The sequence below is a fragment of the Dermacentor albipictus genome, chromosome 8, assembly GCF_038994185.2.
Source record: "Dermacentor albipictus isolate Rhodes 1998 colony chromosome 8, USDA_Dalb.pri_finalv2, whole genome shotgun sequence".
NCBI lineage: Eukaryota > Metazoa > Arthropoda > Arachnida > Ixodida > Ixodidae > Dermacentor > Dermacentor albipictus.
In genome coordinates, this window is record NC_091828.1 from 59,682,218 (window position 1) to 59,754,306 (window position 72,089).

Sequence of the window (72,089 nt, forward strand, 5' to 3'; positions counted from 1 at the left end):
GGCCGGGAGCAAGGCGCTTACCTTATAAGAAACAGTGCGCTCAATTAGGTGGCGTGCACCGCTGCGGAACGTCACGTTGGCGGTGGCAGCGGACGTAAAAGTACAAAAAGCCCTCGTTGCCTGGGCCGAAAGGGTCGCTCCTCGTGAGGGGCCATCCTAGGACTCGGGCCTGCCAGAACATCACTGAGCAGAATCTCAATAAAGTTGTTACCACCACCACCCGCACGCACCGCGCTCAGGTCGGCCGAGGTGTTCGGCCGCTGTCGATAAAGCGGCGTACGCGTCATTGCTGTCTTCGTCGGTAGTTCACTGCCCACCGCTTTGCAACCGCAATCGTAGCCGCGGCCCCATGTGTGTACATGGGTACTGTGTCGTCGGAACTTGTCGACACCGGTTCTGAGTTTGCGATGCCAACTGCCTCGAAGTGTTGCTGCCAGTATGAGAACTTTCACAAATTTTCTCCTTACTCAAGGCCTTGTGGTCGCCATCGGGTAATGGGCTTAGCTTCGTTGTCGTCGTGACATTGCTGCCTGTCCCTCTGGCTGTTTCTTCCGTGACGGCCTCACCCGTGATGTGTCCTGCCACATCGTTATGCTTGGAAGGCACGGTTACGGCGGCGTAAGTCGCAAATGAATTAGTGCAATGCACCTCATCATGGCCGAATCGTTGACACCGGTTGCAACGTGGAATTTCGCAGCATTTGCGAATGTGGCCTGTACACTTGCACCGTAGACACAGCGGTACCCTGCCAGGCACAATAACCAAAGCCAGCTCGCCAGCAATCTTTAACTGATGCCGGGTATCATCTGTTTTGACGCCGTACTTCAGTTTTATCGCCACTGTCCGAGTTGTTGACGCTTTCCCTGTGACGCCGTATGCACGCCATTTCTCCCGCGTGACTTCAGCCACCCTGCCATAGGGCAAAATACCACGCGCACATCTTCTTTGGTTAGGCCATGCAGCAGCCAGTGTATCTTGATGCGCAGGTCCTGGTTGTCTGCGTCGATGAGGAGACGTGGCTGGTCTTTCACTTTCACATCCTCAGTAGCAGCGAGGCGGTCGCGCGTTGCATCGGCATCATTCAGCGTGAAGGTCCCCACGTGGCTCATGTAGTACCCTCCCAAAACAACCACTTCGAGGAGCGCACCAACTTTAGTCAACGTGTCCCTGTAGTTTTCGATGCGGAAAGGCCTGGCCCTCGGGTCCCTGTGCATAAACACCGTCTTGGCTATACGATGCGTCCTGTCGGAAAAGAAGGCCAAATCACCTGGGGATCTTGATCCTCAGGCAAAAAAAAAAATCAGTGTCCTTACTCTGTGAAGAAGGATGACCAGCGAAGCTGTGTATGTGGGCCTCTTAATGGCGGACTGCACCTCCGCGGCGAGTCGGCCCGGCATTGCTGTCTTCGGGATCGGCCCACGTACGGGTAGTGCTTAACGCCTGCTTCACCTCCACCGCGGCTCGGCCCGGCATTGCACTATCTTCGGGATCGGCCCACGTATGGGAAGTGCTTAACTCCTGCTTCACCTCTGCAGCGGGTCGGCCCGGCATTGCACTATATCGGGATCAGCCCACTTATGGGGAGTGCTTAATGCCTGCTTTACCTCCACCGCGGGCCGGCCCAGAATTGCACTATCTCTGGGATCGGCCCACGTATGGGGACTTTTTCGCTTACCACGCAAACGACACGGAAATTTCCTTGCACGGTAGAGCTATACAGCTTCGCTGTAAAAAGAACCGACGGAGAAAGCCAGGCCGTATCCGATACGGTCGAGAGCCGGAAGTAGAATTACGCCACGGACGCATTCAACGACAAGCGGCATAGATAGCACATATGAATTTCTTGTGGGCAACCTACAGAAGGCATTCGACATTGTCACACACGAAGCCGTACTCTGGCGCTGAGAGAAGCACGCCCCGGAATACGAATTGTTAACTTTGTAATCAAATCCTTCCTGGAGCATTGAACATTCGAGATCTCTGGTGGCAACACATATCGAAGGACATTCACGAAGAATGCAGGTACTCGGGGCGCGGTTTTATCGCCTACACTATTTAATATAGTCACGCGAGGGCTGGCTCTGCTTCTCCGACGGCTTCACGGTGTCCGATTCACCATATATGCAGACGACGTGACATTGTGAACGGAACAAAGTGACAGTCTCAGGACAACAGAAATAAGCAATAAGACAATTCATAAAGCGCTCGACATATTGACGGATTACTTGAAAGAAAGAGGCATGAGGCTGTCTTCGGAGAAAACAAAGTACACAAGTACACAAAACAAAGTACCGGGAAGGGTGTACTTTGTTACACCCTTCCCGGTTGCACGGTGCAAGAGAAGGGAAAAGTCGAGCTGTACCTAACTGGCGAAAAAGTTGAAAAAGCGCCGCAACGCCACGTGAAGATACTCGGCATTACAATTCACGAGGATGGAAGAGCGGCTACTTAGCTCAAAGAAATGGAGCCTACATGGAAGAAACTCCTGCACCTCGTAAACGCATATTGCAGAAGCGTGGGGGAGGTAGCGCCAAGACATCTCGCATTCTGACGTCAGCAGTACTTACGTCGAGGGCTTGTTACGGTGCGGTATGCTTTGAACTCACCAAAACATAATACAACAAGCTTGAAAGGATGCACCGAGAGTGTCTTCAATTGATCAGGGGTCTTTCCCAGCACGCGCGAGTGCAAGAGCTGCATTGGTACGCTGGATTCGTCCACTCAGGGACATTATCTTAGAACGCAAGGAGGGACACGATCACCGTCGCCGTTACAGACGCTTTGGACAGCGGAGTTAGGCGGAGAATGTTCGTCGAACAAGGTGGAAGTACTTCCTGCTGTCGCACCTTGGGACGACGTGCAGGTTCGACTCACGAAACCTGTCACTCGCCGGCAAACGAAGCAGTACCACGGTGAGTATAGAGCCAAACTCGCAGAACGGGCTGACTTGAAGGAAAATACCTTTTTCACAGATGCGGCCTGGGATCCTTCTACCGTCTTAGCGGGACTGGCAGTCGTTGAAGGTGAGAAGCAAGATCTCCAGATCTACAAACACCAGCAAGAACCGACCATTAAGTCACTTGAACTGGAGGCCATCCTATTTGCCATAGAGAGGCTGATGAGAAAGGCGGAAATAAGTGCGGAAGACCACAGAAGCAATGAATTCACAAGATTCACCGACTCCTTGGACGCCCTAAAGGCGCTCACGGGGACGCCTAGAGTCGGCACGTACGCGCATGATATTAATGTCGCTTGCGCATCCCTTCAACGGGATTGCGGCATGGACGTGCAAGTGGACTGGGCTCTGGAGCACTCGTGCAGCATAGGGAACCGCGCGGCCCACAGTGCAGCGAGCGAGCTGTCATCTCGCCTGGGCGCAGTCCCTCTCATTCCTCTGCGCGCACGTGCACCCGGAGGAGGAGCGCGAGCGACTCAAATTGCAAGCAAAACAGGAGCTGAAGGCGAAGGTACCACGCAACGCCGTTTGCCCAAAGGGCTTCCTTGGGACGCGCGAGTCCTGGTCACAAAGCCAGGACGGGCGCAGCACTCACCGAAGATGTCGCGGCTAAGTGGCACGCGCACATCGCTTGAAGGAAGACGCCAGGTCATCAGAGACAACGGCTGGACAACGAGGAGGACGAAGAAACGGAGCCGAGCATGACGTCGCCACCGCTGACGTGCAGTACGTGTGATATCGGTGCTCGTCCGACAGTCAGGCACCTATCGTGATACTGTCCCGGACTCGCGATAGTAAGAGAAAAACACAAAGGATGCGGCATTACCTCACTGGAGGCATGGACCACGCCACCCCCTCAGTTCGACGCCCGGCGAACTATCAACTCTTTATGACAGTTGGTGCGCGAGGCCAGCTTGGCCGCCCAGTTATGAACGTGAAGTGTTTTGTTTGGTTTTTGTTGTTTTCTCTTTTGCTTTTGTAATTCTTTGCTTGTTCAATGATCCCCACCACTGACCCGCACCCGTGCATGGGCCACTGAGCCATCCTTTTCATTAAAGGTACTTCTCTTTTCTCGCGGTCAAGCCAACGTCTTGAGACGCTTGGCGCGTTTCAATTTGGACACCTCAACAGGCTGAGCCGCTATTAGTAGCGAGTGTGCGTGTTCGCAGAGTATTCTACAGACGCAGAAGAGACAACCTCGAAAATAAGTAAAGTTTTACACTTACTGGTGTGTTTTGTCTTTTTTACAGCTACGCTGGTAGCCCACATTCACAGAGTGAAATGGCTGCAATATTTTTTTGAACTAGCACACAATAAACGCGAAACGCTGCCACGAGAAAGTGTCGGCGGCACATCAGAATCAAAATTAGATTGCGGTGGCCGTGCTAAGACAAGACAAAAAAATTTGGGCAGAAACTCCACTCTGGGGAATCGCCATATATTGCGTAGCATTCTCTATAATCCTTACTATTTGAATTGAATTGAATTCTGGTGATTCACGTGTCGATAAGCACTATTTCATTATGAGGCACGCGGTATAGTAGGGGACTCCGTATTAATTTTGACCGCCTGGAGATCCTCAAGGTGTCCCCAATGCACTGTAGTCATTTCTCATGAAGCATTAGAGTTGTCACCGGGTGGTTGCGGGCAAACCATACCGTGGGGCATACACTGGCTGGGCCGAACGGCTGTCAACGCTTCGCCTTCGAGTGGAACTATTTCGGGGCAGGGGGAAGGGGAGCGGAGCCCGCGTGGCTCCCCGAAGACTGCCGTATTTTGAGAGAAAAAACTACAAACAATACCGTGCTTACTATGACAACCTCCACAGCAAACTCGTTTTTACCACCAATCTTGCGTTTGGTAAGGGACAGAAACGGGACAAGGGGACAAAAACGTTAAAGAACATCGAGGTGTTCAAATTATTCCGGAGTCCGCCACTACAGAATGCCTCATAATCCGAGTGCGGTTTTGGCACGTACAGCCCCATAATCTAATTCAAATGTAATTATTCTGCCACAATGCGATGCGCCATGTGAGGCAATGACGAGGCTAAGTTATAAAATATGGCGCACAACAACGCCTCATGCAAACAGCTCTCCCTGTGTGTTCTGTATAATACACAGATAAACAGCAGTGGTACACGCAAGGTAACGTTTAACATCAACTGACCACTTAACATCACGGCTAATTATCATCAATCAAAGCATCCAGCACGGAAAGCTTCGCTTACATAGATTGCCACAGTGCGTGGGATCTGAATAATTTTTATTATTATCTTATATTTTTTTTCTTCCATTTGAAGATAAGATGTGATATTTCTTCGCTATGCAACAATTACTTTATGGTAGACTGAATTTGCTTTTACTTCGCAGAGATATTCTTTAAACCAAATTATGTGTCACAGCCTAGTGGAATACTCCCATACGGCTCTCAGGTGATTTAATCGTCACTGCGCTAAGGACGTGACAAGTGTAATCATTCATCAAGTACTCCTCCCCGAAAGGCTGTCTGACCTCTACCGAAATTTGAAATTGCCTGAAGTATTGTCCAAGCTGCACTTTTCCAGAATATTTGCGGATCGCATTATTGTCTCAGTGCAATTCATTAGAAGTGGTGAAAAGCACACTGCTTTTGACATATCAAGATTCATTATATTTATCTTCGTTGTGTGTGTGGCATAGGCACACACTCCTACAGCAAACAACATGGGTTCGACGCACTGGTCTGCAAAGACCGTGTCTGTTCCTGACGTCACACAGGTGCTCAAAGGAGCACGCTTTCTATTTATGCATTGCACGCTGCAGGTAGCAAGCATCCTAGCCGTGCTGGACAACGGTGCTGAATAACTGTGCTGAACAAAGGAGGCTAGTGTAGTGTATTTCGCGGACGCCTCATAGCATTGCACGGCAAGGCCTGGCCGTACTTTCAACAAATCCTATATTCCGTAAGCATACGGCCATGATTCAGTGGTGGGTCGTGTTAGCAGTTGTCTTACCTTTAGCAGGGTGTGGCAGTGACGAGGAACGGCTGAAATGGTGCGGCAAACGGCTCGGTAAGTATGCGGGCTGCTTTTGGCAAGAATTACGCTAGCTCTATTATGATCTAGGTATTGTTGTTTAAGGTCATAGAAAAATTGTGTGTTTTCATTGTTATATAGTAAAGGTCATCGCAGCCTCGAGAAAACCTTAACGCAGCATTTAGGCGAGTCAACTTCACCGAATGCTGATCTTCTTATATGCGTATAGTATTCGCTGTGATATAGAGATCTACAAGACTCGCCGTGGTGGTTGAGCAGTTATGACGTCATGTCTCTTGGTACGGGATGGCGGGTTCGAACTCCAGCCGCAACGGCCTCATTTTAACTTAGTTGGAATGCAAAACAAGACGAAACTCTTGTGTTACGTAAGCTTAAGGAGCAGCATAAGGAATTACAGATGGTCAAAATTAATCGGCAAGTCGAGTTTAGAGCAACGGAGCATTAAGCTCCATAATTTAGTTCTTCATAGTTACATACAGCAATAAAACAGCAGCGTTTCTGGTGTACAACGGAAATGCCTTCCCGATAACTTTATATGAAAGCTGTTTTTAGAGCGCAGTTCTTAGGCGCCAGTTTCCCCGTTGAGCATCGGCATGCCTCATCCTCCCTCGGCGTAAGTGAGCGAACGAGCACAGCGAACGATGACAGAGCGAACGCGGAGCGCAGCCTCGCATGAAAGACGGCGAGAGTGAAGAGAGCGCGAGAAGGAAAGCAGAGGAAGCCACCTTGAAGCGACACCAGATGGCGTTCCCGTCCGCGCATCCGCGGCAACGTTGGCACCGGCCATGCGGGGTAATGAAAAATAAAGAACTGGAAAGCTCGCCTTCAACCGTAGCGTTCGCCGCAAGCGTTTCCCGGTAAGGATTACGGTTGCATAGGTTGCCGTTACCGGGAAGCGGCAACTTTGTGGCTGGTCTATATATAGCGCCGCACGTCGGGGCTCTGCCTCTCTATGCGGCGATCGGTGCGGTGCCCCAATATATCGCTCAAATTAAAGCACGTCCAGAGCAGTGCTCAAATTTCGCATTAGGGAGTATCGGAATCGTAGGTGAATTTTTTGTTATGTCTCTTCAACTTAGAACGAACTGTGTAGTAGCAACGCGGAAATTTCTGCGCTCAATTGACTTTTTCAGATCCGAGGGACTTCGCTCGTGCTATGCGGGCGGCAACGGACATAATGCTGTCGTGCAAGGACTACATCATGAAGCTAGACCTAAGCCCACTAATTCTCAAGGTGAGCACACCACTCATCTTTGGGAACTTCACCAAGTTTGCGATATGCCCATGTGTCCGTTCGTATGTAACCTGTTTCACTCCAGCTTGGGTCACTGGGTGGTCCACGGTCTAAATGGTAGAGGGTCGAGCTGCTGTTCTGAGGGAACCGGGTTCGAAAACGAGCACCTGACCAAGTTGGATCGCTGGGTGTGAGACACGGGTTGTGGGCCTCCCATGAATGGTCCTACCTCTTGGACACCAACTAGGGTCATTGGCTGACCCAATGGGCCACTTTGTGCAGCTTTTCAATGACAAAGAAGAAAAAATGGCCAGGCTTAGTTTGGTTAAGCCAAGAATGCGTTGCATATTGCGCGAGTTGGGGCCCAGCTTTTCCTCCGGCTGTCGTGACGTCACGTCACGTGGTTGCGCTAAAGGTCAATGGTGGCTGCCCGGCCGCGCCCAAGGGCTGAACTGAGTGATTGCAATATGCAACGCATAAAAATAGAAGCAACTTAATAACAAACATAGCAAACTTAAAAGAGAATAGACCCACATATGAGACGCGCAGCAATGAACAATGGCTCATACCCTCAATGGTGGCTGCCCGGCCGCGCCCAAGGGCTGAACTGAGTGATTGCAATATGCAACGCATAAAAAGCCTTTGAAATTTCTGCCGTGCAAGGCGCACTCCAACGCGCGCCATGTACGTTCCTGGAGGCGCTCGAACTGACATTGCGGAAGGGCTGCTAGATGGCGCAGCATGCCCACAGGAAAGCCTGAGATAAGAACCCAGCTGCAGTATACGCCTCTTAGATGACGCGTTTCAACAGTGTTTTGATAAGGTATGTCGCTACATTACTTCGATGCTAAACGCATTGACGTGGGCAGTCATCTAGCGGTCGTTGCTGCCGGATCATTTACTAACAACCTTGTGCTTCCTGACGTCAGCGCCTACAAGCAGACGACGGCAACCGAGGAGCAGTCGTTTGCCAAGCAGTCGTTACTCGCGAACGCTCAGTGTCGCATGGGCCAACTTTCGACCTTCAGGCATAGTATGAATGCATGCAGACCCTTTATTAAATTGCCCCTGGCATTTCAACGGTTTGGTTGGTCTTGTTAAATTAGTTATATTTAAACATGACGGAAGGTATTGCATTCCAACGATCAAAACTACCGTCAGCACTTGGAGGGTGTAGGCTACGACGTCATCATGCCGAGCTGCTCTCCAACCTAAGCAGTTGATTTTAGATTTCGATACTTTGCTTTTTATATTATTTTACATCAGCAAATTCACATACCACTCACGTCGCAGGAAGATATAAGCAGCTTAGAGAACAATTTACTTCACAATCTTAAAAAGGATTCCGGAGTTGTGCTTTAACGGTGCACGAGTACGGACGTTGTGCTCTGCCAAGATTTGCAGCCACAGGGCCGCTGTGCTAGGCTGCCGCCCGCCCACAAATGTAATGCTAGCAGAGCGGCGTGAAACGGCAGCGTTGATGTGCCTCCATATAACGCTCATCATATAAATTTCGCAAAGCTATATTTTTCTTCTTGCGGTGCTACAGCGTTATGTCCCGTTTACTATCTATGATACACCTATATATGGTATGTCTACGATGTGTATCTGCAGTATACCAAACAGAAACGGGACACTTCTACGTCATTTGCAATAGCTGGTGCACTTTCAATGTGGCAGAGATGACTGCAAATCAGTCATGAGTTGACGACGGTTTTTCGCCTACGAAGGCTCTGTCCTCGCTAACAGCGATGCCTTGGAAATTTGGAGCACCAGTCCAGTACTTCGTCTTGCTTTAGTACGTGAATTCATTTTGAATTCACATCAGCCTAACATAATAACACAATTAATCTTTGCGGAAAACTTCGACAGAGGAGATACACTATAGTATTTCAGCAGGTGTGTGGTACATTCAATGTAAAGGGACTGACAACCGGCCACAGCGTGTTGTGAGTGGTAATGAAAAGACCGTAACTTATACTGATAGAAATGACCATGCTGTTCGCGATTTGAGTAGAAAATAAATTTTATATTGGCACGGAAAGTCGCAAAATACGGTAAGTGGCCTGAACTGGCGGTGAAGCCCTGGTACTTGTGATGTAGTATATCAGATTACTGTACGTAAGTGTGCTGGCATTAAGTATCGCATACTTATTGTTTAAGTTGCAGTTCTTATATTATCAGGCACTTGCTCTTTATTCTATGCGTACTACGAAGTTAAAAAAAATGTCGACGCTAACGAGCAGCGCTGCCTTCGTGGTAACCATGGTAGCGGCAGAGCCGTCTCACTCTTCAGTGCATGACGCCGCACATGAGTGCTGTTGCACACGCGCGTGAGCTTGCGAGTTAGTACCCGGAGTTATGTGGTCCCTGTGAGGTACAAAATTCCAGCGACTAATTGTGCCGTGATTGGGTACACACAATGCAATAATAGCATTGCTGGCACATCATATCACTTAAGTTGGCTTGGTTAAATAAAAAGCACAGCGCATGCAGCCACCAAAAGCCACCAAAAGCCTTCGAGGCTAGTTCCTGTTACTTTGGCGGAGCCGCCGCTGGTCCGTAGATTTGGACACCACCTATTATTGTAAAAATAAGTGGACACTTCAGAAAATCTGAACAGCAGAAACATCGGTTTGATAAACAAAATATTACTTTTCTTAGCCCTAGGGTCGAACGTGTCATCTGCTCCACAGCAATGGCGGCATGTATTGCGCTCACATATTGCTCTTTCCAGTATGTTTCCAGTGCACGACTACATTCTCACAGCAGACCGAAAAATTATCCGATAAGGAACATGGTGCACGATGCTTACCACGTTGCCACTGTGTCATTGAAAACTGGTAAGCTTTCCATTGCACTAAAGAAAACTGCTACCATAAGGTTGTCAACCCCTTTAAGGAATGCACCTGAAGCGAATTGTGAAGAAAAAATGCCTTCTCTTTAGCTCAATGCAGGGAAACACGGTAGCAGTTGACCGAACCACGGTGGTCCGAACCTAGAATTTGGTAAAATCAAGATACGTGTAACGGCGATAATGCGCGTGAGTTTGGGTTGCGCATCATTTGAACCCAAGGCAAGACAGTTATGCTACCACCGTTGGACTGCTAAGCACGATATCACGGGATTGAATCCCGGCCATGACGCCGCATTTCGATGAGTGCGAAATGTGAAAAAAACCCTGTACCTAGATTTCTGCGCCCGTTAGAGAACCCCCGATGGTCCAAATATTATGTAGTCTCATACTACGGGGTCTCAAAACATGGTTTTGGCAAGTAAAACCACATAATTTTTTAGTTATGCTATCACCACTTCGAATGATCTATTCACTCAGCGCTACGTGCTACTACGAAGAATCAAGTATGTGAGGATAAAAGAAGAACAGATCGTTTGTTTAATAGGCTCATCTGTGTCCACAGCCACTATAGAAGATGGATATGCGGAGCACGTCAAGACTGAAATGGTCGAGCCACCCGAAAACTATAGTGAATGAAATCTTCCAAACTAGTTTTCGCGCCTTAAGCACTGGTCGCATCATAACATATATTTCAGGATAGTGATGGTTCACCTGCTGAACCCGGAAACTTATTTTCAGAACCACGGTGACAGCAATTGTGGAGCGTGATTATCTTTACACCTTACGTTTCGTTTTTTTTTAATTTCTTGAATTTGCGAGTCCAGTATACGCAGCTCCCTTGAATTTTGGGTTTTCATTCTTTATGTTTACTCCGAAAATCTTTCACGCAGCCTACAGTAAACTGTGTTGCACAAATACCACCTGCTTAACAGCTCGCTTTTCGGTATTATTTATTTATTTATTTATTTGGGCAAAACAAATACAAGGTTTGCCCGCGAGGTAAGGCCAAACGAGTGCGTAAACCTCCTGACTAAGGCATTTACCTCGCTGGAGCACCAGAAGTGGCAGTTTACTAATAAAACCAAATACAACTAATAAGACAGAAAACATCAAGACTATTTACCGCAAAATTTTATACACATGCCAAAGTATCAACTGTTTGCAAAATACCAGGTAACTCAACAAATACTGCACTGAAAAAAATAAGAACATTCTGTTACTAACAAAAGTTATAGAATCAGAATATAACACTTATAACATCACTATTGACATCAAACAATTTAAAACTCCATTAACATTCGTTAAACATGCTTTGATCGGAAAATAGTAAGTTTTGTATTGCATGTTTAAATTTGTCGATTGTTCTACAATTTATAGCTTCGTCAACAATGTTAGGGTACGTATTACATAAACACAGTTTCATATTCGACAGCTTGCGTGCCATATTTTGTCCTTGGTTTCTTTATAACTATTGAAGAGCGACGTAGGCTGCATCCTGTGTCTCTACTCTGGTAACAATTTGAACATTGTTCAGTGTTTCTCGAGACCTCTTTAAATAGCCGTATGCAGATCATTGTTTTGTAAGAGTCTCTAATATTAGGAATGTTGTAGTGCATCATTAATATAGAAGATCCTATGCATTGTTCTGATAAGTTCAACAACCGAACAGCTCGCTGTTGCAGCACTGTCATTTTTCCTATATCAGTTTTATTACCATTTGCCCATACTAAGAGGCAGTGGCTAAGATTCCAGTGCACAAACGAAAAGTATAGTTGCCTGAGAAGCCTGACAGGCACAACACATCGGATCCGTTGTAGCAAGCCAAGAGATCGTGTAACCTTAGTGCGTACCTTATTTATGTGCTCTGTCCAGCTTAGGTTTTTATGAAATGTAACACCCAGAAACGAATGCCTCGAGTTATGTTCAAGTTGCGACCACAATAAAAAAAGTTTAACGCCGTAATCTATTTGCTTATTCTTGGAAGAAAAAACTGTAAACTTCGTTTGTTTTCGTTTAAGTCAAGTTTATTTAGATGTAGCCACTCACTAAGTTCTTGTAACCAATGTGTTGCGGTAACTTCTAGTTCGTGAAGGTCTACTCCGGAAAAAAAGACATTAGTGTCATCAGCTACAGTATGATTTCATCTGTCAGTGGAACGTTTGCTATGTCATTTATGTAAATAATAAATAATAACGGCCCTAAAATGAAACCTTGTGCTACCCCATATTTAATTATGCTCTTTCTAGAACTGTACCCTTCCAAGGAAGTATACTGAAATCGGGATTGAAGGTAGCTATGCATAAGTTCTAATGCTATGCCTTGAGCGCCATATACATGGAGTTTCTCAAGTAATATATTATGTTTTATGCTATCAAAAGCCTTGCGAAAGTCTAGGAATATTCCAATGGTAAACTTCTTTTTCTTCGATATTATTTATAATCGCATCTCTGACTCTTGATAACGCCATTTTGGTTGATTTATTTTTGTGAAAACCATATTGCTTATCCAAGATAACGCCTTTGTCTGAAAAAAAAGACTATTTAGACGCTTATATATAGTACGTTCAGCCACTTTGAAAAATACCAGCAATACCGAAATTGGTCTATAGTTATTATTAACCATTGGTCTATAATTGTGTGTCCCACTTAAAGATTACAGCGACACGAGCTATCTTCATATTTTAGGGAAAGATTCCACTGGATAATATACTGTTACAAATGTGTCCCATCGGGCCACAGATTATCTAAGCAACTATATTATTAGCCTGGACTTGAATGTCATCCTCGCCAGCAGCTGATTTGTTACTCAAGGAATTAAGAACATAAAGAATCTCACTTTCAGACGCAGGCATAAGAAACATAGTCTCGTTGACGCGATGATTTATATAACTTCGGGTATTACGTCCAGGGCAAAAATCAGATGTAGAAGTTGAAGCACCGGCATTAACAAAATTATTAATAAATAAATTAGCTGCATCGTTACCACAGTACTTATCTCCATTTACAACAATTTCGTGTGGCACACTCGATGAAGATGACCCTATTAGCTCGCGGTATATGTTCCACGTTCTATGACCATCACTCATAGAGGCTTCAAATCAATGTGCGTAATATTGTAATTTTACTTTCTTTAGATCCCTGCTCCTCTTGTTTCTAACTTGTTTAAACACTTTAAGCATTTCAGGTTCGCTAGTTTTCAAGAAGTTATTGAACAATTTGTCTGTGTTGAATGCGCTTGTATAGTTCTTTATTTACCCATTCCTTTCTAGCTTTTTTTATGTTTGACCACAGGGATGCAACGAAATGCTACATTGTATATTTGTTTCACTTTGGACACAAAAGCATCGTATGATGCTGTAGGATTTTCATCAGCGTAAACATCAGACCAATTTGCACTGGAAAGTAAAGTTTGAAATACCCGTATAGTGTGATTATTTATGACCCGCTTGAAGACATGTTTCGTATCTGCGCGCACACGAAATGGCAATTCGGCAAAAACGGCAGATGATGACTTATGCCCGAACTGAGCACTCCAGCACATGTCTCATCTTTTGTGATAGAAGTAAAACATAAATCCATCAATGTTTTTGAGTTCAAAAGTATCCGCGTAGGAAGTTCATAAGGTTTGCAAAGCCATTTGCTAGCATAGCTTGAATAGGTTGGATCCTGTCATTATTTTTTGAATGTAAGTCAATGTTGAAGTCACCAACAATTACCGAGTGTAATTTCTTCGTGCTAGCAAGTTCAAGTACCGAATCCATGTAATGAAAATGAAGCAGTTACCTGAGAGCACCTTGAGGTGGGTGGTAGACAACAACAATCATGATAGTTCGAGAAACTACTGCAGCGCATTAAAAATCATCATTGACACATGTAAATGCAGCCAAGATTTCGCAACAATGACATCCACGAGTATAAAGAGATACGCCACCACCTCGTTATCTTGAACGATAAATTGAGACGTGCTTGTAACCCCAGAAATGTGTGACGTCATACTCGCTCGCATACCAAGTTTCCGAAAAAACTAAGAAACAAAAGTAGCAGTTCAGCTGATGTCGGTATGCCTCAATATCAGCCTGTTTGTTTCTTAAACTTTGTGCATTCATATGAAACAGCTTAAGCCCCTTTTCATGGAAGCAGTTATTTTTCGTTCCTAAGCTGTTGAAGGATGAAACACTATGATAAGTTCCATGTTTGTGGCAGTTTGGTGTCTTTGATCGCTGAATGGTCTTGGTTAGGTCGCTTTCTATGGCGGGCCTTATCGCTCGAGCATTCGGCTGCTTGCGTACAAATATATTTACTCGTGAACCCTAAACGAATTAATAGTTTCATTGTCTTGCGTGTTTTTTGCCAGCCAAAGCAACCGATTATGCGTTGCAGTCAAGTTATCAAAAAAATTGATGTCCTGCGTTTTGTGCCAGAGGTTCTTTTTCTTTTCGAACCATGTAGCCTTCTGTGTTCTGCTGGCAAAACGAACAAGAACGATAGGGTCCTTGTTTTCTTTTGCGCGTAGACAGTGCATTCCGTAAATATCTTTTCAGATAGTGGTGGCAGGTCAAGCTGTGTAACAATCTTATTTATTACAGTTAACAGATTCTCGCCATCTTGTTCAGGCAAGCCATGAATTTCTAAGTCGTGTCTTCGGCTGTAGTGCTCTAGAGGGTTTATTTCTTCCTTTAATTTTCGTCAGTAATTCATGAGTAATTTTGAAAACATCTGCAATATTTTAACAAGGACACTCCCGAAGCGAGTGATACTCAACGTGGGTTCTTAAGGAAATGTAGAAAGTCGTAGAGGTTTGCTTCCATGCTCTTTTTATTGCGCCAAAGTCAAGATCCTCTCCTGCATGCTCATGAGAGTTCAGAGATAGTTCGCAGAGGCTGGTGAAGTCAGTGTTTGGTCGCTTGTGCAATGTAGCTCAACCTTTCTTTGAGTTAAGGTTCCTTAGCAACAGCAAAATAACATTTACCTGCAATGTCAATTATTTTCATTTTAGCTCCAAGGACCAGTAATTCCTCACATATTTTTCAGAAAAATATGTGAGGAAAATGTATATCATTTCGAATTGCGTATACGGACACAACAGTTTACATTCTCACATGCACGCCACGCGAAACCCTGAAAAAAGATCTCTGACGCAAACTGCCAATGCCCATGCTATCAGTGATTTTTCTCAAATATTAGTCTCTGTAGTCCTGCTGTTAGTCCATGGCCAACCACGGGGTCGCAGAGGAAAGCACTTCTTGCTTTAAAGGCTTTTTCAGAATACATTATACATGCGCATTTTAGCTCATTACCACATCAAAGTGACATCACCACAAACACGCAATGTGCGCAATGAAAGTTCAAGTTATTTTAGGTTGTGCATAGTTTATTTATTTATTAGTTGCCACATTTGCAGTCATAATGAGACCAAAGCAGGTGGGTACTGTTTTAGACAGTTTCACACAAAGAAACAAACAGATTATGCTGCATGGTACAGTAAAAAAGAAAAAAAGGTACTTTAGGCACAGCAAAAATCACCGATGACGATGTGACATACAATAGCTGCTGTGGCGTAGTTACTAGCCCGAACAAGACAAACGAAAAAAAGGTTGAGACAGGACTAGCGCTCTGTCCTGTCCCAACTTTCTTCGTTGCCATACAATACTTTTGCTTAGTATAACAACACCACTCATTAAGAAATACATTATTACTAAATCTTATTTAAATATAGCGAATAAATGATCAGTGTGAAATTACAGAAATTGTGCATATAACAGTGTAGATGTGACCACAGTTTGCAGCGTGAAATGCAGAAATTTTATGCGTGGGATGGATGGATGTATGGATGGATGGAAAACTTTATTTGGTCCTGCAAGTAGTCATAATTAGCCACTAAGCGGGCCGCTCCTACGTCGAAACCGGAAGGCCAAGCCTCACGGCCACGTCGCGAGCCTGCTGGACAGCCCAGAATTGTTCATCCAGGTCCGGGCTGCGAAGTGCAGCCTCCCACCTGGACGCATTCTTGATCGCCAAGTCTTCAATTCTTTCGCAAGACCAGAGCATGTGTTCGAGCGTGGCTAAAGCACCACAATCTTGGCAATACGGCTCTGTATACGCCTCCGGATAAAACATGTTCAGTCTCCGTGGGCAAGGATAAGTACGAGTCTGTAGTAAGCCCAATGTAAGTGCCTGAGCCCTGTTTAGTTTAAGATGCGGCAAACCGTAAACCCTGCGAATAAGAAGGTAATACTTCGTGATTTCATTGTATGTGGAAGAGGAGTCTTTGTTCTCGGGGAGTACCGCCACGCCATGGCGCGGGGCAGTGCGGAGGGTAAGATCTCGCGCTGCCTCGTGAGCGGACTCATTGAGATTCGGAGGGGCTCCCTTAATCATTCCAAGGTGAGCAGGGAACCAACATAAGTAGTGTTGAGAGATCTCACATGTCTGCATAATTTTAAAAGCAACCTTAGCCACCGAGTCCTTCTCAAAGGCCCTAACGGCCGACTTTGAATCGCAATATACAAACGGCCTGTGCCTGTCAACCAGGGAGAGCGCAACAGTCGCTTGCTCCGCGACCTCTGGCCTACCAGTCCGAACGATAGCAGCGTTAACGACACTGCCCACATTGTCCACGACAACTATGGTAAACACCTTCCTCTCCTCGTTAAAAGAAGCATCGACGAAGCCAACCTTCTGATTCTCATCACGAATGAGTCTCAGCAGGTAAGCCCCCTTGGCCTTTCTTCTACCCACATTTCGCTCCGGATGCATGTTCCTGGGAACAGGCTTGACGTGATACCGATTACGGACCTTCAAGGGAATACCGACATGAAGCTGCCATATCTTCTCCTGAGGAACACCTCTCTCAGAATCTGCCGACCCGCGCTAGTCGTAGAGAGATGCACCATCTGTGTCCTCTCCTGAGCCTCAGCTATCTCATTCAAGGTATTATGAATTCCCAGCTGGAGAGGTCGGTTGGTACTGGTGCACATTGGCACTCTCAGCACTTTCTTCGTAATCTTCCTAATCTGCGTGTCAAGCTTCTCCTTCTCCGATGGTTTCCACTTGTACATGGTCGCCACATAAGTAAAGTGACGCAATACAAATGCGTGCATAAGTCTAATCAAACTATCCTCCTTGAACCCCGTCTGCCTGTTGGCCACCCTCTTCACTAGGCGTACCGCATTTTCTGTCTTGGCAATGATCTTCTGGATCGTCAGCGTATTGGCGCCGTTCGACTCAATCATCATCCCCAGAACCCTGATCTTATCTACCCTAGGTATGAGGTCGCCATTTCTTGTACGAAGCTGAATGCTCAGCTGGTCCACGGGGATCCATCCCCTTGGCTTGGGTCCCCTTCTAGTGGGACTGTACAGTAACAGCTCCGACTTGGAGGGGGAGCACCTTAACCCCGTCGGGCCCAAATAATTCTCAATTACATCTACTGCCTCCTGCAGAACACTTTCGATATAGCTGTCACTACCACCGGGACACCATATGGTCACGTCATCTGCATACATGGTGTGCTTAATCCCCTCAATCTCCAAGAACTTCTTGGTCAATCCGACCATGGCCAGACTGAACAATGTGGGCGAGATGACGGCCCCCTGAGGAGTGCCCCTGTCTCCAAGATTTAACGTCTTTGACTCCAGCTCCGCAACCCTCAAGGTAGCCTTCCTGCCTGACAGGAAGGACCTGAAATAGTCATGAAAGCGCGCGCCAAGGCCAAGATTCGAAATGGACTTAAGAATATAAGAGTGCCGAACGTTGTCAAAAGCCTTCTCCAGGTCCAGCCCTAGGATGGCCTTAACACCCCTTCCATCTCCATCAATGACCTGATGCTTGATGAGCTTCATTGCGTCTTGAGTTAACAGCCCGGCCCGAAAACCAATCTTAGTGTGGGGGTAGACCTGGTTCTCCTCAAGGTACCTTGTAAGCCGATTAAGCACCGCATGCTCGGCTACTTTGCCCACACACGAAGTGAGCGAAATAGGCCTTAAGTTATCGATGCTCGGGACTTTGCCAGCCTTGGGAATCAGCGCCGTGAGAGCCGTCTTCCACTGCACCGGAACCACCCCGTCTCTCCACATAGCGTTAACCTCCCTGGTAAGGTACTTGATTGACCTATCACCCAGATTCTTCAAAAGCTTGACGAAATCCCGTCTGGTTCAGGAGCCGACTTGCTGTTAAGGTTATGTAAAACCACGCGTATCTCTTCCACAGAAAAGTCTTCAACTAGGGAAAAGTTCTCCTCTCCCATGTAGGCCTGCTCGGTCAGAAGAGCATCCGGGTCCGCAACAGGAAGGCATTTGTTGGCCAGCTTTTCAACCAGCTCTTCCTCCGAGGCAGACTCCACTGCTTCGTGTACAGCTCTAGCAAGGACGTGCACCTGACTAACTTTCGTATTGGACTCGCTCAGCAAATGCTTAAGCAAGCTCCACGACCTCCCGTTGCGCACCTGCTCGTCCACCGAGTTGCATACCTCATCCCACTGTTGCCTAGACAAAAACTTACAGTGCTCCTCAATCAGCTTATTCAGCTCGGAAATCTTTTATGCAGCCTGCGATTAAGCCGCTGCACCTTCCACCTAGCCAGCATAGACCGCTTGGCTTCAATCAGATGGACCAGCCTGCTGCCAACACTATTCACCTCCAAATCCGTAGTGATTTCCTTCATAGCCTCCTTTACATAATCCCTTACCTGGGTGACCCAATCCTCCAGGGACGGCCGGTACAGGCCTTCGAATTCCTTCCCCCTTTCTCCTCTCTCCTCCCGGATCATCCGAAACTTATCCCAGTCTATAAACGTTAACGCCCTAGGGCGCCTACCCTGAATCTCAAAACGACTTGGTTAATATAATGATCACTACGTAGGTCTTTGGCAAGATTGCACCAACTAGGCTTGGCCGCATTCTTTACAAAGCAGAGGTCAGGGGTAGTATCCCTACACGTCGACGTCCCTATACGTGTCGTAAAGGCAGGGTCAGTGACCAGCGTAAGGTCAAACTCCGCAGCGTTCTGCCAAAGGCCTCTCCCTTTAACTGTGTCATGCTTGTAACCCCACACGTGATACGGAGCATTAAAATCCCCAGCCACGATCAGCGGATGGTCCCCTCAAGCTTAGAAGCCTTCTGCAGAAGCAGCTTGAATCTCTGCGCCCTGTCCCTCGGGGCACTATAGACGTTCAGAATAAACACGCTTTTCTTGTTCACCCGGTTAGGAATCACCTCGATCATGACATATTCCAGGGAACTGAAAGGTATCTTAAGATCATGGACCACCTGCGTCCGTTTGCTATCCAACAGCATGCACGTCTCCAGAGCTTTGGATCCGCCAAAGACGGTTCGGTAGCCCGTCAGAAAAACTTCTTCCGTCATTGTCTCCTGCAGTAGAATGTTCTGCGGCCTACCCTTACACGCGCGAATATACGGCTGTAGAGGCGCCCGTTTACGAGCATACCCCCAACAGTTCCATTGCCACCCACAAAAAGCCTCATTTTGTCACGCCACGTTGAAGCAGTTGCTGCGAGCCATCTTGCTGAACCTGAGACTTCCCTGTCGAGGAACCAGCCGACTGAGATCCCGACCTAATAAGGGGAGAGACACTCAGACTAGATTTGTTTTCGAACACCTCTATTCTACATTGCAGCTCCTTGAACCTCCCATCGATCGAGCCGAGCGACTCTGTGAGACGCGTATTCAGCTGCGCCAGACCATCGTTGACCTGCTCAACACTATCTACAACACTCGACAGCATCTCCTTCACCTCAGATCTCAGCTTCCTCGACGCGGGCTCCGCCTCATGAGTCATCGCCTTCCTCTTTGAGGGCCGCGACCCACTAGCCTCACCTACATTAGCAAAATCTATGCTCTCTATGGGCTCAGGCATTGCCCTCTCGGCCGGTGCAGGTCCTGCAACACCCTTAAGGGCCGAGATTTATGCCCTAAGCAACCTCACCATTTCTCTCAACTCTGGGTTTTTCTGTTCTAGCCTCTTGAATCTTGCCTCATTATTGTTATGCTCTAGCCTTACCAAACTAGGCATCTCCTTTCGAGCACTTGTGCGCTCCGCCCAGGTAGTACCACTGGCCGCTACACTGGGGCCCTTGCCTTGTAGACCCTGCAACACACAACTCTTGCTCATACCCTGTCCCGCAGTCCCATTGGGGCCAGGCGCAGTCTCAGTTCCCAACTGTCCGTCCAGTCCGAAGCGCACCTTAGACGCCGATCTGCTCCCAGACCGACAGAAAGCTGAGCTAGTTGGTAAGACTTCATTATGCAAAATAGAAGTGAGGCGTGCAGACAGGACACAAGAGTAGAGAAGTTGACAACACGAACGCCGACTATCAACTGAAGGGGGCACTGAGGCGAAAAAAGAAAGAAGACACAAAACTCATCTGCGCATGCTCAGGAATGATAACACCACGTGTCAATTGGGTACACGTGCCGGCCTACGTGAGAGATAACTGTTAAGGTACTTAATCTCTTCCTTATGTAAAGTAATCGAAGGCTGACTCACGCACGCACTTCCACCATTATAGATATGCCATGCCTCTACCATAAGACGCGTTTCTTCATTCTTATGCCTGTACAATATCGCGCATTCATCTAACTCCGGCGTGCAGTGACAATCTCGGCAATGTAGCGAAAGATTAGAAGGCGGTCCACCGGTTAGCGACCTTTTATGTTCCATGAGCCTCTGATTGATACACCGTCCCGTTTGTCCTACATATAACTGGCCACAGCTAAGGGGAATTTTATAAACCACACCCACACGACAGTCAGTAAAACAGTTCTTCTTATTGTGCCTCACTGGACAAATATCTGTTCGTTTTTTGCCTTTTACCCGCTCTTTTTTATTCTATTTTATTTATAAAAGCACGTCTCACTTCTGTTTTGCGTAATGCTCCCAGACCGGACACCGGAGCGGCTGCGAGATGCTCTACCTGGTCTCCTTGATCTTGATCTTGAACGTCGACGCCCGCGATCTTGTCCTTGCCCAGTCTCCAGCGTCTTCCCCAACGTCGGCAACTGGCTTTCGACTCACCTGAAGCCTCCCTTCTCTTCATTCTCCGCCTTGATATCCGCCATAGCCCGCTCAAAACGATGGCACCGGACCACATATGGAGTACGGAACCGCTGCTGGCACTCCTTGGCCACCGTGATATGCTCTCGCCCACACAGTTCACACTTGGGCGTACACCGGTGAGCCTCACCGGGATTCGTTGAACGCAGCCCCTGCAAACCACTTCTTCCGGTGAGGGGCAGACGTCAGTGCGATGCCCCAGCTTTACACAAGCATAACAAACACCAATCTGCTTGCGGTAAAGCGTGCACCTAACCAGCGCGTTACCATAACGAACGTAGTTGGGCACCTTGTATCCATCGAAAGCGATGATGACCGTACCCGACGCCTTGATGCGTTTTGCCACCAGGGCCAGGGGATTACGCGGGTTAACAATCTTGCGACTTAGCGCTTCGGGTCCCTCGCTGAGAGGAACATTTCTTATGATTCCCTTGCACGTTTCATGCGGCGCCGCACGATTCCGCAGCTTCATGCATGTGCCCAGCAATGCATAAATCCTTGATCCTCACGTACTTCGCAGCATTTTCTTCTTCCGGCGTGCTAACCACCACAATATTCTGCTGATAATTGGGGCAGATCATGTCCGCTTCTCGCTTTACCTCGTCTATGCAAGCAGCAGCCGTGATTGCATCAGCCACCGCGGCCGCACCAATTTTAGCAATATTCAGACCTCCCCTAATTCTGACGATATTCTTGATATCATTTTTCGGCAGCGGAGGCATTTCACCGCAAAGAATCATACCCTTCTTCCTGACGCTAGCAGGCGAGTTTGGACTAACTTTAACGTTCTTGGGTCCCGGCCCGCCGTCAGGGGTAACAGCGTTGCCGCCGTGTGATGGCCTTGGCTTGGTCGTAGAATTCGCCTGGGTGTTAATTTTCCGGCCAGATTCTTCCGAAACGTTTTCCGGAGCAATACCTTCGCACTCCACAGCGTATTCCATCATGACAAAAGCGTCAGGCGGCCAGGGAGCCGGCGCGGCGCACGAGCACGGCAGGTTCGGCGATAAGGGTTAACACCTACAGCGGCGTAGTCTAGACGAGAAAGGCCGCAAAAGCAAGTACAGTCCACTCACTGAAAAAAGTCCTATATCCCCGTGTAGCATGTAACTTCGCGGATCCGTTTAGCACAGAATTAGGTACCAAAGAGAGAAAAATCCGGTCGAAACTACCCATAAACGGGAGCCGACGCAGACACGTCTCACTACTTGTAGTGGGGCAGGGGCATCCCCTTATGCGCAGGAACCACAAGTATTACAGGTAAGTGCGTGTGTTAACGGCGTCTTCTGTGTGTAATGTCTCCTGTAGGTTAGCAGTCAAGTGGTATGCGGTGTAATTATCGCCCACTGACCTATAAAACTGAGAATTGCGTATCTTTACAGAAAACTTCATGAACTTTTATTTGTTTATGATACTTCGGATGTATAAATGATTTTACATGTTTGTGAAGATCCCGCACTGTCTTTTGTGGCATCCTGGTCTACTGCGCAGAACTTTGTGTGGGTTTGTGCTCTTTGTGGTCCGTGAACTCCAGTCATTTTGAGGTATGATTTTGTTAGCATTGCAACGAGGAGTAGACGGCGCCGCGTAAAGGCGCGAAGATCTGCTATAGCCTAATTATATTTTCTTTAAACGCGCGTTCATAAGTATGGCACCGGCAGTATGGCGCAGCTAACGCGCAATGAAAGGCCGCTCTTAAAAAAATGCTTGTTATTTCTTTTGAGGGGGGGGCGAGGGGGTAGAGCACGCTCGTGGCCTCTGCTCCAAAGAACTCGTAACCCTCTCTCATGAGAAAATAGCAGAAATTCGGACTAGTTGCTACAGGTTGGTCGTGATGTTTCAGGCGCCAAGCAGAACCCCAAGGTAAGAGGACGGGAAGCGATTGCTGGAAATTATTGATTGCACTTTGTATTCCTTTCTGTGCCCTAAACCTTGCGAACAAGTGACGTGACCTCATGATTTTCGTCGATTGATCATATCTACGATAACTAACTACGATTTTATGTGTCCTATGTGACTTGTTTTGTGCGTTGTCTTCTACATTTTTGTGAGATGACTTCAATCTCCAATTAGTTTTGTGTGATTTCTGTTGTAGACTCCTATAGTGCAGTTCCGCCATTTGACACACTGACTTTTTCTTTATTGCTATCTTCGTTTTGTCCAGGACTGGTTTGTTATTTATTATTTATTTGGTCCATGTGAAAAGGACTAGCTGAAGCCTTGCAACCACGTCATCATATCCTAAATATCATGGTTTTTTTTAAAATAAGGACGCGATTCTCCATTTTCATTTTTCTGCGTTCTTCTTGGAGTCTAATGACGTCACAAATAACCCGACCTATTTGGCCCTGCCTGTTTGCAGCTTCCAGCATCTGCCTCAGGTATTGCTGCAAACTGGACGAATTTCATATTTCACGCAGGAGCGCCGACGGCTGTGCATCGCAATTCGGATCTGCTACGCTCATGCGAGCTACCACAACAGCGTAAGCTCACACAGTTTTAATACCAAACCACGTATAGCGGCCTAGTGATATGCGCTATCATGAATTTTTTCAGACCATCTATCAACTGCGGAGATCGTTCTTGGACTGCATGGAGAAATCGTTCCATATATTGGAAGCCATGAGTCCGGTACGTACGCAGGCAGATAACGAAGATGAAAGTACTGGAGAAACAGCATACTCTCCGTCCAAGATTGTGGTGCTCACTTAGTTATGCATTAATCAAAAGACTAGCGCAAATAACGGGGACACAGACGAAGGAAGCGACAGGACGAGCTGTCGCTTCCTCCGTCTGTGTCCCTGTTATTTGCGCTAGCCTTTTGATTAATGATGTCACACCAACTAGCCCAGCTTTCTGCCTTGATCGTTAGGTATGCAGGGTCTCAGAAGTTAAAGGGGCTCTAATTTCGATAAAACCGTGGGCTGTCTACGCAAAATCTGCTTGCACAAATGGGTTATGCGCTTTGGCGGGCACAGTTTCTGTGAACAAGTCATCACGCGCATAGGTAAAGAAACACTATATTAACTTTTTGTGATCACGATGTTGATATATGTTAGACGTATACATTTGAAACATTAAGCAAAATGTTTCTAAAGACAATTTAACTTTGTTTAAAGCGGTCTAGAGCCACCCTTCGGGCTTGGTGAAATAAACACTGTCCGCAGATAACACACGCTGCTGTGAACATCTCAGCCAAATTTTGCAGTCTTCCGCGGCAAGTGGAGACCGCAAGCGGAGCGCGAAGTCACCTTTCTCTAAAGCGCTCTCCTTGCAACTGAAGCCTCTGCTCCTAACTGTGTTCATGACGCTTTATTTCGTAATGTACACATTCCCATACGCGGCTGCCATTGGCCAATAGCCGACATCTATCAAGTAGGGAGTTTGAATCAGTGCGCTTCTTCCTGCTGTTATTGTGTGCGTTTATTGATGAAGTTTAACAAGCAGGCTGAAGTAAGAGAAAATATGCTTTCGAATTTCGATAACAACTACGGGCTTCAGGTAGAAGCCGACTATCGTCTGTTCATGCTCGGCCGCTCCCCGAAGGAATTAAACTTTGGTCGCCATGCTTACTGGTGTCGTAGCCGTAGGATTTCGGAGGTTTCGAGTAGTTCTGAACACTCGACCAACATCGAACCACGCGAAACGTAAGGTTAGACAACACGCACCCTTGCTTGTTGTCATGCTGGTGCCATGGTTAGTCGGTGCCATGCCGGTGCCATGCATGGTTAGACGCTTTGGCAGACCAATTGATATCGCTTCAAAAATCCGGAAGCTGCATCTGGCTACTGTCCGTAGGTAAAGCTGGTGCAGGTCAAAGCGGTGCGCACCAGGTAGAGCCGGCCACACTGGCGCAAAGCCCCGTCATGCACAAAGGAAACACTGCGCATGCGCACTGCAGTTGCATGGAGCTGCCTTCTGCCACGCAGCGCAGATACCGAGGCCACCGCGGTGCGCTACGACGAGTTCGCTGGCTGAGCGCACTGGGGCCCGCTGAGAGCAACCGCGTGCGGCACGTCGTAGGCTCCGAAATCGGAAATAACGGCGTCTACGTGAACATTCAAAATCAAACTTTCACGGCGCACCGCGGTGACATTTACAAGGCGGAGTGTTGTGGGCACGCCCAGCTCCCACTGTAGCCTTCGCAGTGCGCAGCAACGAAGAAGGAGCGGAAGCACCGCGAAGGGGTTGTTCCATTGCCAAGTAGTCCGCTTCTGCTGAACGCACTGAAGTACTCTTTGCGGCAAAGTATTTCTGAAATAGACTATTGTAACTTCAAATGTATTTCTCCCCCTCGACAAAAAAAAAAATGGCTCAGGGCCACTCTAACACCCCCGGAATGCCTGTGTTTCGAGATATGTATAACCAGACTCTACGTTGAGTCAGCTAATTTCGCATTAAAGGACCTGAGTTTCGACATAACCTCTAACCGCGAGCGGACGTCAACGGGAGGAGAAGGAATAAAGTCAGTCTTGTCTTGTTTTCGCCAGCCGAGAGCAACAGCGCAGCTGTGATCAACTTTGCTCCGATCGCAAACCATGTTCCACATGCAGTAAGCTACGTCACAATGGGAGCTTGACCTTGTGTCAAGGTCCACGCCCCAGAATCCAAAATTATCTAAGTGTAAAATTTGATGATTAATATTTCGAAGCAGAAGCTATCCGAAAAAAATAACCGAGGTGAACTTTCCTTTCAATACAATTGCCCACATTTCAAATATAAACATATACCGTAATTGTGATATTAAATATAGTTAAGAAGGCCTTGTTGATTATGTCCTTCGTGACGCTAATGGTTTGCGCAAATTGTGTCCATGAAAGCGCGTACACCACCTGTGCACGCAGATTTTGCGTACCTTGCAAGAGGTTTAAATTACAGCTTGTTGAAGTTTGAAAACCCTGTGTGCGTGTATGTATATATATATATATATATATATATATAGACATACACAGACATATACATATATATATATATATATATATATATATATATATATATATATATATATATATATATATATATATATATATATATATATATATATATATATATATATATATATATAGACATACACACACACAGGGTTTTCAAACTTCAACAAGCTGTAATTTAAACCTAGTTAAGAAGAACTTGAGAACTTGAGTGGTGGAACTTGATAAAGAACTTGAGTGGTGCTACAAGGTAAACAGAACAAGTACTTAATTTCAACAGTTTCGATCGGTGGGCCGATCTTCATCAGGGTTTACGAAAAAATGGCAGTTCGGCCCTGGTAGTGAAGACACCCTGATACAGATCGGTCCACAGATCGAAACTGTTGAAATTAACTACTTGTTCTGTTTACCTTGTAGCACCACTCAAGTTCTTTACGTTTGAAAGGTAGCCTGAAGAATTCCTCTTTGCCTACTATATATATATATATAGTCCTTTATGATCGCCAGGTTAAAGACATATAGAATTGTTCATAACACCTTACCGCATATTACTGTAATCACTGTAATAATGCGTAATATTCGAAGTGAATTACACACCTATTTTAGCGGACGTATTCAGGCGATTCTTGTTACTCTGACGAAGACCGGATCCAACTAAAACGTAGCAATAAACATCATAACACCTTTATTTCGACGTTTCGGCTGGGAATCTCTTATTATTGAAAAGAAAAACCCCGCCCCGTCCATAGAATGAAGTTTTTAAGTTATGGGGTTTTACGTGCCAAAACCACTTTCTGATTATGAGGCATGCCGTAGCGGGGGACTCCGGAAATTTGGACCACCTGGGGTTCTTTAACGTGCACCTAAATCTAAGTACACGGGTGTTTTCGCATTTCGCCCCCATCGAAAAGCGGCCGCCGTGGCCAGGACTTGATCCTGCAGCCTCGAGCTTAGCAGCGCAACACCAAAGCCACTAAGCAACCACGGCGGGTCCCTCGGTGATTACAGCGAATGCTATTCTATGCCCCAACGACACCTCCGTTGGCATGAGAGGCGTGTTCCGAGTGAACCCAATAGGCCTGCTTTCGGGTGAATGTGTCGTATATTTATACTTACCGTACTAGTATAAATAATGCAGTGCTTGCACCCGGAATCTTTCCCTTCGCAGGTTTGAGTCCTGTGGAGAAATTCAAACCTTGATCTCCCAGCGTGGCTACCCGATCCTGTAACCATTAGGCCATGATCTCACGTATACTTCTCAAGTGCCAATTGCAACTATAGCTCTTTCAGGTGGCCGTCACGTGTTGATTATGATCATGATTTCCACACTATTGCACGTACCCGGAGTGGTGGATCGTCTACGAAGCGCGTTCGCATGTTAATGCGATGATTTCTATACCATGGCTCATGCCCACAACGAAGTATTGGACAAGAAGCACGATCGCAGGTTGATTATGATAATGTTTTCCATACTGTGGCACATAGCTGGAGCAGGGGATCGCAAAAAGATGCAAGAACAAAATGCGCAAATGTTTTGCATTTGATTACCCGAACGCTTCGCTTAACACCGATTCCAACGTGTGCGCTGTATCTGCGTAATTTTTTTTTACTATTTTATGAAGACAAAGTGATTACCACAATATCTTCTACGCAGGAACTGCTCGACAAGCTGAGACTGAACGTGACCACCCTCGTGAAAGCCGGAACAGTGAGACAGAGATTGCTTTGTACTCGTTCAGAATATGCTTTCAAGCAGACATAATATAAGTTAAGAAATCTGAAGCGCATTACCCTGAAGCTGCATTTTCTCAGTGGCTGGGGGTTGTTGATGTGGCCCTTTTATCGCAAACGCCTTTAATGTAATCAAGGGTATGAAGGAGAACCGTCTGACCTAATGAAGTAATAGTACAGCAATGATAAATCTTGTAACTTTACAACACAATGATGATTTCGATATTTGTGTGCCCTTGCAGAAATCTTGTTTACAAAGCGGAAAATGAATAGTGGTCACCACACATTCAATATTACTTACGATGTTTAGGGGGAGACGAGTTTTTAACGTGTAAGCATTTCTATGCCTACCCAGTGAGGAAACGCATCCGTCCGTCTGACTGTCTGTCCGTCCGTTTTAAGGCTATTAAGACGTTTTAAGGCGTTCAAGACAACCGTATAAGACTATAGTCTTAAAATGGTTGCACCCTTTGGTGTGTATGTTTGTCCAACAACAATAATCGCCATCCGCCTTGCTTGCGTTTCCCTTCTTGAAAACTCGGTGCTCGCTACTTCCCTGTCGAGAATGCTGTGTCACACTGATAACCCGCAAGCCATTCGTGACTGGGAAGTACTGAGCTTGCGGCGTTAAAGAAAGGAAACGCGGGCACGACAGATGACGATTATCGTTGTGGGACAAGCCCCAAAGGGTGTAAATTTATTTAAGGGTGTATCGTTTTCAAGATAGCGCGCGCAGCAGCGAACGAATTGACCTTCGTGCTGCCTTTCGCTTCAGCGCGAACTAAGCGGTGAGCACACAGCGCGCACACGAAGCTATCAACACTCGGCGCACTCTGTCCCCATCGCAGATCGCTTTAAAGATAGAACCCGCGTGGCCGCGCCATACGCATCCGGAGCATCCATACGCATCCATTAAGCGGGTTGATCCCGGTTAATAATGGTTCGGCGCGGATAGATAAGGCGCTATAAGAGCGATAACGACTTGTAATGATCGGATTGTCATCTGCGCACGTGGCGCCGCCACCCACAGTAGTTTGCCTGCGTCATCAATCGACCTTGCGACGCCCTCCGCAGCAGTTCGTGTCGCCGCAGCGCTGTCATTTATACTGGTCGGATGAAATTTCACGACGCTGACGATGCCATGTCAATGTCAATGTCACAGAAGACCGTGACGTGGCGGATCGCAACACGCCGTGTTCGCTGGCCTTCCAAGCAGCGAAGGACACGCGTGCTGTGGCCGGCAGCGCCTCCAGTTTGGCTCCTACCATCAGTCCTCCTGATCGCTGCAAGGTTTTAAACGGAGATAAAACACCTGACCCTGCGATTACTGCAGTCGATACACCCACGAAGTCTGCTGTGGCTTCATCCGCCTCAATTGCATCGCCTACGATGAAGCATCCCTTACATCTGAATGAGCACCGTGCTGCCGAAGTGTTCGGTGGTGATGAAATCAATCCCGCCGCCCTACCGCTACCGACATCATCCTCATCAGAAAACCGCTTCAGCCTCGGAGTTGATAGCTGCGTTAGACTTTCGCCAAGCCTGGATGAACCCGACATAGAAATGGCGGCCCCATGAGGCGTCAGCCTCTGGCTCTGACGGCAGCCCGGATCACCGTGCCGAGTTACAGCGGTCCAAAAAACCTCGGCCTTCTTCGAGAGGATCAAAGAAGTGACGTGTGCACTGCATAACCGCTGGACTTGTTCCCGGGGCGCCGACTTGAGCAACACGACCAGATCAGTTCGGTGATACTTCTAATTAAATATGGCTGACACTCTGAAGATTATTTCATTAGACGCACAGGGGTTCCGTAGTCTTGTAAAGCAAGCCGAAATTCTCAGCGTGGCCCGCACAAGAAATTGTGACATACTGTGCTCGCAACAAACACATTTTTTCACCATTGGACATGTTCTTTCTCTAAAACACACTTTTTTGTATTCGCGCCACCACGCTCTAGTGGATTTGGTATTATTATTTTCAGCAGAGCTCTCTTGCGAGATCATCATGTCATTTATGATGGGACAGGGCGGATATTGGCATTTGATTGTGTGCTATCTTCATTTAGGTTACGGATTTTGTGCGTATATGGACCTGCGCAGGCCATTAGGTCCAATGATTTTTCGCAACCTGGACGTGTATTTCCTGGACTCTAAGGCAGCACTTCGGAGTCTGAAGTTTCCTCTATATCATAGGACACATGGGCAGCTGACATATGAAATAATAGAACCATCAAACTATTGCTAAAGGCCATGAAATTATATTGTAGTCGCCACCTGGGCCTACCGGCATTGCTGGTAATGACCTCGCCGACGAAGCCACCCGATCTGCCCATCTGGAAGCCAGACCAGTTCCAATCGCCTTATCCAGAACCATTCTGCAAGAAAGTTTCATATTGTGGCTAAAGCTATGACACAAATACTGGTCTTCTACCAACCTCCCGAAGTGTCATCTTCATAGTCCGGATCCATCCTTAAAGCTACAAGTGCCATCAAAAGTTTCCCGCTTTGAGGCAACAGTATTCTGCCGCCTCTGGCTCGGGGTGGCATTTACGAAGGCCTACTCGTTCCGCATAGAAATGGGGAATACGCCCTCGTGCGACTCTTGTGGAACCACAGAAACGACTGAACACGTCCTATGGATCTATCGCCAATACGACGTCCAGCGTGAAGCTCTCGGGACAGCACTGAACCAGCTGGACTCTAAACCATTTCCGGTAATGAAGATCCTTGGACTATAGCCGTACGCGTCGATGGCATAGAAAGCCACGAAACCCGTCTTGGAATACCTCAAGTCGACAGGTTTTGGCAACCATGTGTAGACTCGGTCCGAACCTTCAAATGTGTGCGAAACTGCTTTCTCTATTTCCCCCCTTTCTCTCTCTTTATCCCCATACCCCTTCCCTCAGTGCATGGTAGTGAACCGGACACGCGTCTGGTTAACCTCCCTGCCTTTCCTGTCTTGTATTTCGCTCTCTCCCTTCTGCGCAGTTAGCTGTGGTTTCAATAGTTTATCGTAAATTTATAAGGAGGCTCGAAAGCCTGTACGATTTGCCTCAAGGAATGATAGCTAGTATTTGAACACACTGTAGTACATATGAAAGCACTGTAGTAAATATATATAATAACGCCCGAATAAGTTGTTGCTTTCTAAAGAACACTTAGCAATTAGTTGCCTTAAGGCATATATTTTGCCTACTTTTAACAGAAGAAATTCTGCGTTCAAGGTGTGATCAGATAATACGAATTCTGAGGCTGTCACCAGTTGAAATATTCTTTTTCAATATCGCTCCATTAATAGGCTGTTACTCAACTTACCGTTACTGCAAGAGTTGATACAGAAGGCAGCTAGGCCTTGTAACAAACTAATAGGCTGAACACTGATGTACTTTTGAGATTGTCTGCGAAATTTATGATAACCACCGCTGCTCTCAGCGATTTCCACTAACTTCAACAGCTTTGACAACTTAAAGGCTTCAACTTCGCAATCAAGAGAGGAACGTTCCGAAATCGCACACAAAGGTTGATTCGAGTATCCTGCGCATTACTATTTATTCTGTGATTTCTCCAAATTCAGTTATCATCGACTCTGATAATGCTTGCACCAAAAAAAAAAGAAGTTATGTGTGCATTCATGCGAAGCGAGATACAATGAAGGCAGAAAAAGTATAAGGGAGGGTAATGGTTATGTATGATGGAAATGTACGCATAATAGGGTGAAGGAAAATGAAAATGAATGAAAAGACGCCTTTCCAATGGCGGGCATAGAACCGGCGCCTTCCGCATTACGGGTGGAGCTCTTTACAAATTAAGGTGCCGCCGGGCTCACCTTACCAGCCCACTTTTCTTTGTGTTTGTGTAGAAAGTTATCTTTGGGAGTGTTAGCCAGTGACGCCCCTTTATCTTTATATATTTCAAATAAATATAAGAATTGCATTCTTCTATGCTCCCTCTATCTTGGTTCTTTGGTTACTTCGTATGGGTGCGACTAAAAAATAATCGAGCCTCTAGGTTGTCTGTAATCTTGGAGCTCGTTATGCGCATTTATGGTTGGGCTCTGGGGAACGATCTTCCAAACGAGCTGTCACCACTTATCGTGGCTTGACAAATGACAAATGCAGTATACATTTTACATTATAGAGACGCATCGATAACCACCATGTAACCAGCTGGTTTAGTGTTATTGTGCTTCGATGACATGGTTGCGCTGACTACCCTTAATCGCTTCTTTCATCCTCTTTTTTTTCAGACATGCGCATTCAACTATATTCCTCGTGAAGAAAAGTACGGATTAGCAATCCTTGCGTATTTTTCGGATTTTATTTCAGGGTAAAAAGAATACAATGGTCAATAAAAATCAGCATGTGTTTTGGAGATGCAGAACCGTTGCGCTATTTTCGTGGTTCGTCTTTTTGTTATTGTTGTGTCGAACCCGCCTTGCATTACTTTTTGACATGATTTTTATTAGAGGGAGAAGCAACAGCCCTTCTACAGACATGTATTTATTTATAAATTCATTCACATTTTCATGGATAATGAATTTACGACTTTTTGTGGTAACCGCTTATGTTGAACACATTTTGAAGTTCTTCGCTTGGTAAAAGTGGTACAAATAATACGTTAATATACGTAATTATTATATTATACGGCGTGTACCACGCACTGCTACATCCTTTAGTAATGGTTAGCTTTCTTTCTTTTATTAAATGAAGCCTTTATTCGTTAGTTCAATGCATTATGTGAGTGTTGGGGGAAAAGGAAAGAAAACATGCTTATGCTTGCACAGAAGAGAGCACGGTTCAACCCACATGGCGCAAGAAGTAAGTAACCCGATGCGCAAATGTACCATGGACCAGTATGCGAGTAAATATTTAGCTGCGCAGAAATGTGACCTAATGCCACCACCGGGTGGAGCACTTCAACCTTCAGAAGCTATGAATCCTCGCGCCAGACAGCACGGCCGACGAACGCTCGCGTTTGAGTACGCAAACCTGAAAATAAAGCATTAAGCTACTCGCTTTAAAACGGCAGAAAGCGCAAACATATTATTCTGTTTTATTAAAGGAATGGTGCGCTTAAGGTCATGTTTGTTGCTGTGTCGATTCTTACGAAAGTTATTTTTTGCGTAATTCAGTAGAGAACAGAATTCGCAACCGGCGCATCAGCAGGGGTAGTACAAACGGCTACAGGTATGAGCTGACGTGTTACAGCGTCAGTTATTGAGTCACATCAGGCGATGACGGAGGTCAAAGTGTAAGTATCGCTCCTCGGCCTACCGGCTAGGATCAAAGTGCGGCTAGCCATGCAGCTAGTTCGCCCGGCTTTTTCTACAGTTGCATCTTTGTAGAAGTGGGAGTCCCCGCAATTCCCCAAGCTTGCACCAGGACCAGGACATGGCCCTGGACCTACCTGAACCCACCTGGACCTAAGCTGCACTGCCTCCGGGATCGGCCCTCCCGGATCTGGCCTGAACCAAAGTTAGACGATCTCTGGGATTGGCCCACTTGGAGGATACCTTGGCTCCTGCTGTCCCGAGGCCCACGCCCCCGGGTCGCTGTAGGGCCACCCTTGGTGTCCCTGCCAGGCCGTGGATGGCCTCGGCATCCCCAGAGAGTTCATCGCGGCCTTCTACAAGCTTCCACGCCTACCGAGAAGCCAGCAGCTTCTGCTAAACCCCAGCTTCCCCAGGCAACCAGCCCCCTCCGAGCTCTGCTCATCAGTTCACAAGTCTTATAGGCAGTGCGAAAAGGCGATTAAGCCTGCCTCCTAAAAGTATGGCCTCATAACAAGTGCCTTCCCCACCCATGGAACATTGCTTTCTTTTCACGGTAGTAGATACAACCACATCCATAGACGAAATCATCGACAATACCGAAGTAGTAACAGGAACCGACGGTGTAATGTTCCTCCAACACCTGGGAGGCTTCAAGTTTCTCGTGTGCGTAAAGACAGCAGAACAAGCGACACAACTCCTCGTCCAAGGAAGTTTCTAGATCTCAGACAACGAAATACCAATCGAAATGGTAGAAATTCCGTGTCTTCCAGTGGACATCTTCTGCCTACCTCCGTACATTCCACATTAAGTGGTCACTGCGGCCTTACAACCGTTTGGCAATGTCCCTGGAATTATGTTCGCGGCAATGCACTCAAGGCAAGGCATCTTCAATGGTACCAGAATTGTCAAACTTCAGATAGCGAAGCCGGCTACAAACTTTCTGACCATCCAAGGGCACAGAGTGATGCTGGAATACCATGGCATGCGTCGCGTATGCGGCAAATGCAACGAAAAGGCCACGTCGCCTCAAACTGCACAACCCCCACACTGTGACAGCTGCCACAATTATGGCCACAGTAGCACGGACTGCCTAGGAATATGCCGTAGATGTGGACGGGAGTATTTCACAAAGGACGGCTTTCTACCCAGATTGTATGCGGCAGCAATGAGAACAAGTAAGCGAAAGGAAGCACCGCCTGCCATCTCCACGCGCCAGACGCAAGCGCAAACAAGACAGATGACTATCATTAAAAAAGCTGCATTACCAACAGGAAATCGGAACCTGAAAATAACGCTGTTAAATGATTTAGCAACAATGGGAACCAGCTCACCGCCAGCGGATTCCGGCATCGGCACAAGCCGAACAACAACAGAAACCGACAACTCGATCCCAAGCACAGTTTCAGCCGAGGAACCTGAAGAAATACAAAAAATTTCGCCAAATGATGAAGCAGAATCCTTGAGGACGCACACCAAGTTGTCCAAGGAAGTATCAAGCTACGATCCCCCAGCAAGGACATCAAAGAAGACACAACACGGCAATTTAACACGCAACATAGAAGTAGCGACGCACCCACTGCAACGACATGGACAACAGATTAAGACAACCGGCCACTAGACCGATGCTAAGCATCATTTATTTATTTATTCAAAATACCTTACAGGCCCGAAGAATGGGCATTGGGTAAGGAGGGGGGGGGGGAATTGACACAGTATAAAGAGCAAACAATTATACAAAATTATACAATTAAGAATGCTTTGTTAATAAAAACACAACGAAGAGTCAAGTTTACACAAAGTAAATAATTCTAAATAAAAAGAAAAAAAAAGCATACAAGAAGCAACACAGACAAGTTTTTTTTTAAATAAAAAATGAATGTTTATGTCGTGACGGAATTTTTCTTTGTTAGCTTCAGCTACCAGGATATCGGGAAGGTCGTTCCACAAGCGGATGACACGTGGAAGCGCAGATGAGTTAAAGGCGTCTGTTTTGCCGTAGATGCGCGTGAAAGAAAGATGATTATGCAATCTTCGTGAGGTGAATGGAGAAACTTGCAGAGCTATTGGAGATGGCCTCGGTCCGTGAACGTACTTGTGAAACAGCAATATAAGTGCTACATCACGACGAGTGGTCAAAGAAGGAATTGATAGATTGTTTTTAATTTGCGTTATACTTTCGTTCCAGTTGTAATTTTGTGAAATAAATCTAGCGGCTCTATTCTGAACTGATTCTAGCATTGTGGTTAAATAAATGTAATGAGGGGACCATACTGAAGAAGCAAATTCAAGTTTAGGGCGAACAAATGTAAGGTAGGCTAATTTGCGGATATTTGTCGGCGTCTTACGGAGGTTCCGGCGTAAATATCCCAAGGATCGGGAGGCATTTCCGCAGATATTGTTTATATGTGTAGTCCAGGAAAGGTTTGTTGTCAGGGTTACGATTAGGTATTTGTAAGAAGTAACTACAGACACAGGATTGTTATTAATATAGTATGGAAAGCTGGAAAGGAAATGTTTGCGAGTGAAAGACATTACTTTACATTTATCTGGATTAAGCGACATTAGCCAGGTCCTACACCAACTGCTAATAAGGTCAAGATCATATTGAATTTTTACGTGGTCATCAGTACTAGCAATTTCTCGGTAAACTATACAATCGTCAGCAAAGATCCGCACATGAGAAGAAATGTTATTCGGTAAGTCGTTAATATATATAAGGGAAAGAAGTGGACCGAGGACACTACCCTGTGGCACACCAGAAGACACGTAAGAGAGCGGGAAGGAAAAATTATTAACCACGGTGAACTGCTGCCGATTGGTAAGAAAGTTCCGAATCCAAGATAGCGTTAGTGAATCTAAGGACAACGAAGACAGCTTAGAAATTAGTCGGCAGTGAGCTACGCGATCAAAGGCTTTTGAAAAATCTAAAAACATGCAGTCAGTTTGCACGTTTTTGTCCAGATTAAAATGTAATTCAGTCGTGAACTCAAATAGTTGCGCGTCACACGATAAACTCTTTCTAAATCCATGCTGGTTTGTGAAAAAAAAGTTATTATTCTCTAAATGATTGTAAATATGGGAGGTGATTATATGCTCTAGCATCTTACAGCAGATGGAAGTAAGTGAAATGGGTCTGTAGTTTAGTGGTGAATTTCTATTGCCAGATTTAAAGATGGAAATGACCTTCGCGATTTTCCAGTCTTGGGGAAGCATTCCTGTCGATAGCAATTGTCAGAATATATGAGATAATATTTTACTCGAGACTGATATCATGTTTTTTAGTATTTTTGAGTTTATGTCGTCAATGCCTGCTGATGTGGACACTTTCAGATTATTTATAATGGATGCGATGCCGTCGACAGTAATGTCGATGGGCTGTAAGAAAGGGTAGTCAAGATCAGCTACCTCAGGCACGTTTGAGTCGTCTTCTATGGTGTATACTGATGAAAAGAATGAATTGAACGCGTTTGGACAGTCATAATCTGGAATGGGAATGTGGTAGTTATCATGCAAAATGACGTTTCCGTCCTGTCACTCCGGACATACTGATTACCAATTTTTTTTGTGTTACCTGTGAGCAGCGATGGCAAATCGTGCGAAAAGTACTTATCTCGGGCAGCGCGTACTCTGGAGCAGTAGCTTTTCAAGAAGTCGGTGTATTTTTTCCAAGATATTGGAGTGGACGCACGTTTTGCGGACGCGTACAATCGTTTCTTTTTATTTCTCAGTTGGTTAAGTGACTTAGTGAACCACGGATTGCGTTTATCATTTCTTATTTTAATTAACGGTGCATGTTGACTAACCAGTGTTATTAGCTTGTTTTTGAACAAATCCCAGTTATCTTGAACTGTTCGGTTACTGAAACGAGGAAGTAATACACTAACAAGAAATGTTTCAAGTTCAGCGTTAATAGCACTGTAGTTTCCTTTGTTATAGTCACGAATTATCTTAGTTGGGGTACCAGAAAAACGGGACGGTACTTTAAGGTTTAATTGCTTTAATTTATGGTCACTAAAACCATCTAAATATGTTATTTTTTCAACAGTATTAGGGACCGTTGTCAATACTAGATCTAGTATATTGGAATCACGGAATCATGACAGAACTTTCACACTTTGAACTTTGAACTTTGACAGAACCGTTGTCAATACTAAATCTAGTATATTGGAATTGGAATCATGACTGAACTTGTAGCCAAAACAACCGCCACCCCAAGGGAACACCAAAGAATCTACAAACATAGGAAGCAAAAAATTCAGTCAAGCCAGAACCATGACCAAACATTCCTTCAAGCCTCACGAGAAGGAAGATCGTCAAGTAACGGCGCTTCCACAGACATCGCAGACAGTATACGACAACCCTGCATCCAAGAATCAGTGACATCAAACCTCCCGGAGCTTCGACGTGAACGCTCGAGGTTCCAAAGGAGACCCAAGCCCGAATCGGCAAGCAGCAACCGCTACACGGCTAAAGCAAAGGCAGCCAGCAGCAAGAAACCTCGAGTAGAGTCGCCGAGCAACCTAGACTAAACGTCTGCGGGCGAAGTAAGCGATCGGGACATGCTCTAAACTCCTTAGAAACTGTTTTCTCCATACACATAGTCTAACACTTGTATACCTGTTAAGATCATCCTACCACCTCACATGCTAGTTCTGGTTGTATAGTTATACATTTCCTGCCATAATAGGGAAAGATTGACAGAACGGTACATCAGTAAACGCACAAGCCGAGCAAAACAGATGTTTCGTCAAGCACACTTTATTTCAGCTCTACTGTACCATCAACACTGCTTTGTACCACTTCAGCGAAGCCAACAAAATGTTTAAACGTCACCGAAAAGAAACACTAAATTTACCCCCACGCTAGCTTCCCTTCAACAGTGCCCTCTTGGCATATATTAACTTCTCACAACCAAATGCGCGCAGTTTATGCACATACACAACTGTGCCGCTGTGACGACCTAAACACCTTAACCTTATCGTTATCCTTATCTTAATAGCCTTATCCTTTTACTAATGAATATTACCATAATAAGGTCCCGAAAACACTTATTGGGGCGACACACCACATGTTCCATACGCCACACTTCCAATTATAACATCTGGCGACATAACCTACAAACGCAAACTGACCGACCGACCGAGTCCCAACTGCCACACCCTCCATTAAGACCAGAAGGGCAGTACACTTACCTAGCATAGGCAACTGGGGCCTTCACCCAGAGTGTCAGTGTGACTCTGCCCTAAGAAGCAGCGACCATTATCCGATATAACACTTGATGTAGGGGTGAAAATGTGCCACATTCACAAAATCAGGGTTTCAGGCTGGGACCATTTCCGTGATGCACTTGAGTCTGCAGAATGTGAAGGTGTTGGAGAATCGCTAGCAAGACGAATCCTTTGCACTCTGCATAGAATGACATGTGAACTAGAGCTTACTGGGGCAACATTCAGCCCTGACAAGCACCTGCTGCAACTTTGGGGTGAGCAAGCCAAGCTGCATACTGCATACTTAAATTGTGGCTGCACGCAACAAACCCTGATCATTGTTCTGCACAAGACTGAGCAGGCAAGATGTCATGCTAAGAAACTTGCCAGAGACTAATGGATGGACCACTGCACGTCGTTTGAACGTATAGGTCTCAGTAAGCGGCGACACATTCTCGGCTATAACAGAATAAATGAAATACTGTAATACTATTGAAAACACGCTACTCGATCTTCAGTGCACATCTGAGAAATTTGAGGAACAAGCTGCAGATGCCTTCTCCGACTACCTCACAGTGACTGACCGTCACCAGAGTTGTACGCACCTTAATGACCGCTTGCCAAAGAAGGAATGGAAAGCCTCTTTATGATGACAGGACCTGTTGCTGCTCTTGAGCATGTCAACCCTTAAAGCGCATGTGGCAAGGTCGGGAGTAATATTGCAGATGTCGAGGAATCTCGCCGAAACGAGGAAGCAAGCACTATTGCTTGTAATCAATGAAATCTGGAATATTGCAATTCCCCACAAAGTGGAAACACTTGGTCATGATGCCACTGCCGAAACCAGGCAAGAAACCTGACACCAGAGATAACCTTTGATCAGTCTCACTCACATTGACAGTGTGCAAATTGACTGAAGGAATGTGCCTCGCGAGGCTGAACCAGCATCTGGGAAAGACAAGACTACCACCTGTGCCAGATTGGTTTCTGGCCTGAGGTTGACATGTGCAACAATAGCCTCTTTCTGCATCAAAGCATTGCCAACACCAGCCGCTTCGAAAGAAAGATATATGGGTTCTTAGTAACCCTCGAACCAAGAAGGATGTTAAGCACAGTCTGCAATGAGGAGGTACTGGTGGCCTTTCGTGAAGAATGCCCAGGTATTAGGGTTTACAGTGTTGGCAAAGCCACCAAGTGTTTGAAATATGGAGTTACAGTAAACAGCCAAAGACGTTTACCAACTGCACAGGTGCAAATGCAGGTAAAACCCGGACCAGCACACTTGGTCGCAGGAGTGATTCGCTGATGAAGTAAGAAGGTGACTTACAGTTGGTGATAAGGTATACCGAATGCAGGTATGTGCAGTATGTGTATATACTGTTAGGCCGAAACAGGTGAATTTTCTCCAAAGCAAAATCAAAAGATCCTTCTTTTCAGGATGCCACTCATGTGGTTTAGGTAAGTGTGGACAGCGTTATATAAAGTTGCATAGGAGAAATGATACAACTAGATACAGCTGTTCGGCGTAATATTCTTTCTGGGCTAAATTCTTGCTCCTTGAACTCATTCGAGATCATTAACTCTAGCACCAAAGTAGTGGACCACTACCAGAACAAAGACATTTAGTATGCCCACCTGAATTCTTGTGCTTATGCTAGTCTTCTTTTTTACAGCAATAGCTGCTATGGGTTAACTCCCCTGGTTCTGATGTCTGCTGGTGTTGTCACTAGAATTCCCAAATTTCTTGCTATAATAAGCAAATAAAGTTCTCATTGTGTTGCGAGTATTCAAACATACAATGAAAAGATTGGCAGTCCACAATTCTACAGTTCAGCCACTATGCCGAAGGTACAGTCGTCGCGAATACTGATCCTGGAGAGCGCAATAAAGCCAACAAGTGCCATGATTGGCTAACACCTGCACAATGCTTGCGTACTGTATATACAGCTGGCGTCCACGCCTTCAAGTTGACCTTCCCACTTGCGAAAGCAGTCCTATGTTAAATTTTCGTCTTACATGTAATGACAGTGATTGGGTGCCTCTGCTTCATTAATCTTCTTCTAGTGCTTGCCTTCTCAGATTTACTGGATGGGACTGTTGGTGTCTTGTTCTCCTGAAGCACAGGGCGAGACCTAGAAATGGGTAGCCCAAATACAGATTTGAGAAAACCAAAACGAATTCGGCAGTAAGAAGCTAAAGGGTTGTTTTGGTGGAGACCAGTGGTCAAGTCCGGATATGAAAGAAGAGGAAGAAAAGCCGTCTTTCCACTTCAACACTGGGAGGCACAACTCCAACAAATAAATACGACTCGTACTTATTTTACTTCTTTAAAGGAGATTACTGACTTGCATTGGTAAGTGTTCGCTTCAACAAACACTGCATGCACCAAGCTTCCTGCGCATATTTCACCAGCTACTGCATCATCGTTTCGCATTATGAGTGAAACTGTAATTTTCTTTATGCCACAAGTTGCCCAATTTTGTGTTTTGCAGTAGGATGTTAGCAGTGCTATTAAGGCACTTAAATATTGGTGAATAGTACTCCAGAAAAATAAAAGTAAGAAAGCAATGGCTTGTCGTACGTAGACTACGCATACACTTGGTGCTCTTATGGTCATTTTTTTCTCTATCTGTAAACCATTCTAAACAAGAAAAGCTTATACAGAATTATTGTGCAAGGTCAGACCACAACTAAACCTGAGGTATCCTTGGTAAGCAAGATATATTTATTTGGTGACACTTTCTGCGGCTCTGGTATTAGGCTTTCTTTCCTGTTCAGCTGTGCAGGTTCATTAAGAAGTGACGAGACAGACTGACAGTTTTAATTGAATTGAACTGAATTGAATTGAATTTTATTCTACTTGAAACAAATACACAAGGAAGGAGCAGCCACAAAAAGCTACTGAGATTAGTAGCTTGACGAGGTGGCTGCCCCTTTACACAGCAGCAGCAGCAGTAGTTATGAAACAATTTTCGTACAAATGGCTGCTTTCATACATATGCACGGACAATGATTGCACAATGGAACATAACAATGGAACATAAGCATTTTGCAAAATACAAATCATTGAAAGACTTGGCGTAACCTTTCTTGGGTTGTTTTTTCTTGGTTTCAGACTCTGCACGTTGCATTTTAAGGCGTCTTTTTTGTGTTTTTCGCTTTTGTTTTTTTTATGGGTACGGCTTGTTAACATTTTTTGCACTATGTCAAATATGTGGCGCCATAGTGTTCTTGGACGAAGTCTTGGCCTTAAATTTTGTAGAATAGGATGTCTGTTTTTTGTGTCCGAGGCCATTTTACATTTGAGTGTGATTGTTGCATTTTGCTAAGTTTTGCCTGTGTCACCCAAGCTTAAAAGATTGCTACCCACTGCAGTTGGCATGACACAGGTGACATTTTTCTTCGATAAAATGAAGTCTGTCACTTATCCTATGCACTGGTTGTCTTTCTTCTTGAATTATAAGTTGTTGCCTATATTTACTCTTGCGTTGCATTTCAGATTAGGAATGACTATCATAGTTGACATCATTTAACCATATTGCACAAAATCTGGGTAATATGTACTTGCAATATATGGCCACCATAAATAGAATGAATAGAAGTTAATAGAGACTTTTAGCGTGTCCGCTTTTCCGGCAAACTGGGGCGATTTGGGCGGATTACCGGATGGTCGGGGGCGTAAACGTGAGCGGCCGGAGCGGTGAAGCTGCCTTGTGGTGTAGAGCTCAACCAGACAAACAGAGAGCTAAAATTGCAATACCCTCCCTTATCATGCTTCGCTGCTGGCACAAATTTCGGCAGCGGCGTAATTGTGTTCATAATTTCGCCGCTGTCGAAAACTTACACCCCAGCTAAGAAAAATGTAGTTAATGTAAGAAGAATGCGGCTCTTCGTTTAGGTGGTTGAGCTTTACGCCACCAGCTGGCGCCACCAATCTGGTCGCTCACGTTTACGCTCCCGACCCTCCGGTAATCCACCCAAACCGACCCAGTTTGCCGGAATAGCGGACACGCTAAAGGTCTCTAATACCTCAAGTATAGTACCTTTGCATGGTGGTGCAGCCATGAATTGTGGCTATAAGGTACCAGCACTGCAGGTAGCACTGCTTGTGCCAAATATACTTCAACTCTACTACTTTCAAACATCATTGCTTTTATCTGATTTAGAAAGCTCCAGTTCCTGTGAACAACACACTTCTGGTGGAAGAGTGGCTTGCACGTACAGTTGGGCCCAATGAAAAGCCAAATTTCTGCCCGTCTTCCTTTTATAAGCATATTAGTAAAGGCATCGTTTTTATAGTAGCCTGTTTGCCCAGTGTAGAAGGCGCTGCGGGGTGTCAGGATGTCGTGGATATCTTCAGCTTTGCAGGGGACACAGCATCTGGCTCATAATTTGTCAGAGGCCATTTCTTCGGGGCAAGTTGAGTTTACTCACTTGCAAAGGGAGAACCAAGCTTGTTGGGTATGATATAAACCGCCTGTCCACTCAGTGGCCTTCTTCATTTTGTGTGACATATGTGGTTATAGAGACTCTTGCTTTATGCACTTCTTGTCCAGCAGCAGTCTTTCCTTTTGAAACACTCAGGATAGCTTTCAGGAAGCTGGATATGAATAACACTGAAAAACCAGCAGATGTTGATTTTTGCACTTATCATGCGAAGCTTCATATAGTATGATGTGTGCGTAAATAAATGAGGGTGTTCTTCAAGGCTTTGCAGCACATGTCATCGGTTTGGAGCAACATGATGTACAGCACTTTTTTAATTGCATGCTATAGGTTCAGCAGGTGTGGCCATGGTTGAACAGCAGCACAAGGTCAAGAAAGCAGATATCTATGAGCAGCTCCCTGGTAAAGGAGACGCTGGGAAAAGTAGTGGGAAGGCTGTTGAACATCTGGTTGACCCAGTTGCAGGCTTCATCAGGCAAAGTGTAATAAAGAGAAGGAAGTCACAAACACATCAGAAGGTTTTTACATATTGACACTGTGCTAAGGTTCTCAGGCAGGTCTCTGTCATAACACATCAACATGTCTTAGTGCGCAGGCTATGCACGACCAACTACATATGCCTTCTGTTCGGACAAAGAACTGCTCATTGTAACGAGGGTGGAGTGAACAAAAAAATAGCAGCTCCATTAATCTGATTTCACTGGTATCAACAGTGCTTTGTGAGTGTGCGTCGACATACTTCCCAATTCCTTCTTGGATGACACTAGCAAGGACCAGCTTGAGGCAAGGGGTAATAGACGTCTTTACAAGATAAAGATGCATGTGTGCATGGAGAGGACATTGCCTCCAAAAAGTAGGCACTTCACAGCGGCGAAAGTGGGCAAAGACGAGCTTCTTTGCTACTAAGCACCCCGTACTGTTGCCATGTAATGATCTCTGAAACAATCCTCCTGAAAAAGGAAATCATCTTTGCGTATCCATAAAGAGGGCGAACAGGCAAAGCCCTTCCAGCAATGCTGCCAGCTTCAAAAGGCCCACTTTGCACCTCCTGAATGCTTCCTTCTTAGATTTGCTGGGTGCAAGCACTCTACTGTCCAAAAGTTGTCATTAAGAGCACTGATGGTTTGGTGGCAATACAATTCAGAAGCGATTGCAGCAAACCTTCGTTCCTCGTTGGTCTGGAGGCTCACGGTGCTCATGAAGCGACACCATGAGACAAGCAAGATGACTGGATGCCTTAAAACTTTTGTTCGTTTATTACACTGTTCTGTCTGTAACAACGATAAGACCTGAAAGCAACAAGGTCAAGTTCGGCACTCGCTTTGTTTCTGTGGAGGATTCATAATAAAAAGCACAAAACCAGAAAACTCACAGGAAAGGATAAAGCACCATTTAACACTTAGTATTGCTGCAGCCCACCCCCTTCTTTTATTTTGTCTAGTCGTGCTACATTTTTTTTGCCATAGATAGACATGAACTCCTGTGCCCAGCTTACTGCAGAGAACATTAGTTGATGTTGCCAATCAGTTTTCGATTTTATGTACATTATGTGCTGGCTCAAAGTGTCGAAACACTGCAATGGAAGCTTCTAGTAGAAAAGGTGCCTGGAAGAACGAAAAAAAGAAGTTGTGCTGCAACCAACTTGGCAACATGTCTCCTTAATAAAAATTGTGCTTCCATATCAACTTCACCCCTCCAGTTTAGAGTAAAGTACCAGTGCACTTATGAACAACGAATCAATTCTCACACAGCATGTGCAGTCCAGCCAAAAGCATGGGCATGAATCCGCGTTGTACTCCTGCATTGAAGGTGAATAATGCGTTCCATAATGGTAAATGTGCCTTGTAAGCTTCCCTGCAATATGAATTTGTAATGTACAAAGAATTGTCAGTGAAGCTTACCACGAGCAGATGCCCTTGCAGATTATGTCACAATTGGAAATAATGAGCGCAATGTAAATTGATGTGCCCTTGCCACTCTTAGTATGCTTTACTGCCCGACGCTTATTTCATCCCCTGTATTGCGGTGTAGCAAGCTACAAAAGAAAGGATACATAACTGGGCTTTTTAAGATTACCTTTCGCGCAAATACCGATGTTTCGCGGTGAAGTTTAAGCAATGTACTGCGGTGAAGCATACTAAAAGTGGGAAGGGGCCACTGTCAGTGCACATAATAAGAGTCCTTTAATTATACACTCGCGCACCCGCCGCCTCTCAGGTCACCTAAGTGGACATACTATGCTAAGTGATAGCGACCCCCTCCCACTTTTAGTACGCTTCGCCGCGTAACTAAAATGTACTGCGGCGAAGAAGTAGTACATTTGTATTGAGTGAATAAACAAGTGGTTTTTACAAGAATAATAAATACTGCTAAATAAAAGGTTAACCAAGTGAAACAAATATTTAACCAGGCTAAAGCTAGCTTTCGCTTTGCATATCCGGGGCTAGCTGAGCAAGCCGCCGGCAATTTTTTTTTCTCGCACAATTTGCCCGCCAGCGCGGTCACCTGCATTCCAAGGCGTCCTCTTCAGAAGCGTCTCCCGGTTGTTGCAGACGCAGTTCTCTGGTTGCTTGCGTTTTCCCCGGGTTCCTTGCCCTGGCACGCTCTCGCCTGCGTTCTTTATGCGTCTTCGCAGTTTCGGTAAGGCCAACCCGAACGCGCCTAGCGTCTCAACGTGGTCGCTTGCTCGTGAGAAATTGAAAACGGCATTCTGTGTCGTTTGTTCATGCATCCATCCGTGGCGTAATTGTTTCAGTGTCGGGCATCTGTTCGAATCCTGACATCAGATAATCTTTAGAGCGTTTATTTGATTATATATTTGAACAGTACTCTGTTTTGGAGGAGTTAAAGAAGCCATTCGAAGCCAGAAGGACCAATTTTATCGAATCAATCTGCTTACCATAACTCCCTACTGGCTGACAAAAATTATGCAGAAACTCCACCGGAGTTGTCTAAGCTTAAGCAAACCGCCCAATTTCACCTGACCCACCCACCAATTTCAAGCTGACTCACCACAACACTTCCAGCTGACCCACCCCAAATTTGAAGTTGCCTCACCCCTAAATTTGAAGTTGGCCCACGTCCAATTTTAGTTGGCCCACCCCTTAATTTTAAGTTGTCCCAGTCCCACGTCTCTTAGGCGATAGCTAAGGACAGCTGGGAATTTTCGGGGGACACGCACGAAACGGAAGGACGAACGGAATCTAGCACCAAATTACCTTTGGCTTAACCTAGCCAAAGAAAGGCGGCGGGAGAAACTCGTTTTCACCCCACCGCGTCGAAGGCGCTCAATGCCCGCTGTGGCTCCCTGGCCGTCGCTACATTAGCCGCTTGAGAGCTGTAATTATCCGTGGCTCTCCTCAGAAGCATTGCAGAAACTCCAGCGCTTCCCTTTCTACTAACGTGTGAAGCCAGAGAGGATGCAGATAGAACTGTAGATAGGAGAAGAGGAGAGGGAGGAGAAGAGGCAGTTACATACAAGAGAGGGGCGAGGTGACGTGAGAAGGCAGGGAAACCCCAGTACTATACGACAGCGGTTGCGGGGAAACAGGATAAGCTTAAGTTCAACGCACGGTACAGTACATTGCTGCTATTTGGGAAAATTAAACGCCATGCAAATTTGTCAAGCGGGCAACATACGCAGGTTGCGCAGAAGCAGAGCGGGATTAATTATAGCGCACCGCAGAGTCCAGGAGACACTACGGAAACGGTCAACGGTCAAATCAACACTTCTGTGCCCGCCGCTTTAAAGCTTTGCGGCTATGGCATTGCTAGAGATCATGGATTTTATCCCCATCGCGGCAGCCGCATCTCGACGGGGACGAAATCGAAGATACACGTGCCCTTAGATTTTGGGACAGATTACTTAGATTTTGACACGTTAAAGAACATCAAGGAGTTATAATAATTCCGGAGTCCGCCACTACGGCGTGTTTCATAATCCGAGTGTCGTTTTCGCACATACAGCCCCACAATCCAATTCAAGTGTAACACTTCTGCCCCAGTGCGATGCACCATGTGAGGTAATGACAACGCTCAACCCTCTCAGAGGTTGTAAAATGTGGCACCCAACAACGCCTCGAGCAAACACCTCTTCCTGCGTGTCCGGTGAACTACGCAGACAAACAGCGGTGGTGCACGCAAGGTAACGTTTAACATCAACTCACCACTCTCGTTTTAGACTAAACGTTGAAGAAATTGAGCTTTAGCCTTAACATCACGGCTAATTATCCTCAATCAAAGCATCCAGCACGGAAAGCTTCGCTTACATAGATTGCCTCAGTGCCTGGGATCTGCATCCTTTTTATTATTATTTTACTTTTTTTCTTCCATTTGAAGATAAGATGTGGTATTCCTTCGCTATTGAACAATTACTTTATGCTAGACTAATTTGCCTTTACTTCGCAGTGATATTCTTTAAACCAAATTATGCGTCAAAGCCTGGTGGAATACTCCCATACGGCACTCAGGTGATATAATCGTTACGGCGCTAACGACGTGACAAGTGTAATCATTCATCAAGTGCTCCTCCCCGAAAGACTGTCTCACCTCTATCGAACTTTGAAATCGCCTGAAGTATTGTCCAAGCTGCACTTTTTGAAAATATTTGCCGATTGGATTATTGGCTCAGTGCGATTCATTAGAAGTGGTGAAAAGCACGCTTCCTTTGACATTTCAAGATTAATTATATTTCTCTCCTTCCTTTGTGTGTGTGACATAGGCACACACTCCTACAGCAAACAATATGGGTTCGACGCCGTGGTCTGCAATGACCGTGTCTGTTCCTGACGTCACACAGCTGCTCAAAGGAGCACACTTTCTATTAATGCATTGTACGCTGCAAGTAGCAAGCGTCCTAGCTGTGCTGGACAACGGTGCTGAATAGCTGTGCTGAACAACGGAGGCGAGTGTGGTGTATTTCGTGAACGTCTCGTAGCATTGCACGGCAAGGCCTGGCCATACTTTCAACAAATCCTATATTCTGTAAGCATACGGCCATGATTCAGTGGTGGGTCATGTTAGCAGTTGTGTTAACTTTAGCTGGGTGTGGTAGTTACGAAGAACGACTGAAATGGTGCGGCACACGGCTCAGTAAGTATGCGGGCTGGTTTTCGCAAGCATTACGCTAACTCTATTATGATATTTGTATTGTTGTTTAAGGTCATAGAAAAATTGTGGGTTTTCATTGCTCTATAGTAAAGATCATCGCAGCCTCGAGAAAATGTTAACGCAGCATTTAGGCGAGTCAACTTCACTGACTGCTGATCTTCTTATATGCCTATAATATTCGCTGTGATATAGAGCTCTGCAAGACTCGCCGTGGTGGCTGAGTGGCTATGACGTCATGTCTCTTGGTACGAGATGACGGGTTCGAACACCTGCCGCAACGGCCTCATTCTAACTTGGTTGGAATGCAAAAAAAAGGAAACGCTTGTGTTACGTAGGCTTTAGGAGCAGGCTAAGGAATCAGAGATGGTCAAAATTAATCGGCAAGTCCAATTTAGAGCAACAGAACATTAAGCTCCATAATTTAGTTCTTTATAGTTACATACAGCAATAAAACATCAGCGTTTCTGGTCTACAACGGAAATGCCTTGCCGATGACTTATTATGGAAGTCTGTTTTTAGAGCGCAGCTCTTAGGCGCACGTTTCCCCGTTGAGCGTCGGCGTGCCTCGTTCTCCCTCGGCGTGAGTGAGTGAACGAGCACAGCCAACGATGAAAGAGCGAACGCGGAGCGCAGTCTTACATGAAAGACGGCGAGAGCGAAGAGAGCGCGAGAAAGAAAGCAGAGGGAGCCACGTTGAAGCAACACCAAATGGCGTTCCCGTCCGCGCATCCGCGGCAACGTTGACACCGGCCATGCGGGGTAATGAAAAATAAAGAACCGGAAAGCTCGCGTTCAACCGTATCGTTCGCCGCAAGCGTTTCCCGGTAAGGATTACGGTTGCATAGGTTGCCGTTACCGGGAAGCGGCAACTTTGTGGCCGGTCTATATATAGCGCCGCACGTCGGGGCTCTGCCACTCGGTGCGGCGATCGGTGCGGTGCCGAAATATATCGCTGACATAAAAGCACGTATAGAGCAGTGCTCAAATTTCGCATTAGGGAGTATCGTAATTGTAGGTGAGTTTTTTGTTATGTCTGTTCAAATTAGAACGAACTGTGTAGTAGCAACGCGGAAATTTCTGCGCTCAATTGACTTTGTTCAGATCCGAGGGACTTCGCTCGTGCTATGCGAGCGGCAACGGACATAATGCTGTCGTGCAAGGACTACATCATGAAGATGGACCTAAGCCCACTAATTCTCAAGGTGAGCACACCACTAACCTTTGGGAACTTCGCCAAGTTTGCGATATGCCCATGTGTCCGTTCGTATGTAACCTATTTCACCCTAGCTTGGGTCACTGGGTGCTACACGGTCTAAATGGTAGAGGGTCGAGCTGCTGTGCTGAGGGAACCGGGTTCGAAAACGAACACCTGACCAAGTTGGATCGCTAGGTGTGAGACATGGGTTGCGGGCCTCCCACCAATGGTTATACCGCTTGGATACCAACTAGGGTCATTGGTTGAGCCAATGGGCCGCTTTGCGCAGCTTTTCAATGACAAAAAAGAAAAACCTTTGAAATTTCTGCGGTGCAAGGCGGACTCGAACGCGCGTCATGTACGTTCCTAAACGCGCTCAAAGTGATATCGCGCAGGGGCTGCTAGAAGGCGCAACGTGTCCACAGGAAGGCACGAGATAACAGCCCAGCTGCAGTATATACACCTTATATACGAGGCATTTTGGCAGTGCTTTGATAAGGTGTGTCGCCACATTACTTCGATGCTAATTACATTAACGTGGCCAGTCATCAAGCGGTTGTTGCTGCTGGATCATTTACTGACAACCTTGTGCTTGCTGACGTCAGCGCCTACGAGCAGACGACGGCGACTGAGGAGCGGTCGTTTGCCAAACAGTCGTTACGCGCCAACGCTCACTGTCGCATGGGCCAACCTTCGACCCGCAGGTATAATATTAATGCATGCAGACACTTTATTAGAAAAGCGCCCGGCATTTCAACGGTTTCGTCGGTTTTGTTCAATTGCTTATATTTAAGCTTGACGGAAGTTTTTGCATTCCACCAACCCAAACTACCGTCGGCACTTGAGGATGTAGGCTCCGAAGGGTATAGGCTACGCCCTCATCGTACCGAGCTGCCCTCCAACGTAAGCAGTTGATTTTAGATTTCGATACTTTGCTTTTTTATCATTTTATATGAGCAAATTCACGTACCACATATGGCGCAGGAAGACATAAGCAACTTATAAGAACAAGTTATTCTACAATGTTAAAAAGAGTGCCGTAGTTGTACTTTAACCATGCACGAACGACTGCGTGGACGTTGTGCTCTGCCAAGCTTTGCAGCCACAGGGCCGCTGTGAGAGCCTGCCACCCACACGAGAATAGTACTAGCAGAGCAGCGTGAAACAGTAGCGTTGGTGTGCCTCCACATAGAAGTTCGTCATATAAAGTACTCAAAGCTAGACCTTCCTTCTTGCGGTGCTACAACGTTATTCCCCGTTTATTATCTATGATAAACCTATATACGGCATGTCTACGATGCGCATCTGCAGCATATCAAACAGAAACGAGATATTTCTACGTCATTTGGAATAGCTGGTGCACCTTCCAAGCGGCGGTGATGACTGAAAATCTGTCAATGAGTAAACGATGATTTCTCGCCTGCAAAGGCTGTATTTTTGCTGACAGCGATGCCTTGGAAACTGGGAGCACCGATCAATTACCTCGTCTTGCTTTAGTACATGAATTCACTGTGCATTTACTCTAGACAAACATAATAACACAATTAATCTCTACAGAAAACTTCCACACAGAAGACCCATTACAGTATTTTAGCAGGTGTGTTGTGCATTCAGGATAAAGGAACTGACAACCGGCCAGAGCGTGTTGTGAGTGGAAATGAAAAGACCGTAGTTGATATAGAATTGGGCATGCTGTTCGCGATTGAAGCAGCAAATAAATTTGATATTGGCACGGAAAGCCGCAAAATATGGTAAGTGGCGTGAACGGTTGTGAAGCCTTAGTACTTCGGATGAAGAATACCAGGTTACTGTACGTAAGCAAGCTGTTATTAGGTATCGCATACTTATCCTTTACATTGCAGTTCTCATATTATTACACGCTTGCCCTTCATTCTATACGTATTACGAAGTAAAAAAAATGACGACGCTGACTTGTGGGAACGAGTCAGCGTGGTAACGAGGGGAGCGGCAGGGACAGTTACCGCACATGAGTGCTGTTGCACACGTACGCGCGTGAGCTTGCGAGCGAGTACCCGCAGTTATGTGGTCCCTGTGAGGTACGAAATGCCATCGACTATAATCGCGCCGTGGTTGGGTGCAAGCAATGCACAAAGAGCACTACTGGCACATCCTATCACTTAGCTTGCCCTGGCTAAAAAAAGAAAAAGCCCAGCGAATGCAGCCACCAAAAGCATTGCCTTCTAGGTTTGTTTCTGTTACTTTGACGGAGCCGTCGCTGGGGCGCAGATTTGGACACCACCCATTATTGCAGAAATAAATGAACACTTCAGAAAACATGAACAGCAGGAACGTCAGATTGATAAACAAAACAACGCACGAGGTCGCGGGATTGGATCCCGGCCACGGCGGCCGCATTTTGATGGATGCGAAATGTTAAAACACTCCTGTGCACGTTAAGGAACCCCTAGTGGTCCAAGTTATGCGGCGTGCCTCATCCTCAAATCGAGGTTTTGGTGCGCACAACCTCATAATATTTTTTGAATGATCCCTTCGAATGATCTATTCGCTCAGTGCTACGTGCTACTAGGAAGAATAAAGCATGTGAAAAGGAAACAAGAACGTGACCTGTGTTTAATGGACTCATCTGTATCAACAACCACTGTAGAAGACGGATATGCGAAGCGCGTCAAGACTGAAATAATCGAGCCACACAAAGACTATAGGCTACGAAGCTCTTCCAAAGAGTAAAGTTTCCACGCCTTAAGCATTGCCAGTATAGAAACATCTATTTCAGAATAACGATAGTTCACCTGCTCAACCTGGAAAGTTATTTTCAAAAACCATGGTGAAAGCAATGCAACGTCAGCATCTGCGGGACTGACATTTTACGTTTCGTTTCTTTTTGTTTAATTTCTGGAAACAGTTTATGCTACAGGGTACAGAAAAAAACTACTTTAAGTATTGCAAAAACCACCAATGACGATGTGATATACAATGGATGCTGTGACACAGTTACTAGCGCAAACAAGACGAATGGAAAAAAAGTTGGGACAGAACTAGTGCTCTGTCCCGTCCCAACCTCTCTTTGTCTAGCCTCGTTCGCGCTAGTAACCATGTCACAGCTACTGCATCAACATCAACTTGTCCAACTTTCTTCGTTGACATACAATACTTTTGATTAGTATAGCAACACCACTAAATAATATAGTATTACTAAATCTTATATAAAAATATCGAATAAATGACCAATGTGAAATTACAGAAATTTTACACATAACAGTGCAGATGTGACCACAGTTTGCGGCTTGAAATGCAGAACTTTTATGCGCAGGAAATACAAGTATTACATTGAAGTTAAGCGCATGTGTTAATGGCGCCTTTTGTGTGTAATGTCTCCAGTAGGTTAGTAGTTAAGTGGTATGCGCTGTAATTGTCTCCCACTCACCTATGAAAGTGATAATCGCGTATCTTTATAGAAAACTTAATGAACTTTTATTAATTTATGATACTTCGTATGTATAAAGGATGTTTGTCAACATCCCACAGTGTCCTTTGCGGCATCCTGTTCTAGGTGCGGAACTTTGTGAGTCTTTGTGCTTTTTGTAGTTCGGGAACTTCAGCCCTTTTCAGGTACGATTTTGTTAGCATTGTAACGAGTAGACAGTGCGGCGTAAATGCGCCAAGATTTGCTGCAACCTAATTCTTTTTTTGTACGCGCGTTCATAAGTATGGCGCCGGCAGTATGGCGCAGCTAAGGTGTAATGAAAGACCGCTCTTACAAAAATGCGTGTTTTTTTTTCTGGGCCACGCTCGCGGCCTGTGCTACAAAGAACTCGCAACCTCCTCTTATTGGAAACTAACAGAACTGCGGTCTAGCTGCTACAGGTTGATCGTGATGTTTCAGGCGCCAAGCAGAAACCGAAAATAACAGGACAGGAAGTGATTGCTGGAAATGATTGATTGCACTTTGTATTCCATTCTGTGCCCTAAACCATGCGAACACGTGACATGACCTCATGATTTTCGTCAATTGATCGTATCTACGATAACTAACTACGATCTTGTGTGTCTTATGTGGCTTATTTTGTGCGTTCTCTTCTACATTTTTGTGAGATGACTTCCATCTCAAATTTGTTTTATCTGGTTTCTGTTGTGGACTCCTATAGTGCAGTTCAGCCATTTGACACTGACTTTTTCTTTCTTGCTATCTTCCTTTTGTCCAGGGCCGGCTTGTTAGTTATTCTTTATTTGGTCTATGTGAAAATAAGCAGCTGGAGCCTTGCAGCCGCGTCAACATCTCCTAAATACCATGCTTTTTTATTAAATAAGGACGCGATTGTCCATTTTCTTTCTTATGTGTTCTGCTTGGAGCCTAATGACGTCACAAGTGAGCTGACCCAATTGGCCCTAACTGTTTGCGGTTTCCAGCATCTGCCTCGGGTATTGCTGCAAAGTGGACGTATTTCGTCTTTCACGCAGGAACGCCGATGGCTGTGCATCGCAGTTCGCATCTGCTACGCTCACGCGAGCTACCACAACAGTGTAAGCTCGCACAGCTATAATACCGAACCATGTATAGCGGCCCAGTGACTTGCGCTATCGTGAATTTTTTCAGACCATCAATCAACTTCGGAGATCGTTCTTGGACTGCACGGAGAAATCGCTCTATATGTTGGAAGCCGTGAGTCCGGTACGTACGCAGGCAGATAACAAAGACGAAAATATTGGAGAAACAGCATACTCGTCGTCAAAGACTGCAGTGCTGACTTAGGTATGCAGGGTCTTGAAAGTTAAACTGGCTCTAATTTTGATAAAAGCGCGGGGCTATGTACGCAAAATCTGCTTGCACAAATTGGCTATGTGCTTTGGCGGGCACAGTTTCAGTGAGCAAATAAAATAACCACGCGCATAAATAAAGGAACACTTTATTAACTTTTTTTTGACATCACGATTTTGATATATGTTAGATGTATATATTTGAAGCATCAAGCAAATTCTTTCACACGACAATTTTACTTTGTTTAAAGGGGTTCTGAAACACCCTTGGGCTTGGTGACAAAACATCGTTCGCGGTTAATGCACGCTGGTGTGAACATCTCAGCCAAATGTTTTACAGGCACGCGCGGCACGTGGAGCTCGCAAGCGGAACACGAAGTCCCATTTCTCTCAGACGCTCTCTTTGCAACTGAAGCCTCTGCTTCTAACTCTGTTCTCAACGCTTTATGTCGTAATGTAGCAGATTCCCATGCATGGCTGCCTTTTGCCAATGGCTGACATCAGACAAGTATGAGGTGTTTGAATCAGAGTGTTTCTTCCTACTGTTATCGTGCGCATTTATGGACGAAGTTTAATAAACATGCTTAAGTAAGAGAAAATCTTTTTTCGAATTTCGACAGCAATTACGGACTTCCGGTAGAAGTCGACTGTCGTCTGTTCATACACGGCCGCTCTCCGTAGGAATTAAACTTCGGCCACCCTTCTTACTGGCGCCGTAGCCGTAGGATCTCGCTAATTTCGACTAGTGCTCAACACTCAACCAACCTGGAACCACGCGAAACTCAAGGTCAGACAACACTCAAGGTCAGGTCGCGCTCACTCCTGCCTGTACCTGGTTAGATGCTTTGGCAGACGAACTGATATCGCTTCAAAAATGCGGAAGTTGCATGTGGTTACTGTCCGTCTGTCAAGCTGGTGCAGGTTAAACCCCGTCCGCACCACGTAGCACGGCCAGACTGGAGGATATGGGGATATTACTGAGGATATTACTGTAGTCACTGTGTAATCACGCGTGATATTTGAAGTGAAATAAACACGTATTTTAGCGGGCGTATTCAGGCATTTCGTGCTACTCTGACGAGGACTATATCGAAGTTAAAACATGGAAATAAGCAGTATAACACAGTTATTTCGTTGATGTGGCCGGGGATCGCTGATTATTAAAAAAAAACCCGCTCCGGCCGTCGAACGAAGTTACTAAAGTGTATATATATATATATATATATATATATATATATATATATATATATATATATATATATATATATATATATATATATATATATATATATATATATATATATAAGTCAACAAACAAAAACACCAAGGGGCAATTGCTGGAACTTCATTGCAATCAATCAATGATAAATTAATGAAAATGAAAGTGTGTGATGAAAAGAGCAACTGGCTGCAGGTGGGATACGAATACTTACCTACCAATATATATATTGTACTGTAAAATAGGCAGCAGTGGGGCTGTGGCTAGGAGAGAGACAACGATGACGACAAAGAACAACCTTGTTTCGGTGCTCGGACGGCTACACTACCTCTCGCTGCTCCAACGTTCTAGTCGCGAACGCTTACTGCTCAAAGTGCTTCGCGACATTTGGTGGAAGGTGCTGGACTTATTGCCAACCTGGAAGTCCGAAGCCGGACGATCCCTGCAACATCTCCCATGCCTGAGGAGACTAGCCCTACCGCGCCACCCATGGCACCACCTCCAGTCGTCTGTCCTGGTGCGCCACGCCAACGGGATCCTCCCATATTCAATGGAACTGACGATCATGACGTAGAGGACTGGCTGTCATCATACAACCGAGTGAGTGCCCACAACAAGTGGCCTGATGCTGACAAGCTTGGCTACGTCCCTTTCTACCTTTCCGGGGTCACCCATCTTTGGTTCCGCAACCATGAGGCTGACTTTTCCACCTGGTCAGCATTCCGAACGGCACTTCAAGAAGTATTCGGTCGCCCTGCTGTGCGCAAACTTCGGGCTGAACAACAGCTTCGCTGTCGTACCCAACAAAAGGGCGAAACTTTTACGAGCTACATTGAAGATGTAGTTGACATCTGCCGGCGTATAGACTCTGATATGACCGAAGATGGGAAGGTCAAGAACATCTTGAAAGGCATAGAAGACGACGCCTTCCAAATGTTCTTGGCAAGGAATCCTCATACGGTCAACGACAGCATAACGCTTTGCCAGAGGTGAGGAGCTGCGCAAACAGCGGCTTTCTACGTGCCGAGCTGTCGCTCCGGACGTCGCGCTTTCAGCTCTGAGTGATGGTGTCACTTCTACTCCTTGCAGTTCAGAACTTTTCGACAGAATCAAGCAACTTGTACGAAAAGAAGCGGCGCGCCAACTCTCTCTTCTGCCAGTCGCTCCAGCCTCAGAGCCACGCTTGTCTCCAGACCTCCGTCACCTGATACAAGAACAAGTCGCTAACGCAGTACCAGTTGCTCATAAACCACCTCCTACGCCTGTGCTACTTACGTACGCTGCCGTTGTCGCTAATCCAAGGCCTCCTTCTGTAGGTAATCAATCCAGACTTACCAGCGCTTTTCCCTCACCTCCGCAAGCAGCTGCAACATATTCTCCTGCCCCCCCAAGCAGCTACTGGCCGCCACAGCAGCCCGTGCGCCCACCTCGCCAATATTTCCAACAGTCTACGCCTGCTGTTCTCAATCCATGGCGCACCCATGACAATCGGCCTATCTGTTATGCGTGTGGCCTACCTGGGCATGTAGCACGGCTTTGCCGCCGGCGTGGATGGTATCCTTCGGATTCTCAGAGGGCACAAAGTAACGGTCTCGACTCTCCGTCCCGTTCTGCTGCTGCCACTCAGCTCTTCGAAGCCTCGTCTCCTCTTTCCCGACCCTTCAATACCCGTCGGTCTCCGTCTCCCCGTCGGCGTTCTCTGTCGCCGCTTATCCGTCGTCCTGAAGCTATCCGAGAGGAAAACTAAGGTCCGCAGTTCCGGAGGCAAGAACTGCGATCTCAGCGAACTCCTCAAGACCTCATTTATTGCCTGCGAACATCCTTGAAGTTTATGCAGAAGACATTGCCGTTCATGCACTTGTAGACACGGGAGCAGCAATATCAGTGATTTCGGACCAGCTTCGTCTTACCCTTAGAAAAGTCGCGACGACTTATTCAGCCATTTCATTACGTACAGCAAGCGCTGCGCCGATTGAACCCTTAGGGAAGTGTACCGTGCGTGTTGTTATAAGCGGCGCTTTATGCCATATTGAGTTCGTTGTTCTGCCTCGCTGCTCCCATGCCATGATTTTAGGATGGGGCTTTCTGTCCTCTCATCATGCCGTTATAGATTGTGCCCGTGCTGAACTCGCGCTGTCGCCATTCGGCACCAACGTTTTTGAAGATACTGATGACACTTCCAGTCGTGTGTTCGTCACCGCCGACACCGAGATTCCTCCATCCTCTGGCGCACTTGTACCCGTTTCCTGCGTTGGGTTTTCCGACTCCACAGTTCTTTTCACGCCGTCTAAGCTTGTTGCTCGCCGCCATCCTTTCTTGCTTCCTTTTGCCCTTCTTGCCATTTGACAAACTTCAAGCGCACTTTATGTATTGAACCTGTTGCCTTGCCCTGCCAGGCTGCTCCACAATGAGTGTCTTGGTTATGCCAACGAAATCGAACCAAGCTTCCTTTACGATGTGCCTGACGATCCGGCTTCTCCTCCGGTTGACGCTCTGGCCCTTCAAGTTTCTCCTCCCACGCCGCCGTGTGCCCCAACATTTTACCAGAGTATTGATCCCAACCTCACTCCAGCGCAGCACGCCCAGGTCGTCCATCTTCTAGACCGCTTTCGCACGTCATTCGACCTACAACAATCTCGCTTAGGCCGTACTACCAGTGTTGTCCATCACATCGACACCGGCAACCATGCGCCTTTACGCCATAGGCCGTATCGTGTATCCGCCACGGAGCGTAGCGTGATCGCTGAGCAAGTTGCAGACATGCTCCAACGCGGTGTCATACAACCTTCGCACAGTCCCTGGGCTTCTCCTGTAGTGCTGGTAAAAAAGAAAGATGGCACAATTCGCTTTTGCGTGGACTACCGGCGACTTAATAAGATCACACGCAAGGACGTTTATCCGCTACCCCGTATTGACGACGCGCTAGACTGCCTCCAAGGCGCTGAATTCTACTCATCCTTAGACTTACGATCCGGGTACTGGCAAGTGCCAGTGGCTGAGTCAGACCGTCCGAAAACGGCCTTCATCACACCTGATGGTTTATTTGAATTTACCGTGATGCCATTTGGCCTATGTAATGCGCCTGCCACATTTGAAAGAATGATGGACAACATCTTGCGCGGCCTCAAATGGCAGATATGCCTGTGTTATCTGGACGACATCGTTATCTTTTCACCGGCCTTTCCTTCCCACTTACTTCGACTTGAACGCGTCCTAAAGTGCATCGCCGATGTTGGCCTCCAGGGGCGCTATTCTGGACACGCATGGCGGCTGCACGGCCGTCATTATCCGCCATGTTTACTCTCTGATTGGCAGTCGAGAGGTCACGTGTTTTGAAATTTGTGCCGGGAAGCGGAAGTATTGCAAAATGCAATTTTGCGTTTTCATCAAGATGACGAAACGTGACGTGGAGCTGCAAATGTTATGGACTAATACATTTTTTTGGTCCTTGGCAGATGTATTGTGATGTTAGTGCTTCAAAAAGAATGTGAGCGGTAGCGTGCAGAAGCCAGTGCAATACATCTGCAATTGCGCGAATATGTGGTGGCGATTCAAGATATGCGCCATACCAGCTTGCTGATTGGCTGAAGGATTATCTCATGAGGAGCGTCACAGGAAGGGCTGTTTCGTAAACGTCATTTTGACGATGCGTGACGTTGCGCTGGGCCGCCATTGCTGAGATTTTACGCCATAATTTTTGCTGCGACGAGCCGCGCGAATTATGCTAATGGGCAGCCATATGCAATGGCAGCTGAGAGGAATGCGTATCGCCACATTTTCCCCGTCGTTTGGCACCACGAAAATCTTTTGTTCATAACGCGTGCTCATAGTATTTGCATCGCTCTCGGGTGGTGTTGGCATTTGTGTTTGGAGCCATCATTTTTTAAAAGAACGCGTTTATACGAAATAATATTGGTTGAACATAGCAAACTTTCGGCAATGTTGTCCACTTTTCACTGCTGCATTTGTATTGTAATCAAGATTAATGCCTTTTCGCACAATCAAAAGTTATGACAACGGCCTCTTTCTAATTTATAAAAAGAAATGTACGCAAGGCGGCGCCTTGAAGTTTCCTCCGTCGGTGCGAGTGACTAGCGAAATGAACAAGAGATGGCAGCGCCGGCGCTTGCGTCGCTCTAGTGGATATCTCTGGCGTGCGCAACGCTATCGATGATATTCGGCCGTTTCTCAGCCAGCCGAGTCGGGCTGAGTCACTTGCGTTTCACGAGATAGCGATAACGTCGCCTAGAACATGCGCGCATCACCACTGCTAGGTCGCGTATGTTGTCTTAAGCAAGGAAACAAGCGCGTTGGCGCCAACATGCGATGACTCATTCCGTTTTCCGGGGACACGCATCGTAGCTATTGAAGCAGACGATGGCTTGCACGCAGCAGACGACGGAAGCGAGAAGTGTTTTCGACGGAATAATCATACGCTTTGAGATAGCTGCTTTATTTTTACTGCGGAGGAAAACTGTTTTGCTTTACCGATAACGCTATATTCAGTGCCTTCATTTCAATTTCTTAGGCGAAACGTCAAGTTGGCGTCACGTTACGTAAGCAAAACTGGGCCACCAGCGCCATTTTGTTTGCGTCGCGCCTACGTCACGCACCGAAGAAAATGGCGGAATGTCCAGAATAGCGCCCCAGCTTAACTTGAAGAAGTGTCACTTCGCTGCCCGGCAGCTGGTCATCCTCGGCCATGTCGTGTCGAAAGAAGGTGTACTTCCTGATACGGCGAAACTACAAGCTGTTGCCCAGTTTCCCCGACCAACGACTTTGAAAGAACTGCGCAGCTTCATTGGATTAGCGTCATACTTTCGCCGTTTCATCCGCAATTTTGCCACTATAATAGCACCTTTAACGCAGCTTCTTCATGGTGGCCACAACCTTTCAACCTGGTCACCGGATTGCGATGCCGCCTTCACACAGCTGCGTCGTCTCTTGACGTCACCACCAATCCTGTGCCATTTCGACCCCAGCGCTCCAACTGAAATACACACGGATGCCAGTGGCGTTGGCCTTGAGGCCGTTCTCGCTCAGAGAAAGGCTGGCTTCGATGAGTACGTCGTTGCCTTCGCCAGTCGTGCACTCACTAAACCTGAATCGAACTATTCTGTCACAGAGAAGGAATGCCTCACTATAATTTGGGCCATAACCAAATTCCGTCCGTATCTTTATGGCCGCCCCGTTTGACGTCATAACTGATCACCATTCGCTGTGCTGGCTGTTATCCTTAAAAGAACCGTCCGGTCGTCTTGCTCGATGGGCCCTTCGACTGCAGGAGTATGACATTCGCGCACTGTATCGTTCTGGCCGAAAACATTCTGATGCGGATGCCTTGTCCCGTTCGCCACTAACAGACGAGGCTAGCTTCCCGAAGGCCTCATTGTCCGAGTCTTCCCTTGCTGCCGCGGACATTCTTCTGGAGGAGAAGAAAGACCGATGGATTGTGTCCATGCTGCGTTTTTTGTCCAGCCCATCGACACCCACTAACAATCGCGCATTACGTCGCCAAGCACATCACTTCTCCATTCGCGACGGGCTCCTGTACCGTCGCAACTACCTCCCGGACGGCCGCAAATGGTTGCTTGTCATCCCGCGACACCTGCGTTCGGATATTTGCGCAGCGTTCCGCGACAATCCCCAGTGCGCGCATGCAGGGGTACTGAAGACATACGCGCGTCTACGTCTTCGTTACTACTGGCGGGGGATGTATCGATTCATCCATCATTATGTCCGCTCCTGTTTGTTTTGCCAACGGCGTAAAGATCCCCCTCGTCGTTCAACCGCCCCATTGCAGCCTTTGCCTTGCCCAGCACGTGCTTTTGATCGAGTAGCCATCGACATTTATGGACCTCTGCCAACCACATCAGATGGCAATCGCTGAATAATCGTGGCCATCGACCATCTTACGCGCTATGCGGAAACTTCCCCTTTGTCCAGCGCTTCTGCACGTGACGTCACCTGGTTTCTCCTGAGCCACATCATCCTTCGCCACGGAGCTCCCAGGGAATTACTCAGTGACAGAGGCCGCGTCTTCCTCTCCGACGTCATCGAAGCTCTCCTCAAAGAATGCCGCATCATTCATCGCACCACTACTGCGTATCATCCGCAGACTAATGGCATGACCGAGCGCTTTAATCGCACTCTTGGTGACATGCTAGTCATGTACGTTGCATCCGACGAAACCAAATGGGACCATGTTCTACCTTTTCTGACCTACGCTTACAACACCGCCACGCAGACTACCACGGGATTTTCGCCCTTCTTTCTCCTGTACGGACGCGAACCTTTTCCACAATGGATACTATCCTTCCGTACCACCCTGACTCCACGGAAAGAACTACCCTATCCGAAGCTGCTGCACACGCAGAAGAGTGTCGCAAGCTTTCCCGTATATTTACGTCAGAAGACCAGCAACGCCAGAAGCACCATCGCGAAAGTTCAAGTGCTCCTGTATCCTATGCTCCTGGCTCGCTAGTGTGGCTTTTAAGTTCCAGCCTCTACCACTGGACTGTCACCAAAACTCGCATCGAAGTACCAAGGCCCATACCGCCTGATCAAACAAACGTCTCTAGTCAACTATATTGTGGAACCCCTCGAGCTACCTTTGGATCATCGCCTTCGTGGACGCGAAATTGTGCATGCCCAGCGTCTCAAGCCCTACTATGATCCGCCTGTGCTGTCCTACCCGTAGGTCACCGGGATGGCTTCCTTTTCCGCGGGGGAGATAACTGTACTGTAAAATAGGGAGCAGTGGGGCTGTGGCTAGGAGAGAAACAACGACGACGAGAAAGAACAACCATGTTTCGGTGCTCGGTCGGCTACACTACCTCTCGCTGCTCCAACGTTCTAGTCGCGAACGCTTACTGCTCAAAGTGCTTCGCGACAATATATATATATATATATATATATATATATATATATATATATATATATATATATATATATATATATATATATATATATATACGAAGATGTATAAACTTCTCTTTGAAGTAGCTCCTAACGCCTTGTTAGACGCCGTAAATTACTCCGTACAATATGCGCGGTTCCCCCCTATGTCGAAAATCGCGAAGGTGATTCCTCTGCTGAAAGACCAAACCAACGGGTATGTCCTAGGCAATATTCGGCCTATTTCTCTAACATCAAATTTTGTAAAATTAATAGAAAGATTATTAAACGCACGTATGATAAAGTTTGTACCACAAGGGAATTATTGAGCCCCTGCCAAATTGGATTTAGACCAATTTGTCCATTTTGTGCGCACATATCGACCTAGAAAGGCGAATTCAGTTGGCTCGTTACCAAAAACAATATGCTGCCCTAGTTACATTAGACATTTCTAAAGCATACGATAGTGTGGAATACCCTTTATTAATAAAGAGGATGCAGGATATTGGATTGCCTGACTATTTCGTGGCGTGGACTGCAGAGTTCTTGCAGGGCAGGGAGTTTTACTGTGAACTAAGTGGAATTTCATCGGGAAAATTCAGGCATACGTGCGGGGTTCCTCAAGGTGCAGTTTTGTGCCCGCTGTTTAACATCCTACTCATCTCCATTCCTTATCATCAGTATGTAAGCACGTACGTTTACGCTGATGATATAGCGTTTTTTGCTTCATCAAGTGATATTCAGTCACTGTACGAATGCTTACAGGAATACTTAGGCGAGCCAGAAGCATGGCTGGACAGTATTCGCTTGCCCCTTTATGTAAATAAGAATGCCGTTCTTGTATTTCCCCTACAAAACCCAATTACTATATTCCTTTCATACCGTCACTCCACTATCCCACAAGTGGAAAAAGTCAAGTACCTTGGAATTATTTATGATGGAAATCTTGACTGGCGTCAGCATATTGAACACGTAACTTCGAAAGTTTCTGGTGCAATGGGGATATTAAGGATAAGCAATTATCGATAGGGCATGTGAAGAGACACACTCAATGATTTACCGCATGTATATCCGACATATACTATAGAGTTCGGCTGTGTGCTGTTCTCCGGCGCCGTGGCTTACAAGCTACGCCCACTAGTTTTGGTAAAACGGGAAGCGCTTCGCTTATGTCTGGGGCTGCCAAACTTTGTAGCCAACGCTGTGCCCTACATGGAATCATGATTACCTTCCCTTGAAATGAGATTCAAAATACTCACCGTTCAAACACTCATAAGGCTCTATGAATCCCCACTAAGAAGACCCCAGTCCATCTTCATCAAACAACGAGCCCAATTTTTTTGAGTCAGATGGCCACGGTTTCACACGCCACAAGTCATTATATCACTATCGTTATTGAATCCGTTAGACGTAAATATAAATGATGTAATCATGGAAAACAGCATCTACAATTCACTAGATATTACTTATGATGACCTATACCCAAATAATGCAAAGCATCTTCCCTCGCATATCCTTAACGGCTTACTCCAGGATCACTTGAATCAACTCCACACTAATGTAATTATAGCAACGGATGCTTCGCAGAGTGAGGAAAAGGTAGGAGTTGAAATTTTTTCATCATCATTGGACTGGTCTTTTTCTATTCGGCTTCCCGACTTCACTCCAATATTCCTAGCGGAATTCCCAGCTGTTGTCCTAGATTTACGAAAGATACAATCTTCCAGGACAACAGCGGTAATAATCACAGACACTTTGTCCCTGTGCACCTCACTTACTGCTCCCGGCGAGGAACGCATATTGAAAACTTTGTACGCACTGGCTCCAAGTCATTTGCGAAGTTTACGATTACTATGGGTACCTGGGCACAAAGGCATAGTTATTAGTGAGGTGGCAGACAGCTTGGCCAAGCCTTCTATCAGCGGCCCGGTGTTTCCCCTTCTTCCAACCATGGGTTACATCACGACCATCAGGTTCAGAAGATACATCCTTTTAACATCGCAATCAAACCTTAAATCATCCTTGGAACTGCACCACTTACAATTCCCTTGGAGCAGGAAATTTTGAAAAACAAGACAAACAGAAGTCACATTAACGAGACTACATTGTCGGGTCCCATCCCTAAATTTTTACATGTATCGATCTGGTCTGGCAATATGCCCATTGTGCCATTTTTGCAACGCGTTAGAAACGATTGAGCACTACTTACTGGAATGCAGCCTTTCTCCTCCATGAGGAAAATGACATTAAAAATTACAGTGCGACAGCTTGGCCTGCCATTGAACACTCCGGTACTGCTGCCTTTAGGAGCGTCTGTGTTTGGGCACTCACATAGGAATGTATGCTTCACCCTAGAAAAATTATTGAGTCAAACCGATTTCATTGATGACCATATCATTCTTTTCATTCCTCCTCTATAGCCTCATTTATATATTATAGACAATTTTTTATATCTTTTTCCTCTTCATAGCATGACAATCTACTGAACCGTTTTGATTTTTCCTCGCTTAAAATTATGTAACAAAACCGTAGACTTTTACCTCCATTTTCTAGAGTGCAGGCATTGACCCTCAGATTATTGCAAACAGGCTCATATCCCAACCTGGCTTTATTCCACAAAATTTATCCCGACACCTATGCCACTATTTCTTGCAGGCACTGCAATGACATCGCTAGCCTAGACCATATGCTCTGGCGTTGCCCCTCGTTACGAGGCACAGAACAAATCAACGAGGACAAGTGGCTCTCCGCTATCAAGAGCCCCGATGCCGGGGCGCAACTATGGGCTGTCCAGAGGGCCCACGATGCGGCGGTCGGGCAAGGCCTGACTGTCCCAACGTGGGAGCGGCCCGCAGCGTGCTCAGTTGCGTACTTCAGGACATTATTAAAGTTTTGCATCCGTCCGTCCGTCCGTCCGTCCGTCCGTCCGTCCGTCCGTCCGTCCGTCCGTCCGTCCGTCCGTCCGTCCGTGCATCCATCCATCCATCCATCCATCCATCCATCCATCCATCCATCCATCCATCCATCCGTCCGTCCGTCCGTCCGTCCGTCCGTCCGTGCATCCGTCCGTCCGTCCGTCCGCGTCCATCCATCCATCCACCCATCCATCCATCCATCCATCCATCCATCCATCCATCCATCCATCCATCCATCCATCCATCCATCCACCCACCCGTCCGTCCGTCCGTCCGTCCGTCCGTCCATCCATCCATCCATCCATCCATCCATCCATCCATCCATCCATCCATCCATCCATCCATCCATCCATCCATCCATCCATCCATCCATCCATCCATCCATCCATTTTCTGAACACATAAGCAAAGTCTGCCCGACTCTTGGCTAATCCCCGTGAGTGGGTGAGCGCCAAACTCATCAAGGACATCATCATCATCATCAACATCATTATAATAATAAAGAGGAGACTGCCTAAACCTTGTCTCAAAAGTGGTGGAGTGTGCCTGTCCGGTTTCTTCGTCCTCCCGCTCCCGGTCACTCTCCAGCTTCACCTACGCTACATCCCTGGAGCTCAGCTCGGGTCGCCGCCTCTACCAACTGCACTCAACCATGTCGTATGACCAGCAGACCAATACCAGGAAATCCACCTAGCCTGCTCCTGCGGGAACGCCTTCTTGGATAGTCACCACTCCTCAGAAGGTTCCACCAGTGTTTGCTGGGCTTCCAGGTGACGACGTTGAAGATTGGTCGGAGCTATACGAGCGCGTCAGTGACTTTAACCACTGGAACGAACCAGCAAAACTTGCTCAAGTTAGCCTTCTACCTAACCGGCATTGCGAAAACTTGGTTTTACAATCATGAGCTCGATTTCGTCCACTGGAGCACCTTTAAACACCACCTACGCCAGATTTTCACGAACTCGTCTGTCCACTCCGATATCACCAAGAAGAAGCTTGCTGAGCGTGTTGAGCACTCGGGCGAGTCTTACACGTCGTACATAGAGGACGTCCTCGCCGTCTGCCGCCGCGTGAACACCTCGATGGTAGAAAGTCACCGTGTACGCCACCTGCTCAAGGGTATTGGGACTGTGGAATTCAATGCACTTGTAGTGCTGAATCCCACTACTGTTGCAGACGTCATCGGTACATGTCAGCGTCTCGATGAGCTTCAAATGTTCCGCCTACAACCTGACACATCTGATTTCAAGGCGTCGAACGACAGCGAGCTACGTGCCTTGATTCGCTCCATCATCCGTGAGGAAGTGCAAGGCCAAGCTTCGTCAAACCCTCCTGAGGTCCATCTGACGCCTCCTGGTGGCGGCCTACGCCATATCGTGAAGGAAGAGTTGACCGTATATTGGCCCTCCCCTTCGTTGTGCTAATGCAGTTCTTGTTAGCCCTCCGGTGTTTGCACTGCGCATGTTTTCATTGATGGCATCCTTGACCACATTCAGTTCATCGTGCTGTCTTCGTGTACCTAGGCGATGATTTTCGGATGGTACTTCCTGTCCTCCGCCTCAGCTTTCATCTCTTGCCGTCAGCGAACTATTCATATGACGGACACTGTATATTTGTCCGCTGTCGATGCTCATAGCCTACGTTTCGTCACGTCTACCGACTGTTTCATTCTTACGGGCAACGAGCATATTCTCACACTGACTTCCGACACTATTCTTGGGGGTCTTAGCCTTACTCCTAGCCTGGTGTTGTTTAAGGGTGGTAGAGCATTCGTCGCTGTTCATATCCCTACTTCTTCGCCAGTTGTGCTCTCTCAGGGCACTACTGTGACTTGCTTTACTGACACCGAACTTCTTTCGCTGGTACCGGTTCACACCGAATCACCACCTTTGTATACCACAACTGATGATCATACTGCTTCCGCTGCTTTTAACGGCCACGATAAATCCCGATCTGACACCTGCGCAAAAAGAAGACCTTTTGGCACTCCTGCAAAAACACAGCACCTTATCTGACGTTCACTCCAAGCTCCTGGGGCACACTTCCATCGCAGTACACCGCATTGAAACCGAAGGCGGTTCGATTGTACGGCGCCGCCTATATCGCGTGTCTTCCGAAGAACGAAAAATCATTGCGGATAACGTTGATGATATGCTCAAAAGAGACATCTTTCGGCCACCGTCGAGTTCTTGGTCGTCTCCTGATCTGCTGGTTCGGAAGGAAGGCGGTTCTGTACGATTTCTGTGGATTATCGAGCCCTTAATAACATCGCACGCAATGAGCTATATCCGATGCTAAAAATCGACGATGCCATTGACTCCCTCCAAAGCGCAGAATATTTCTCCAGTCTAGACCTCCAATCCGGGTACTGGCAAATTGCCATGCACTAAGCGGACAAGGACAAGACAGTCTTTGCAACACCAGACGGATTTTACGATTTCACCGTCATGCCCTTCGGTTTATGTAATGCTCCTGCAATATTTGAACGCACTATCGACACAGTTTTACGTGGCCTTAAGTGGAATACCTGCCTGTGCTATTTAGATGGCATCATTATATCTTCTAAATCTTTTCGTCAGCATCTTGAGCATTTGGACGAAGTTTTCACAGGCATTTCGAACGGTGGACTCCGACTCAACCCAAAGAAATGCCATTTTGCCAGAAAGAACATCAAAGTCTTGGGCCACCTTATCAGCAAAGATTGCATTCGACCAGATCCAGACAAGGTTGCTGCCGTGCTCCTCTTCCCTCGCCCTGAAAACCAAAAGGAGTAAAGAAGTTTCTTGGTCTTGGCATCCTACTTAAGCCGCTTCATCAGTCATTTTGCTGCCGTGGCGTCGCTGCTGCACAAGTTGCTCACGTCGGGCACTGCTTTCCCTTGGACAGACGACTACGAACTTTCTTTTCAAACCCTCAAGCAAGCCTTAACCAGCGACCCTGTCCTTTGTCACTTCGATGAGAACTCACCAACTTGTTTGCACACCGACGCTAGTGGCCATGAGATCGGTGCTGTCCATCTACAGCGTGATACCACTTCATGAGAGAGAGTTGTTGCCTATGCCAGTCGCACATTAACGGCTGCCGAAAAGAACTACTCGATCACAGAGCAGGAATGTTCTCGCAGCAGTTTCGGCACTGCCAAAATTTCGACCATACCTTTATGGATGCCACTTCACGGTCATAACCGGCCACCGCACCTTGCACTGGTTCTCGTCAATAAACATTTTTTCTGGACGCCTTGGTCGCTGGGTGGTCCACTTGCAAGAGTACAATTTTGAGGGTGTCTACATGACTGGGAAAAAGCATCAAGATGCCGACGCTCCTTCTCGCTGCCCGCTGCCACTATTATCTTCGAGCACATCTCTCCACTGCTCGCCACTTGATGATAAGACTCAGTCTCCACACCCGTTATTACCTCTAGCGGTTACTGACACGTTATCTTCCAATCGCGTCACTCAGCTCGCCTCGTGTCGACACTCTGACCCCTACTGCAACAGCATTATCCAACACCTGTGCGGAACAACTTCTGCACCAAATGCCAGATTACGTCGATAACTGCGGCTATTTAAGCTAGAGAGCGATGTGCTGTTTAAGCTAGAAACAATGTGCACTATACTTACAGCTCCGACGGACAACGCTGGGTACCTGTTTTTTCATGTTCGATGCGCACACAAGTCCTTGAAGCCTGTCACGACGACCCATCTGCTGGCCATGTTGGTTTCCCCAAAACATACCACCGCGTTAGGAGCCATTTCTTTTGGCCAGGCATGTCTACATTTGTGGCCAAGTATGTCGCTTCTTAAGTCCAATGTAAACGGAAGAAACAACCAACTTCGCTTCCTGCTGGGCTTTTACAGCCCATCGCATGTTCCGACACACCTTTTGCCATCATTGGGATAGGCCTAGTCACCCCTCTGCCCATAACGCGGGCAGGTCATCGATGGATCGTGACAGCTGTCGACCAGCTCACACGTTACGCAGAGATCGCTCTTCTACGCTCTGGTTCGGCCTCCGACGTTGCCACCTTCTTTCTGGATGCCATTGTGCTGCGTCATGGTGCACCTCGTGTACTGTTAAGCGACCGTGGCAAGACTTTCATGTCAACAATCATCGCAGAAGTACTCGGAGCTTGCGGCACAGTTCATAAGATGACATTCGCATATCACCCACAAACAAATGGCTTAACAGAGCGATTTCATCGCACACTAACAGATATGATATGAATGTCTATCGGACCGAAACACGACAACTGGACAAACTTTTACCTTTTGTGTCCTTTGCTCACAACACCGCTATCCAACGAACGACGGGGTACTCGCCTTTCTACCTCGTTTTCGGCCATTCACCGACATTCACCATAGACACCGCTTTCTTCAATGCCCCAACAAATACCTCGCCCAGTATACCCAAACAGTTCGTCTCGAGTATTGAGGCATGCCGTGAACGTGCTCGCTTTAACACAGAAGTCAGTTAGCTAGATCGCAAGCAACGTTACGACATCTCTCGTCGCGACGTCTCCTTTCGTCCCGGAGAGGAAGTCCTCCTTTGGACGCCCATTCGTACACCTGGCTTGTGTGAAAAGTTTGAATCCCACTTCCTTGGACCCTACATTATTAATGAACAAAAAATGAACAAACATCACCCTTTAACTATCGCGTTACTCCCGTAGATGTTTCTTCGGACCATCGTTATCGTGGTTCAGAGATCATTCACGTTTCGTACCTCAAACGATTCTTCGGCGTTTCCCTCCTGGCTAAGTTGCGGCCTGGCTGGCCGCTTGCGCGCGCGGGGAAATTAGTGCGAGCATTATTCATACGCTTCATATTCTCACCTGTACATACCAATCGTCACCGTTTCGGGGCCTGGTGGTGGAGCTCTCACTCGAGAGAATGAAGAGGAGACTGGCTACCTCAACCTTGTCCCACAATATATATATATATATACTTTCTTTTCACAATTATATTTAGACTCGTTATTACTCCATTACATTCCTATGATCTTCTCTCTGTTCACTTCACGCTTGAAACCTGAACTGTGAGAAATTTTTGGACCATCTGTGGTTCTTCAGCATGCACCTAAAATTAAGTGCGCGGGTGCATTTGCATTTTGCGCGCCATCGAAAAGCGGCCGCCGTGGCCAAGATTTGATCCCGCTGCCCCATACTTAGCAGCGCAATACCAAAGCCACTTAGCAACCACGGCGGCTCCCTCGGTGATCACAGCGAATGCTATTCTAAGCCCCAACGACACCTTTGTTGGCGTGAAAGACGTGTTCCGAGTGGGTGCAATATGCCTATTTTAGGGCGATTGTGGCTCATATTTATGCTTACCGTACTGTTATAAATAATGCAGTGCTTGCACCTGGAACCATTCCCTCCGCAGATTTGTATCCTCTGGAGGGATTCAAACCTTGAGCTGCCAGCGTGGCAACCCGATCCTGTAACAATTAGGCCACAATCTCACCTATACTTCTAAAGTTCCGACTGCAACTTCTCCTTCAGGTGGCCGTCACGTGTTGATTATGATCATGATTTCCACACTATTGCACGTACCCGGAACGGAGGATCGGCCCCGAACCACGTGCTCGTGTTAATGCGATGATCTCTATACTATGGCGCATGTCCACAAAGGGGTATTGGGCAAGGAGCACGATCGCAGGTTAATTATGATGAAGCTTTCCATACTGTGGCACATAGCAGGCGCATGGGATCGGAAAAGATGCAAGAACGAAATGTGCATATGTATTGCATTTGATTACCCAAAACCTTCGCTTAACACAGGTCCCAACGTGTGCATTGCATCTGCGTAACTTTTTTTGGCCATTTTATGAACAGAAAGTGATTACGACAATTTCTTCTACGCAGGAACTGTTCGCCAAGCTGAGACTGAATGTGACCAACATCGTCAATGCCGGAACAGTGAGACAGAGATTGCTTTGTACTTGTTCAGAATATAGTTTCAAGCACACACTCTATAAGTTAAGAAACTGAAGCGCATTACCTTGAAGCTGCATTTTCTCAGTGGCTGGGGCTGTCTATGTCGTTTTATCGCAAACGCCTTTAATGTAGCCAAGGGTGTGAAAGAGAACCGTCTGGCCTGGCGGAGTAATAGTGTAGCAATTATCAATCTTGCCACTTAACAACTCAATGATGATTTCTACATATGTGCGCCCTTACAGAAATCTTGCTTACAAAGCAGAAAATGAATAAGGGTCATCACACATCAAGATTACGTATGCTACTTATGCGGAGACGATTTTTTAATGTGTAAGCATTTCGATATACCTACCCAATGAGGAAACATATCCGTCCGTCTGACTATCTGTCCTTCCGTCACGTAAGACTATCGTTTTCAAGATGGGGCGCGCAGCAGCGAATGAATTGAGTGTCGCACTGCCTCTCGCTTCAACGCGAAGTGGCGAGAACAGAGTGCACACGAAGCTATCAACACTCGGCGATCTCTGTACCCATCGCAGACCGCTTTAAAGATAGGTCCCGCGCGGCCACACCATAGGCAGTCGGAGTACGGTTTATCACAGTTAGTGGTGGTTTGACGCGGATGGATAAGGCGCTAAATAGCGATAACGACTTATAATGATTGGAATCTCATCAGCACACCTGGCGCAGCCACCTGCAGTAATTTTCTTGCGTTATCCATTCACCTTGCGGCGCCCTTCGCAGCAGTTCGTGTAGCCGCAGCGCTGTCATTTATACTGGTGGGATGAAGTTTCATAACGCTGACATGACACCGGGCTGCGCGGAGATGAGAAAGTGGCACAATGGTTCCGCATACTTAGACAACTCTCAGACTCTGCTTGAATTCTGTTTTTCCGCTTTGCGAACAAGGTTTTCGTACAGGCACCAAAACGTCACAACTGCTGTTGCGTTGGCAAGGTTCACCCTGGCAAGGTTCACCCTTCGCAACGTTCACCCCGGCTTCGATGCAGTTTCAACTCCAATCTAAGAACTAGTCGATATCCTCGCCCCAGGGCTCCCCCCGCATTGGCAAAGGTACTATCTGTCCTTGCACAGGGCAAGCTGAAAGCTCATTGTGGTCAGCTTCCTTGACGCTAGGCGAGCTGAGTTCAAGTACCACCTGGCGCTGCCGGGCATGTCTGCCGGTGAGGTAGTTGTGGTGGTCGTGAGGATACGGTTCATATCTTTTCGCAGTGTTTGCTTTCTGCATCGCTCCTCCACCGGATAGCCAATATTTCAGTCTCTCAGGTGTTCCATTTCAGACTGTTCGTTTCTTGCACCCTTTGCCTATGCAGACGACCAACCAGTT

General features: G+C 46.5%; 1 protein-coding gene across 2 annotated transcripts; it reads left to right on the top strand.

Moving 5' to 3' along the window:
- The first annotated feature begins 7,092 nt into the window (after positions 1 to 7,092).
- On the top strand, positions 7,093 to 32,180 carry LOC135915189 (uncharacterized). 2 transcript variants are annotated; one of them, XM_065448223.2, is made up of 5 exons: positions 7,093 to 7,227; positions 23,512 to 23,632; positions 23,706 to 23,780; positions 27,735 to 27,788; positions 32,057 to 32,180. In XM_065448223.2, exons 1-5 carry the CDS (start codon positions 7,150 to 7,152, stop codon positions 32,083 to 32,085), a joined length of 357 nt encoding a protein of 118 aa, XP_065304295.1. In that variant the 5' UTR covers positions 7,093 to 7,149; the 3' UTR covers positions 32,086 to 32,180. The 2 variants fall into 2 exon arrangements, with proteins under 2 accessions (XP_065304295.1, XP_065304296.1); XM_065448224.2 differs by having other exon boundaries at positions 23,570 to 23,632.
- The last annotated feature ends 39,909 nt before the right edge of the window (positions 32,181 to 72,089 follow it).

What these genes read in the sequence shown, in the direction of transcription:
- LOC135915189 (XM_065448223.2), top strand. Translation starts at nt 7,150, where the DNA reads ATGCGGGCGGCAACGGACATAATGCTGTCGTGCAAGGACTACATCATG. An exon ending in TATTGGAAGCCATGAGTCCG is followed by an intron (nt 23,781 to 27,734) that starts GTACGTACGCAG and finishes TCTTCTACGCAG; the next exon opens with GAACTGCTCGACAAGCTGAG. An exon ending in CCCTCGTGAAAGCCGGAACA is followed by an intron (nt 27,789 to 32,056) that starts GTGAGACAGAGA and finishes CTTTTTTTTCAG; the next exon opens with ACATGCGCATTCAACTATAT.